This window comes from Theropithecus gelada, chromosome 5, assembly GCF_003255815.1.
Source record: "Theropithecus gelada isolate Dixy chromosome 5, Tgel_1.0, whole genome shotgun sequence".
Classification (NCBI taxonomy): Eukaryota; Metazoa; Chordata; class Mammalia; order Primates; family Cercopithecidae; genus Theropithecus; species Theropithecus gelada.
In genome coordinates this window covers 96,473,377-96,534,324 of record NC_037672.1, presented here as the reverse complement: position 1 = coordinate 96,534,324, position 60,948 = coordinate 96,473,377, and the positions used below count along the sequence as shown (strand labels likewise).

Sequence of the window (60,948 nt, the reverse complement as noted above, 5' to 3'; positions counted from 1 at the left end):
TTTATTGGGATTTAGTTAAATCTATAGAGCAAGTGGGAATAAATAACAATTTGACAATGTCGATACAGAATATCCACATACATGAGACATTTCTCCATTTATTTAATTTTTTTTATCAGAGTTTTGTAATTTACCTCATAGATCTTGTACACATTTTGTTATATTTCTACATAAGCATTTCATTTCTGGGGATGCTAATGTAAATGGTATTGGATTTTTAATTTCAGATTCCACTTGTTCATTGCTGGCATATAGGAAAATGACTGAAATGTGTGTATTAAACTTGTATCCTGCAACCCTGCTATAATCACTTATTAGTTCCAGGAGACTTCTGTCAATTTTTTCAGATTTTGTAAATAGATAAATGTTATCTGTAAGCAGACCGTTTTATTTCCTCCTTTCTAATCGATATACATTTTATTTCCTCTCCTTGTGTTATTCTATTAGGTAGGATTTTCAGCAAGATGTTGAAAAGGAATGGTGAGACGGGACACCTTTTTCTTGTGTCTTAGCACGAAATCTTCTAGTTTCTCACCGTTAAGTATGATGTTAGCTGCAGGCTTCTTGTAGATGTTCTTTATCACATTGAGACAGTTTCCTTCTAATACTCATTTGCTGAAAGTTTTCATCATGGATAGGTGTTGAATTCTGTGAAATGTTTTTTACTCCACCTATTGCTATGGGATTTTCTTCTTCTTTAGCCCATTGATGTGATGGATTACATTATTTTTCTAATGTTGAACCAGCCTTGTATACCTGGGATAAATTCCACATGGTTGTGGCATGTAATTATTCTTAAACATTGTTGGATTCAATTTGCTAATACTTTGTTGGGGATATTTGTATCTAGGTTCATAAGGGATATTGGTCTGTAGTTTTCTTTTCTTGTAATGTCTGTGGCTTTGGTATTACAGCAACGCTGGCCTCATAAAATGAGTTAGGAAGTATTCTCTCTGCTTCCATCTTCTGAAAAAGATTGTAGAAAATTGGTATAATTTCTTGCTTAAATGTTTGGAAGAATTCATCAGTGAACCCATGTGGGCTTTGTGCTTTCTGTTTTGGAAGGAACATTTGTTTGGTGTTTAAGCTTTCTGGATCTGTGGTTTGTTTCCTGACATTAATTTGGGGAAATTCTCATAGTTGCTTTGAATATTGCTTCTGCTCCTTTTGCTTTCTTCTCTTTCTGGTACTCCCATACAGGTATATGATATCTTGTTCCCTTTATTCGTTTCTTCTCTTTGCTTTCTTGTTTTAACAGTTTCTATTAACATACCCTCAAGCTCAAAGATTCTTTCCTTAGTCACATTGTTACAGTATTTTTTCTGTCATTTATTTTCAGTTCTTTCTTAAAATTTCCATCTCTCTGCTTACATTATCCATTGTTCTTGCATGTTGTCTACTTTTCCCATTAAAGCCCTTAGCATACTGTAAAAATTAAAGTAGAGGTTCCTCTTCAAAGACTTTCCTCCCCATTTAATTAGGAATAAAGAGTAACTTCTCTTAGAAGCAAAATTTATTCAAAGACCTGTGCTCCTAAATATTTGCCCTGGCATGCTGATATTAGTCCAAGCAAGGATTGGTCATGGCCTGTTCCTCTTCCTTATTTAAAAGTGTTTTTACCTTTCTCAGCATTCCACAAGTTACCTCCTCCTTCCTTTGTTCTCCTCTACCTTTGCCTCTTTTAAAAAGTTCTAAGTTGCTAGTCAGTCACGACAAATACAGAATGTGAGGTCCCATTCCAGCCAATGGAAACCGGACACAGCAGTAGGGTGGACGCATCAGGTTATAAATGACCCTGTCTCCTTTGTTTGGTGTATTCTCGGGCAAAACTGCTGGCAAGTGTACCCTTCCTGCAGAAGTAAAAATGGCCTTACTAAATTAAATTTATGTTCAAGTACTATTTCTTTACGGTACCAGGGAACGAGCATTTCAAACAATATTAATCATAGTTGTTTTAAATTCATGGTCTGATAATACCAACATCTCTGTCATTCTCTGGGTTTGGTTCCGCTGCTGCTTCTGTCCATTCAAACTATGTTGCCTTTTAATGTGCCTTGTAATTTTGTATTGAAAGGCAGATAAAATATACTGGGTCAAAGGAATTGCAGTAAACTGCCCTTTAGTAATGTAGTGGTAAGATATACAGGAAGGGGAAGTGTCCTATAGTTCTACCATTTTATCTCATTCTTTTAGTAAGCCTGGGTCCCTAGGCTGTAAACTTCAGTTCTCAGTTTGTTTTGCCACCCCCTTAGGTGGTACAGAATGTCTAGAGGAGCTGGAGTTGGGTATTTCCTTTCCCCCAGGGCAGTTAACCACTTGTAAAAATCCCAGTACACTAGGCTCTAGTAAAATAGTTTCTTTTGATGGCAAGTCTTGTTAAGAACAAAATGCGGGCCGGGCGCGGTGGCTCAAGCCTGTAATCCCAGCACTTTGGGAGGCCGAGACGGGCGGATCACAAGGTCAGGAGATCGAGACCATCCTGGCTAACCCAGTGAAACCCCGTCTCTACTAAAAAATACAAAAAAAAACTAGCCGGGCGAGGTGGCGGGCGCCTGTAGTCCCAGCTACTCTGGAGGCTGAGGCAGGAGAATGGCGTGAACCCGGGAGGCGGAGCTTGCAGTGAGCTGAGATCCGGCCACTGCACTCCAGCCTGGGCGACAGAGCGAGACTCCGTCTCAAAAAAAAAAAAAAAAAAAAAAAAACAAAATGCTCTAGAATTTTTCAAAATAGTTCCTTTTACACTCCTCATGCAGGAAGCAATTGGAGATTTTTCTCTGATCTTCTCTGAGAATTCATGGAGGTAAAACTCACAAAAGTGTGAAAGCCCCCCAGAATCTTTAACTCTCAAACTAATCCATAACGAGCCTCCGGCAATTCATTAATTAGAGCCCAGACTTTCCTACTCCAGTAATGCTTCCTGCAAAGGTGCATTTCTATGGTAAGTTGTGATTCTTTGAATCCACCCATCTGCGTCTCTAATTTTGGGGAAGCTGTTTTCCCTGTGACCCCACTTCTCCTACAGTTCTAAGAAGAGTTGTTAATTTCTCATTTTGTTTCGCTTTTTAGTTCTTGTTAGGATGGAGTGATGACTTCTAAATTATTTACATGTCAGACCAGAAACCTGAAGTCTTGTCTATTATTGTTAAACAAGGTACTACAAAAATGCAAGTGTCTCTTTCCAGAAAATAGACAGTATATCTGCAATAGGGAAAAGAAAACTAACTCTCTGCCAAAACTCTTTTTTTCCTCACTAGAAACTGCTTGCTGCATTCCAAGCAGAAGTATTGGCATACACAAAGGCCTGGAATCAAGAAAAAGCATAGTCCTTTTAAGGAACTACAAATGTTCCTTAAAGGTTGGTGTGAAATTTGGCAGAAGAGCAGGAAATAAGGATAGAGACATACACAGAATGAAGTAATTCAGGGCCTGACTGGCCTAAAGACTTTGGATTTTATCCATTTGTTCTCCCTTGAATATTTTTAAATAGAAGAATGGTATTTGTTTATAGCCTACATCATTCAAAAATTATTGAAGGAAATTAGGAAATGGCATTGATTGATGTTACGTTTTGATTAGTGTTACGCCACTAACAGGGTTTTCCTTTTTAAGTATCAGATTCAAGGGCCTGGCATCAAAGAAATCAGATGGGAGGATCTTTCAGTAATCCTGTAAGAAATTATGAAAGCCTGAACTAACGCAGCAGCAGTGGGGAGAGAGGGGCACAAGACCAGATAGATATTTAGGGTTTGGTGACAAACTGAATGCAGGGACTGAGGGAGAGGGAGAAGTTGACTCTCATGTTTCTGGCTGGGGCAAGTACGTGAAGAGTGTCAACACACAGAGGGAAGAGTCCCTTTAAGGAGAAAATATTAGTATGAGTTTTAGGAGTTGCATTCGATTGTGAGATATCCTAATGCAGACAGAAATCCAGTCCAAGTCTGGAGTTTAGGGGCGCCATCCTGGTTGGAGATAATAATCTGGTAGTCATCTTTCCATAAATAGAAGTTAAAAGCCATAGTGTGAGTGAGAGAGTGGAGTGAAGGGATGGAAAGACTTTGGACATAATCTTACCATATGTACCCAGGAAAAAAGCCATGAAAAAGACTGAAAAACAGAGAAGAGCAGTGTGTCTGATAGAGCTATTTTAACAAAATCCAGCATTTACAACAGAGTTTAAGAGTAAACCGGCAGGCCAGGTGCAGTGGCTCATGCCTGTAATACCAGCACTTTGGGAGGCTGAGGTGGGCGAATTACTTGAGGTTAGGAGTTCGAGATCAGCCTGGCCAACATGGTGAGACCACCCCCCGCCCCCCGGACCCCACTCCCCATTTCTACTAAAAATACAAAATTGAGCCAGCGTCTCAATTTTGTGGTGGCGTCTGCCTGTAATCCCAGCTACTCAGGTGGCTGAAGCACGAGAATCGCTTGAACCTAGGAGGCGGAGGTTGCAGTGACCCGAGATCGCACCACTGCACTCCGGCCTGGGCGACAGAGCGAGACTCTGTCTCAAACAAACAAAGTGTAAACCGGCAAAAATACTCCATTCTCTCTCTCTACACTCTGGCCCACTCTTAACACATCAAACTGTCCAGGATCAGGAGACGTTTTGTTCCCCTCATCTCCTCCTTCCAACTCTGCCCACGTTCTACTGTCTCCCCAAAATCCTACCTACCCTTCAGGAACTGCTGGAATGGGAGCATGGGAAGTTTTCAGCAAACGCCTGTCTTTCTTTGTGGCCCCTTTATTCCCACAGCTCTGTGTCCTCTCCCTATGGCGAGTCCCTTGAGGGGCTGTATCTTACTCCTTGTGTCTGCAAGCACACATAATGCGTATTAGAGGAGGAAGCATTTGCCAGTGGAGCACAAAGCTGTTGCAGGTCTCTTACTGGTTCTCAGGCGTTATCAGTGAAATTCCCGTTCCCTCACCGTCCATATCTGTAATTTGCAAGCCTCATCTACGATAACTGGTGTAAAGTTACACAGGGGAGCCCTTTCCGGACAAAGAAACGAGTTCTGCAATAAGGCTGTCGGATTTTAGCCACGAAACCGGCACCGCGCAGCCTCGCCAGCGAGTGCACCCGGGACTCTACAATCTAGGTGCGCGCACCACAGCTCGACCACCGCCCTTCCGGTCGACGCCATTGCAAGCCCGCCCCCACGCTCCGCCCCCTCGCTAGGCGCTCGCCTGGCCCACGCCGCCGTAGCCGCGCAGCTCAGTCGGAATATCCGCACCCCGTGCTGACCAAAACCCGTGGACATGGCGAACCAGGTAGCGCCCGCTGAGCGGAGGGCCCTGAGTACTAGGGAGGGACTGCATGGCATGGGACCAGGCTGCTGTCCTCGGGGGCGCGCGAGGCTCGGCCCAGGACGGGATCTGGCTCCTGGTTCTGAAACTGGGCCCCGGCGAGCGGCTCAGCAGGGCAGAAAGAGAAGGAAGCTTTGTCTCGGCTCTTCAGTTGGGAAGCAGCTTTCTTTGCTGCTTCTGGGACAACCGGAACGGGGTGGGGGTGGGAGAGCCGGAGAGTGGGGGACAGGGGCTGGTCAGGACGGTATCCCAGTGGAAATGGCTTAGGAGCGGCCACGCATTGCTTCTTACACGAAGTTAAGTAACTCACTCTGGGTCATTCTTGCAGCTTGCATACTTGGCAGAGCTGCAGCCAGAGCCCGTGCTCCTAACTCCTAGGTTGCTTGTGTTTCATAATTGAGCCTACGCCTTAATTATTGTGCCTCCAAGGAGTGTATTTTGGAAAGACCCCTACGTCCCTTTCAGAAACGTTTTCGAGCGCTTAAACACCAAGAGATTTATCTTCCCTCTAGTCCTCACATAACAAACACCTCCGCGAGATGGGGACATCTTATCAAAAACTGTGATTTGAGGTCGGTTGTGATGGCGGACTGGGATTCCGACCCAGGTCTGCTCCTCTCTGACAAGTTCATAAAATACACATTAGACAGTAAAGAAAGGCAGAAATTACGAATAACATAAATAGTCTAAAGTTGCTGATTATTTTAATGCTTTGCAAATTTGGACATTTTCTAGTAAGACATATGGCCTTAACATATTGGAGTTTGAAAGAAACTCTAAACAGTCTTTCAGACTTAAACTGGTAGTTGCTTTTCCTTATTGCTGAGTGTCTTTGTTGACAGAATGTGAAAGATTGTAATTGTTACTACAGTTCAAATGTTGAAGTAGTGCCATTTCCCGCGGATTTAGAGTGGGACTTTGTTTTGCTTAGAATTGTCAGTAAAAAGGAAAAGTTAGGCTCCTGTAAGACATTTTTTAAAAGGGAACAGGCCATCAAATTTAGTATTCTTGTCTCTTTGGATTTTTAGGTTGGATAACTTAATTGTTAGTATTCTGAATCTGACTTGTGGAGTTGAAATTTATGGCACATTGAAGTGAAAAAGATTCTGATGCATTGTCTGATTCTTTGTGCTATAAGATTTAATATCTGCAATTTACTTTTAAAAAACGATCATTTCCAGCCTCACCAATTTACAGAGGCCATTCTTTTTTTTTTTTTTTTTTTTCTTCCCAGTTCAGATGGAGTTTCACTCTTTGTTGTCCAGGCTGGAGTGCAGTGGCTGGATCTTGGCTCACTGCAACCTCCGCCTCCCGGGTTCAAGCAATTCTCCTGTCTCAGCTTCCCGAGTAGCTGGGATTACAGGCGCCCGCCACCATGCCCGGCTAAGTTTTGTATTTTTAGTAGAGACGGGAGTTTCGCCGTGTTGGCCAGGCTGGTCTCAAACTCCTCACCTCAGGTGATCCGCCCATCTCGGCCTCCCAAAGTGTTGGGATTACAGGTGTGAGCCACCGCGCCCGGCCTACAGAGGCCATTCTTTTTATCTCTATCTAGTTCACCTCTCCTTTTCCTCAACCGTTTGTATCTCTATCTAGTTCACCTCTCCTTTTCCTCAACCGTTTGTTCTATTGCTGCCAATAACTACTAACTTTGCAAAGCTGTGCTGCTCCAAGAATTGTGTTAGGGACTTCATATTCATATTCATTCTTTTTTTTTTTTGAGCTCTGTCGCCCAGGCTGGAGTGCAGTGGTGCGATCTAGGCCTCAGCCTCCCCAGTAGCTGGGACTACAGGCACCTGCCACCTCGCCCGGCTAATTTTTTGTATTTTTAGTAGAGACTGGGTTTCACCTAGCCAGGATAGTCTTGATCTCCTGACCTCATGATCCACCCACCTCAGCCTCCCAAAGTACTGGGATTACAGGCGACTTCAGCCACCACGCCCGGCCAGGGACTTCATATTCATTCTTACTCAGTCCTCACAATCACCCTATATATAGGTGTTTTATCACCATTTATAATTACTTTTTCCTCATCCTTCAGTATCTGGGTTAGAAGTGAAGCTCTCCCAAACCAAGCAAAGTTAAGCTCTTAATCTACTTTTTTTGCTTTCTGTATTACTTTGTGCCTGTCTCTTTAAATCACACTCTTTGTAATTATTAACTTTAAAATCTGTCTCCTGTAAACCCAGTGGTTTACAACCTTTAGTCTGTCAACGCATTTCTCAAGTGTAATGTGAACTAATCAAGACCCTTCTCATTACGTGTGGTTCTCTGGTTGTGGAGGGTATACTGACTATAATCTCTAAAGCAGCTCTGTGTGCTATAGATACATTAGTCACTTGTGTAATTTAAAATTTTTCAGTAGCTACATTAAAAAGGAAAAAGTGAAGTTTTAATAGTTTGTTTATAACATAAATAATGTTACTTAACATAATCAAAATACCATTTCAACATGTAAGCAGTATTTTTAAAAATACTGTTAATGAGTATTTTTACTTTTCTTTGAACTAAGTGTTCAAAGTCCAGCTATATTTATAGCATATCTCTGTTTTCTTTTTTTGTTTGTTTTTTTTGTTTGTTTGTTTTGTTTGAGATGATGTCTCGCTCTGTTGCCCAGGCTGGAGTGCAGTGGGACAATCTTGGCTCACTGCAGTCTCCACCTCCCAGGTTCAAGCCGTTCTCCTGCCTCAGCCTCCTGAGTAGCTAGGACCACACAGATGTTCACCACCATGCCCAGCTAATTTTTGTGTTTTTGTAGAGACAAGGTTTCACCATGCTGGCCAGGTTGGTCTTGAACTCCTGACTTCATGATCTGCCTGCCTCAGCCTCCCACAGTGCTGAGATTACAGGCGTGAGCTACCATGCCCTGCCTGTGGTCATTTTCTAAGTGCAAGTGGCTGCTGTATTGGCCGGTGCGGTTACAAGGGATATAGCCTCTCATTGTTACATTCCTAATCCTCCTTCCCACCCTGCAATTTTGCACCAAACCAGTGGTATTCAGAACAGCCTGATCAAAAGAATTTCTTCCGGCACATGTTAAGCATGCAGATTTCTCGGACACCATGCCAGACCTGCTGAATCAGATTCTCTCGGAACTTGTGTTCTTAACCTGCTCTTGCTTATGCATTGTAGAGGGCCATTAAATATTTGAGTACAACTTTTTAACCAAAAGATGCTTTTCTGTCTGACCAGGTAATCATCTCAATTAAATCATTTTTGATGTATACTATTTGTATGAAATCTAAAAACATGTCACTTGGAAACATATGTTTCTTTGTGAATCTGTGATATACTTTTTAAGGTTAGCATTAATCTGTATCTAAATTGGCTATTAAGTAGTTATTTGTTTAGAAGGATAAACAGCTTACTCCCTTTTTTCCCACTTCAGGTTATCAAGTGCAAGGCTGCAGTTGCTTGGGAGGCCGGAAAGCCTCTCTCCATAGAGGAGATAGAGGTGGCACCCCCAAAGGCTCATGAAGTTCGAATCAAGGTAATGATATATTTAAGGCACTGGGGGAAAAAAAAAAAAAGACACAAGGAGGTCTCTGGATAGATGAGTAGATCTGAGATCTGCAGAGGATAAATCCCAAAGGACAGTGTCAAAGGAAAGATATTGAAAAGTCATCCAGCCTTACAATCATAACATCCTTCTCTTAATCACTCACCTTTGCAGCATGCTTCTCCATCTTTTTTAGCTTTGATCTTGGGCTGAACAGCTATCCCCATGGGTCATTGGATTATTGCAATTTATCTTCTGCAGTTTGGGTTTAAGGTAACTCTGTAGGATACTCATTTTTCTGCTGATTACATAACTTTAAATATATGCTGACACGTTAGAAACAAAAGAAGAAACGTTACCAGAAAGGGTTCCTTATTCTGACACCCAGAGTGGGTTCTTATACCTCACGCAAGAAAGAATTTGGAGTGAGTTCATAAAGTGAAAGCAAGTTTATTAGAGAAGCAAAGAAATAAAAGAATAGCTACTCCGTAGACCGAGCAGCAATATGGGCTGTTCAACCGAGTATACCTATAGTTATTTCTTGATTATATGCTAAACAAAGAGTTATTCATGAGTTTTCCAAGAAAGGGGTGGGCAATTCCCAGAACTAAGGATTCCTCCCCCTTTTAGACCATATAGGGTAACTTCATGACATTGCCGTGGCATTTGTAAACTCATGGCACTGGTGAGACTCCCTTTTGGTATACAGATGCACTATAATTAGCCTATAATGAGCCTTGAGGATGACCAGAGGTCACTTTCATTGCTGTCTTGGTTTTGATGGGTTTTTGCCGGCTTCTCTACCCCAGCCTGTCTTATCAGCAGGGTCTTTCTGACATGTATCTTGTGCCAACCTCCTATTTCATTCTGTGATTAAGAATGCTGTGATTAAGAATGCCTAGCATCCAGGGAATGCAGCCCAGTAGGTCTCAGCCTTATTTTACCCAGTGCCTATTCAAGATGGTGTCGCTCTGGTTAAAATGCCTCTGACAGAAATGGTCTTCAGTTTTGCTACAGCGACTAAACAAGATTTGAGAAGAGGCTCCTGATTGAATAAAGCAACAAGCAAGTGAAGTCAGCTTGCTTAGAGAGCTTTAAAATGCACTCACCCTGGCGGACAAGGGTAGGATTCAGGGAATTCATTATTCTGGTGCTTCTCAACCTCTGGTGGCAGAGAAATGATGCTACCCCTGCAGAGAGGCATATTGTACAAAGCAGCCAGTTGGAGAGATCTTTGAAACCTTGGCATGTAGAAAACTTCATGTATTTAGCATTCTACTACTCTCTACTTGTTTTGATATAAAATTAGTGCTTTAGAGTAGTGATCATTTACATTCTAGAAAAAGAGTCACAGCAAAAAAGAGCTGTGACTTGGAATATACTTCCCCCACCATCTCACTATGAAAACACATCACACATACTGGCTCATGCCCCCAAAGATCCCACATACCAGGTGGAGCAGACCAGGACCAAATAACATGTTTTTTCTTTTTTTTTTTTTTTTTTTTTTTGAGACAGAGTTTCACTCTGTTGCCCAGGCTGGAGGGCAGTGGTGCGATCTTGGCTCACTGCAACCCTTGCCTCCCAGGTTCAAGCAATTCTCCTGCCTCAGCCTCCCTAGTAGCTCAGATTACAGACATGCACCACCACGCCTGGCTAATTTTTGTATTGTTAGTAGAGACGGAGTTTCACCCTGTTGGTCAGGCTGATCTCCAACTCCTGACCTCAAGTGATCCACACACCTCGGCCTCCCAAAGTGCCGGGATTACAGGTGTGAGCCACGGCAACTGGCCCAAATAACATCTTAAGGTCCTTTCCAACCCATACCCAGGAATTTGAAATCTTTTAATAATTGTGTTTTTTCTTCAAATTCAGAAATTAAGCTGATTGTGATTTTGCCACTGAAGGAGATGTTTGTCCTGGATATATTAAGGGCCCATACAGCTCAGTGGGTATTCATTGTGCTCATTGAGCAGTATGGACACAATGAGTACAGTCATCTTCCCTGCAAAACTGCAGACAGGTAGCAAAGATGTTACCTTGTAAGTGGATATATAAGCCAGGAGCAGAGACACATAAATAGAACTACTCCAAGATTTTGCCTTTCTGTGCTTTTGGTGGCTTTAAAAGATAAGTTACAGCCGGGCATGGTGGCTCACGCCTATAATGCCAGCACTTTGGGAGGCCAAGGTGGGCAGATCACGAGGTCAGGAGTTCAAGACCAGCCTGGCCAGCATGGTGAAACCCCATCTCTACTAAAAATACAAAAAATTAGCCGGGCCCGGTGGTACGCGCCTGCAATCCCAGCTACTCAGGAGGCTGAGGCAGGAGAATCACTTGAACCCAGGAGGCGGAGGTTGCGGTGAGCCAAGATCATGCCACTGCACTCCAGCCTGGGTGACAGAGCGAGACTCTGTCTCAAATAATAATAAAAATAATAATAAGTTATTATTATTATTATATAATATAGCCAGAGAGAGAGAGATAACAGGCTCATTTAAATAGAACTTGTGTCTGGTTTGTAAAAAGAGAGTTGGTTCCTCTCAAAGTTCTGAATTTTGGCCCAGACTCAAACAGACTGGCATATTTCTGAAGTAGTCATTACCTCTTTAAAAATCATATTTCCCAGCTGTCATGAGAAAACTAGCAGTGAGATGGAGTCCACCTGTTTTGCACACAGGTGATGTTTCTCTCCATGCTTAAAGGCATGGTGCCCATAAAATGACCTTGTTCACCTTCCTTGCTAACATGCACTGAAAGGGGGACTGGATGTTCCCTATTTCATTGCATACAAATGCACCATTGCTTTTAAGTACCACTAAAAAATTGCTGCCAATTCTAATTGTTAAGATGCCATGGATTGTAAGCACATGCTGAATTCAGAGAGGTTAAAATATGAAAGAAATGTGTCTTAGAGTCAGTGAAATACAGTATTATAATAAAATGACTTTTCTTGTATCTGTACCTCTGAATTGCATGCACACACACTTAAACATTCATTGTTTTAATGTCCTAATAGATCATTGCCACTGCAGTTTGCCACACCGATGCCTATACCCTGAGTGGAGCTGATCCTGAGGGTTGTTTTCCAGTGATCTTGGGACATGAAGGTGCTGGAATTGTGGAAAGTGTTGGCGAGGGGGTTACTAAACTGAAGGCGGGTAAGGAGATATTTGAACCACTTGTTTGATGATTTTGGCTTATTCCTATGGGGAAATTGTTTTTCTGATAAAACTACCCACTACATATTAACAGGTATCATCTAAGTAGATTGTCAAGAGAGTTTATTCCTCATCTGGGAAGCACAAATATTTGGATATTTTTTTCTCTCTGATTTTGCAGACTACCGTTTGTGTGAAACTTTTTAAGTACATTTCCAAAACCAATTTTGGAAGAATTTTTAGAGATGCATCAATGAAGCAGGATTTTGAAGCGTATAACTTCATTGTTCTTCAGTTATTGTTTAAAGAGTTTCATTTAGATAAAAATATTGAAACATACTCTTTGCATGGTCAGACGGTATCTCAACGATGTTACCTAGGTAAAGTTCTAAGACTTGAAGTTGTTAACTTTGCAAAGCCACATCAGTTGACAGGAATTTGCAAAGGCTGATGTTTTCATTTAGAAATAGATACTACCTGTTCAGGATGTCTTTGCATTTGTTTCCAGGTGACACTGTCATCCCACTTTACATCCCACAGTGTGGAGAATGCAAATTTTGTCTAAATCCTAAAACTAACCTTTGCCAGAAGATAAGGTTAGTATCTTTTTATATTCTTCTTAAAACACAAGTGCTACGGGATAATTAAGGAATCAGAGAGACTGAGGGGTTGAGGAGGAATTATTTAATTATTTAGGTGCGCCAACCCAGTTGGATGAACATCCAAAGGACTGAGCCCCAAACAAAGAGTCAAGACACCTTTTAAGCATTTCGTGGGGCGGAGAGAGATCTCTGCAGGGGGGAGCATATTACAGAAGCGAGAAACAAAGACAGTTATTCAGTTGAGACATGCATTACATCATTTCTTACTTTTCAAGGAACAACATGCTTTACGACTTGAGATTATTTGTCTGTGACCTTGCAGCTGCACAGCTAGAGAAACAGAGTCTTCACAGTGCCTGGGAAAGGGAGAGAGAAGGCTCACTAGCCATAGAAAAACAGGCAGTTAATTTTAAAGGACTCCAGCTCTTTCTCTTCCTCAGGGGAAATTGGGTTTTCTTACATATAACTGAGTTTTTGCTTACACATTCTTTAATTTCTTTTAATTCCTGTTCCACAAGGTCATATTAACAATGATAAGAATAAATAATTATGTGGCAGTTTATATAGTGCATTGTGTATCAGTGGTTTCATTCCATCTTTATAGCAACCTCACTACTATCCCCGTTTTCACAGATGAGAGAAGACTCAGAAATTAAGAAGTTTTGACACAGAGAGGGTACGTGGGCACAGCAGCAACCTTCTCTACCATTTGTAGTTTTCTGCCTAATTGTGCAACTGAAGAAACATTTATTTTTCACATGAGGAAATGTGTAGCTTATAGAGGTGGCTGATTTAAGTAACTTGTACAGCCCCCAAGGGGTGTCTGCATTCTGTTTCCTCTCTGCCCCATGAAAGAAAGAAGTAGTGGGGATGTGAAGAGACCAGGGGAGTGACTCCACCTTATGCCTCACCCTGGCCTCACCTTGCCAGCTGTGGTGTCGGATGTTAACCTTGGCTGGTCTTCACAAAGGCAGCTGGGCCCTCCCTCTCCCCAGGATCCCCTACCGTGCCACCCCGCCCCCCCCCACCACCACCGCCAACCCCGCCCTAGAATGGTTTGTCATAATCTGGAAATTTGTTGGCTCATTTTTCTTTCAACTCCTTTATTTTTCATTGAACAAATCTCTGCTTTTGAAGAGTTGAGGGTATCTGCTATCTTTTTTCTTTTCTCTCCCTCCCTCCTGCTGCAAAGAAAAGAACCATTAAATTTTAGGGATGTTTGTGTGTATAGACACTGTCATCTGGATGTAACTTGCTTTGAAGCAGTGTTTTCATTGTGAGTGTGTCTTGCTATAAAAATTTGTTCATATTTTTGTGAATTCAATACTATGTACCATTGTATTATAGTAACTTTTATAAAACCATAAATATACTGACTTTTCTTACAGAAAAAAAGAGAGAGAAACTAAGGGGTTTGTCCAGTATCACCAGCCATTAAGATATAAAACAGAATTTTCGGTACCCATTCTCTTCACAACAGTAGGCTAAATTTGCCAAACTATGTAGTAAGGAAAAACATGCTTGCGAGATTAAACAAAATCATTTTTATGAACCATTTTACTGTCCAGTGAGTGAGAGTAATAAAACTTACCCACTAAGGCTATTAGGAAGACTGCAGGAGATAACCTAACTCCTTGACACAGAAAAGGTAGTTGTTTTTATTGTAGTAGGTAACAACACTGAAAGAACTACCTCTTTGAGGAAATTTAAGATCCCCTTGTGTGTGTTCCATTTTCTTTTAAATTGAGGTAGAGCATGCATATTATTAAGCACTTAAGGTGTATAGATCTTAAGTGTACAGCTCAATGAATAATTATGTATGTAAACACCTGTTGGTTTGACCATCACCCAGATCAAGATAGAGAACCCTGCCAGCACCTGACAAGGCCCCTCATGTCCCTTCCAAGTCAGAACCTACCTCCCTCCTAGGTTACCACGGTCCTGATTCCTTTCACTGTGACCTTTGTATAAATAGAGTCATGCAGTGCATGCTGTTTTGTCAGGTTTCTTTCTTTCATAATGTCTGTGAGATATATCAAGCTGCATATGCGTCAGTTGTTCTTTTTTGTTGCTCTGTCTTATTGCATTCAAAATACCAGTATTGCTCTGTTCTCGTGTTGATGGACATTTAGGTTACTCCAGTTTTGGGTGGTTACAGTTAATGCTGCTAGGAACATTCTTACTTATACATGTCTTTTGATGGATATAAGCATTGCTTTCTCTTGAGCATTTTCTTGAGATTATAATTGCTGAGTCATAGGATATGCATCTATAGCTCTCTGGTATACTTGTACCAGTTTACACTTGCACCAGCATTGTATGGGAGATCCATTTGTTTGTTATTGACAAAATTAGTTTATATTTTTGGAAAACAAAATTGCATTTATTTTATAAAGCAAATCCTGTTACTTTGGTAAAACCAGAACCAAAAAAAAAAAAAAAACTAATCACTTTGAAAGGGAATTTTAAACACAGTCTGAAAAATTTTGCAACACATGAAATACAGTAATGGTGATGGGTTCTTTGTGTTTGTTACCATTTTGAGAAATTCTTTCAAAGCATAAAATGTATTCCACATCACCTTTTGTTCAAGAAACTCCTCTAGAATACCATGACTTCTCACATGAAGGAGGGCTAACCAAACTTAAATTGTTCTCATTAAGATATAATAGTTATTTTTAGTCGGGTGCAGTGGATCACACCCATAATCCCAACCCTTTGGGAGGCTGAGGCAGGTGGTTCACTTGAGTCCAGCAGTTAGAGAACAACGTGCACACCTTGGTGAAATCCCCTCTCTATAAAAAATTCTAAAAATTAGCCGAACTTGGTAGCACGTGCCTGTGGTCCCAGCTGCTCAGTGGCTGTAGTGGGAGGATCACGAGCCCTGGAGGTTGAGGTTCCAGTGAGCAGTGATGTGCCACTGCATTCCAACCTGGATGACAGAGTAAAAACCTTTCTCAAAAAAAAAATTTTTTTTGATGGAGCTTTGTCACCTGTTCTTTGTTTCTGGTCATATTTGTTTTTTTCTCAAAGGAAATGTATTTGCTCTTGAATCTAGAGGCAGTCTATTTTCTCATCTGTGTATTTATTCCTATGTATGTTCCAAAGAGTTTAGCTAAGAGTATACATCAAATTATAGTGTTCAGCCTGGGCAACATAGCAAGACCCCGTCTCTATGCCCCTGTAGTACCAGCTACTTGGTACTCAGATGCAGGAGGATCACTTGAGCTCAGGCGATCCTCCTGCCTCAGTGTTCAAGGATGTGGTGAGCTATGCATTCCAGCCTGTGCTGTCTCAAAAAAAAAAAGCAATTTTAGTATTTATTTTATTTAAAATAACATAATTACTAAACATCAATTCTGTGCCAGATACAATGCTGAAGCCTCATATAACATCTCATTAGATTTTTATAGCAATCTGTAAAGGAAGTTACCTATGTTTCTCAGCATTTTCTAGTGAGAAAATGAAGGCATAAAGATTAATTAACTTGCTCAGATGACACAGGATTTGAACCCAAGTACTCTGACGTTAGGGTGGGTACTCCTAAGCAAGATGTTATATCACTCTGTTTAGAATAGCAAAAGTAATTTTTGTTACCATTTGTTGCATCAATGGCCTTTGTAAGCTTTTTGGGTTTTCTTTCCTATTGGTGTAACCAAGTCACAGGCAAAACAAAGTGAAGAGGTAATTTAACTTGCATTATTGAGGACTGTTAGTTACATTTCAGAAAAATGCTTCCTGAAAGATATAAATTAGCCAGTTTGGCCATCTGTTTTTGTCAGCTGATCTGGTTAATGTTTTGTAATTTCTGCTTGCATAGGTACTGGTTTTGGCTTTATCCTTTAAGAAGTTACATTTGCTCACAGAGGTTTTTTCATTTTTTTTATTTTTGAGACAGGGTCTCATTCTGTCACCCAGGCTGGAATGTAGTGGCACAGTCACGGCTCACTGCAGCCTCAAACTCCTGGACTGAAGTGAACCTCCTGCAGGCACATGCCCCACTACACTTGGCTAATTTTATTTTTTGTAGAGATAGGGTGTTGCTATGTTGCCCAGGCTACTCTCGAACTCCTGGATTCAAGTTGTCCTCCTGTCTGAACTTCCCAAAGTACTGGGATTATAGGAGTGAGCCACTGCACCCGGCCGACCATTTTAATGATGGGATTTTAAAATAATTCCAACTGATCCATAAGTTGTACCTCTTAAAATGAGTTCAATATTCTAACAGTATGATCTAGAAGGCTAGTGAATATTGGAAAAGATGGATAAGATTATAAATCTCTTATAAATTTCGTTTATCAGGCATTGCTGCAAGGTGCTAAATTAATAATACATTCAAAATTTTAGTTTACAACACTTTCTGAATATTTACTTGTCATTATTTTTAAAACTGATTTCTTTTTCTTGTGGGTTTTTAGAAACCTAATTCCAACTTGCCTTTTTCTTTATTTTCTTTAGAGTCACTCAAGGGAAAGGATTAATGCCAGATGGTACCAGCAGATTTACTTGCAAAGGAAAGACAATTTTGCATTACATGGGAACCAGCACATTTTCTGAATACACAGTTGTGGCTGATATCTCTGTTGCTAAAATAGATCCTTTAGCACCTTTGGATAAAGTCTGCCTTCTAGGTTGTGGCATTTCAACTGGTTATGGTGCTGCTGTGAACACTGCCAAGGTAAGAGACTGACTTGGGATTTTGCTTCTGCCTTCTAATTTAATTCAGTGAAACTGTCCTAGAATAGTGAAATTGGCCCATCTGTATGAAACCCAGCGATTCTCTTGACTCTGGTAGAATGCGTACTTTATAAACTGTCTTTACTCCTAGGTGGAGCCTGGCTCTGTTTGTGCGGTCTTTGGCCTGGGAGGGGTTGGATTGGCAGTTATCATGGGCTGTAAAGTGGCTGGTGCATCCCGGATCATTGGCGTGGACATCAATAAAGATAAATTTGCAAGGGCCAAAGAGTTTGGAGCCACTGAATGTATTAACCCTCAGGATTTTAGTAAACCCATCCAGGAAGTGCTCATTGAGATGACTGATGGAGGAGTGGACTATTCCTTTGAATGTATTGGTAATGTGAAGGTCATGGTGAGTATGAGCTTCATTCCTTTTTAATTTATGGAACTGCTTTTTTTGAAATGCAGTTTTAGATTAAAAATTGTTTTGGCAAAGGAAAGTTTCTTGATAAGAATTATTCTAGTGAAAGAAGGGGAAAATATCTATTTGAACTACAGTGGGAAATGATACAAGAACAGCTCAGGGAAGGATGAGAAGAGATGTTTCTTTGCCTTTCAATGCCTGCTAAGTGCATGTCTCATGAAATGAAAAGACAGAATAAAGCAGTTGTGCAGAGCATGGGCTTTGGAATCAAATACACATCCACTTACTAACCCAGTGACCCTGAACAAACAGCTTCTCTCAACCTCAGTTTCCTCATCTATAAAATGCAGGTACAGGTTGAACATCTATCCCTAATCCAAAAATCCAAAATGCTCCAAAATCTGAAACTTTGAGCACCAACATGATGCTCAAAGGAAATGCTCATTGGAGCTTTTCAGATTAGGAATGCTCAGCCAATAAATACGATGCAAATATTCCAAATCCGAAAAAATCCAAAATTCAAAACGCTCTGGTCCCAAGTATCTCAGATAAAAGATAATCAACCCGTAGTAACAATATCTACTGAAACGTACATAGACACTCAGTAAAAGTATTACTATTAATTCTGCTGCCTGCTTTTTAAAATTAAATCCTTTAGAGTTTAACTACAGTTTACTTTTTAAAATAGAAAGCAAATAAACACTTTATTTTAATTTATGTTAATATTTAACCAGGTTAATTTGTTAAAATAAATTGTTCAGGCCGGGCATGGTGGCTCACGCCCGTAATCCCAACACTTTGAGAGGCCAAGGTGGGTGGATCACTTGAGGCCAGGAGTTCGAGACCAGCCAGGACAACATGACGAAACCCCCATCTCTACTAGAAATACAAAAATTAGCTGGGTGTCAATGGTGCATGCCTGTAATCCCAGCTACTAGGGAGGCTGAGGCACGAGAATCGCTTGGACCCGTGAGGCAGAGGTTGCCATGAGCCGAGATCATGCCACTGCACTCCAGCCTGGGTGCCAGAGGGAGACTATCTCAAAAAAAAACAAAAAAAGTAAATGAAAATATAAATTGTTCGATGAAATTGAGCTCACTAAATGTTAAGTTTGGCCTTTTGTTGCCATTTTCTTTAAAAACAATGGCATCTCTAGAAGTTTCTGGGAAGCAGTTATTCTCAGGAAAATGCACTGACTTCTGTGATTTGGTCATATCTGTGCCTGCAGAGAGCAGCACTTGAGGCGTGTCACAAGGGCTGGGGCGTCAGCGTGGTGGTTGGAGTAGCTGCTTCAGGTGAAGAAATTGCCACTCGTCCATTCCAGCTGGTAACAGGTCGCACATGGAAAGGCACTGCCTTTGGAGGTAATTCAATGGATGAGATTACTGCATTTTCTCTTTTGTTATTTGCATTGAGTCTAAAGTTTTTAAAGGGTTTTAAAAATATATATTTATATTTCTTCATCCTCCTAAAGAAAAAAAATCACATTGCGTGTGTTTTGAATGATCTGTGTTTAACGAGTTGTCTTTTAAGGTCCTCTACCTCATATTATGCCAGCTTTTTTGAAGGCCAGAAGAAAAGATTTGGAAAGTATGCTAAAATGGGGGGTTTGGCCAAAGTCTTCCTTCTTTATAACTACAGAATTTGCCTTAGAAAATGTCAATCTGACTTGCCCTCCTCTTCAAAGCTCTAGATATATGCCACAGCAGAGTATCATAGAAGAAACTTTGTAAGCTGTGTATGCTATTTGGGGGCATCACTTTGTCCATGGCTGTATTTGAAAGGGCATTCCAAGCCTGGCTGATCCAGGGGGTCTTGGTAGTAACCTCTAACTGAAGCCTCATTCTGGCACATGCTGGTTGGGTAATTCACTGTATCATTGAGGCCCCTTGCATTGCTAAAATATGATCCAAAGATAATAGAAGTTTTTGTCTAGAGAACAGGAGTGGCTGTGGTCATCTCAGTTACCAGGTTTAAGAAAAAATCCCCACAATTTGTGGGGAAAGAATAATTAGTGGAGAATATAAGGGAGGAGGTTTGGAAAAGGCTCAAAAGAGGTTTGAAATATGGTTGAAAGCATCCTTAGAAGGTAGAAGGCTTCTTGTTGATTGTGTTGCTGCTTTAGATACAGTGAGAAATTGAAGCACCTGATTTTCTTTAAAATCTTACCATTTAGCTAAGAGTTCTATTTCATTTTTTAGTTTCATAGTTTTCTGTTCTGAGATGCTATCCCTATTTCATTGTTAAATTTAAAACCAAGGAAATAAAGTCCTGTATTATATGAGTTTTTTTTTCCTTCCTTGAATATCATGATTATAGAAATCTTTGCTGATGTGGACCTAAATAAGCTTGTTGTTGAGACTTCCAGTGTTCTGTCATGGGCAGTTTTAAAAGTCTCAATAGGCCAAAACTTTAATGAGGTTTTAGTAAATCTTAATACAGAGAAAGGAAAATTCTCAAAAGTATTTACTTCTTTTTTTTTTTATATCCATAGCTATTTTTATATCCATAGTTTTATTGGTTTTTTTAAATTATACTTTAAGTTCCAGGGTACATGTGCACAAGGTGCACATTTGTTACATATGTATACATGTGCCATGTTGGTGTGCTGCACCCATTAACTCATCATTTACATTAGGTATATACCCTAATATTATCCCTGCCACCTCCCCCACCCCATGACAGGCCCCATTGTGTGATGTTCCCCACCCTATGTCCAAGTGTTCTCATTGTTCAATTCCCACCTATGAGTGAGAACATGCGGTGTTTAGTTTTCTGTCCTAGGCAATAGTTTGCTCAGAATGATGGTTTCCAGCTTCATCCATGTCCCTACAAAGGACATGAGCTCACCTTTTTGTATGGCTGCATAGTATTCCATGATGTATATGTGCCACATTTTCTTAATCCAGTCTAATATTAATGGACATTTGGGTTGGTTCCAAGTCTTTGCTATTCTGAATAGTGCCACAATAAGCATACATGTGCATGTGTCTTCATAGTAGCATGATTTATAATCCTTTGGGTATATACCCAGTAATGGAATTGCTGGGTCAAATGGTATTTCTACTTCTAGATCCTTGAGGAATCGCCACACTGTCTTCCACAATGGTTGAACTAGTTTACAGTCCCACCAACAGTGTAAAAGTGTTCCTATTTCTCCACATTCTCTCCAGCACCTGTTGTTTCCTGAATTTTTAATAATTGACATTCTAACTGGTGTGAGATGGTATCTCATTGTGGTTTGGATTTGCATTTATCTGATGACCAGTGATGATGAGCATTTTTTTGTGTATCTGTTGGCTGCATAAATGTCTTCTTTCGACAGGTGTCTGTTCATATCCTTTGCCCACTTTTTGATGGGGTTGTTTGATTTTTTCCTGTAAATTTGTTTAAGTTCTTTGTAGATTCTGGATATTAGTCCTTTGTCAGATGGGTAGATTGTAAAAATTTTCTCCCATTCTGTAGGTTGCCTGTTCACTCTGATGGTAGTTTCTATTGCTGTGCAGAAGCTCTTTAGTTTAATTAGATCCCATTTGTCAATTTTGGCTTTTGTTGCCATTGCTTTTGGTGTTTCAGTCATGAAGTCCTTGCCCATGCCTATGTCCTGAATGGTATTGCCTAGGTTTTCTTCTAGGGTTTTTATGGTTTTAGGTCTAACATTTAAGTCTTTAATCCCTCTTGAATTAATTTTTGTATAACATGTAAGGAAGGGATCCAGTTTGAGCTTTCTACTTGCGGCTAGCCAGTTTTCCCAGCACCATTTATTAAATAGGGAATCCTTTCCCCATTTATTGTTTTTGTCAGATTTGTCAAAGATCAGATGGTTGTAGATGTGTGGTGTTATTTCCGAGGGCTCTATTCTGTTCCATTGGTCTATGTATCTGTTTTGGTACCAGTACCATGCTGTTTTGGTTACTGTCGCCTTGTAGTATAGTCAGGTAGTGTGACGCCTCCAGCTTTGTTCTTTTTGCTTAGGATTTTCTTGGCAGTGCAGGCTCTTTTTTGGTTTCATATGAACTTCAGTTTTTTTCCAATTCTGTGAAGAAAGTCATTGGTAGCTTGATGGGGATGGCATTGAATCTGTAACTTACCTTGGGCAGTATGGCCATTTTCACCATATTGAGTCTTCCAATCCATGAGTATAGAATGTTCTTCCATTTGTTTGTGTCCTCTTTTGTTTTGTTGAGCAGTGATTTGTAGTTCTTGAAGCGGTCCTTCACATCCCTTGTAAGTTGTATTCCTACGCATTTTATTCTCTTTGTAGCAATTGTGAATGGGAATTCACTCATGATTTGGCTTTCTGTTTGTCTGTTACTGGTGTATAGGAATGCTTGTGATATTTGCACATTGATTTTGTATCCTGAGACTTTGCTGAAGTTGCTTATCAGCTTAAGGAGATTTAGGGCTGAAACTATGGGGTATTCTAAATATACAGTGATGTCATCTGCAAACAGGGACAATTCGACTTCCTGTTTTCCTAACTGGATACCCTTTATTTCTTTCTCCTGCCTGATTGCCCTGGCCAGAACTTCCAACACTATGTTGAATAGGAGTGGTGAGAGAGGGCATCCCTGTCTTGTGCCAGTTTTCAAAGGGAATGCTTCCAGTTTTTGCCCATTCAGTATGAGATTGGCTATGGGTTTGTCATAAATAGCTCTTATTATTTTGAGATACATCCCATCAATACCTAGTTTATTGAGAGTTTTTAGCATGAAGGGCTGTTGAATTTTGTCAAAGGCCTTTTCTGCATCTATTGAGATAATCATGTGGTTTTTGTCTTTGGTTCTGTTTATATGATGGATTACGTTTATTGATTTGCATGTGTTGAACCAGCCTTGTGTCCCAGGGATGAAGCCAACTTGATCATGGTGGATAAGCTTTTTGATGTGCTGCTGGATTCAGTTTGCCAGTATTTTATTGAGGATTTTTGCACTGATGTTCATCAGTGATATTGGTCTAAAATTCTCTTTTTTTGCTGTGTCTCTGCCAGGCTTTGGTATCAGGATGACGCTGGCCTCATAAAATGAGTTAGGGAGGATTTCCTTTTTTTCTATTGATTGGAATAGTTTCAGAAGGAATAGTACTGGCTCCTCTTTGTACCTCTGGTATAATTCGACTGTGAATCCGTCTGGCCCTGGACTTTTTTTGGTTGATTGGTAGACTATTAATTATTGCCTCAATTTCAGAACCTGTTATTGGTGTATTCAGGGATTCACCTTCTTCCTGGTTTAGTCTTCAGAGGGTGCATTCCAGGAATTTATCCATTTCTTCTAGATTTTCTAGTTCATTTGTGTAGAGGTGTTTATAGTATTCTGTCATGGTAGTTTGTATTTCTGTGGGGTCGGTGGTGATATGCCCTTTATCATTTTTTATTCATCTATTTGATTCTTCTCTCTTTTCTTCTTTATTAGTCTTCCTAGTGGTCTGTCAATTTTGTTGATCTTTTCAAAAAACCAGCTTCTGGATTCATTGATTTTTTTGAAGGGATTTTTGCTTCTCTATCTCCTTCAGTTCTGCTCTGATCTTAGTTATTTCTTGCCTTCTGCTAGCTTTTGAATGTGTTTGCTCTTGCTTCTCTAGTTCTTTTAATTGTGATGTTAGGGTGTCAATTTTAGATCTTTCCTGCTTTCTCTTGTGGGCATTTAGTGCTATAAATTTCCCTCTACACACTGCTTTAAATGTGTCCCGGAGATTCTGGTATGTTGTGTCTTTGTTCTCATTGGTTTCAAAGAACATCTTTATTTCTGCCTTCATTTCGTTATGTACCCAGTAGTCATTCAGGAGCAGGTTGTTCAGTTTCCATGTAGTTAGGTGGTTTTGAGTGAGTTTCTTAATCCTGAGTTCTAGTTTGATTGAACTGTGTTCTGAGAGAGTTTGTTATAATTTCTGTTCCTTTACATTTGCTGAAGAGTGCTCTACTTCCAACTGTGTGGTCAATTTTGGAATAAGTGTGATGTGGTGCTGAGAAAAATGTATAATCTGTTGATTTTGGGTGGACAGTTCTGTAGATAACTATTAGGTCCACTTGGTGCAGAGCTGAGTTCAATTCCTGGATATCCTTGTTAACTTTCTGTCTTGTGGATCTGTCTAATGTTGGCAGTAGGGTGTTAAAGACTTCTATTATTATTGTGTGGGAGTCTAAGTCTCTTTGTAGGTCTCTAAGGACTTGCTTTATGAATCTGGGTGCTCCTTATTGGGTGCATATATATTTAGGATAGTTAGTTCTTCTTGTTGAATTGATCCTTTTACCATTATGTAATGGCCTTCTTTGTCTCTTTTGATCTTTGCTGGTTTAAAGTCTGTTTTATCAGAGACTAGGATTGCAACCCCTGCTTTTTTTGGCTTTCTATTTGCTTGGCAGATCTTCCTCCATCCCTTTATTTTGAGCCTTTTTGTGTCTCTGCACATGAGATGGTTCTCCTGAATATAGCACACTGATGGGTCTTGACTCTTTATTCAATTTGCAAGTCTGTGTCTTTTAATTGGAGCATTTAGCCTATTTACATTTAAGGTTAAAATTGTTATGTGTGAATTTGATCCTGTCATTATGATGTTAGCTGGTTATTTTGCTCATTAATTGATGCAGTTTCTTCCTAGCATCAATGGTCTTTACAATTTGGCGTGTTTTTGCAGTGGCTGGTACCAGTTGTTCCTTTCCATGCTTAGTGCTTCCTTCAGGAGCTCTTGTAAGGCAGGCCTAGTGGTGACAAAATCTCTCAGCATTTGTTTGTCTGTAAAGGATTTTATTTCTCCTTCACTTATGGCTGGATATGAAATTCTGGGTTGAAAATTCTTTAAGAATGTTGAATATTGGCCTCCACTCTCTTCTGGCTTTTAGAGTTTCTGCTGAGAGATCCACTGTTAGTCTGATGGGCTTCCCTTTGTGGGTAACCCAACCTTTCTCTCTGGCTGCCCTTCGCATTTTTTCCTTCAACTTTGGTGAATCTGACAATTATGTGTCTTGGAGTTGCTCCTCTCAAGGAGTATTTTTGTGGCGTTCTCCATATTTCCTGAATTTGAATGTTGGCCTGCCTTGCTAGGTTGGGGAAGTTCTCCTGGATAATATCCTGCAGAGTGTTTTCCAACTTGGTTCCATTCTCCCCGTCACTTTCAGGTACACTAATCAGACATAGATTTGGTCTTTTCACACGGTCCCATATTTCTTAGAGGCTTTGTTCGTTTATTTTTACTCTTTTTTTCTCTGAACTTCTCTTCTCACTTCATTTCATTCATTTGATATTCAATCACTGATACCCTTTCTTCCAGTTGATCGAATAGGCTACTGAAGCTTGGGCATGTGTCATGTAGTTCTCGTGCCATGGTTTTCAGCTACATCAGGTGAGGTCTTCTTTACGCTGTTTGTTCTAGTTAGCCATTCGTCTAATCTTTTTTCAAGGTTTTTAGCTTCTTGGCAGTGTGTTCGAACATCCTCCTTTAGCTTGGAGAAGTTTGTTATTACTGATCGTCTGAAGCCGCCTTCTCTCAGCTCATCAAAGTCATTCTCCGTCCAGCTTTGTTCTGTTGCTGGCGAAGAGCTGCGTTCTTTTGGAGGAGAAGAGGCACTCTGGTTTTTAGAATTTTCAGCTTTTCTGCTCTGGTTTCTCCCCATCTTTGTGGTTTTATCTACCTTTGGTCTTTGATGATGGTGACGTACAGATACGGTTTTGGTGTGGATGTCCTTTGTTAGTTTTCCTTCTAAGAGTCAGGACCCTCAGCTGCAGGTCTGTTGGAGTTTGCTGGAGGTCCACTCCAGACACTGTTTGCCTGGGTATCACCAGTGGAGGCTGCAGAACAGCAAATAATGCAGAACGGGAAATGCTGCTGCCTGATCCTTCCTCTGGAAGCTTCGTCTCAGAGGGGCATCTGGCCGTATGACGTGCCAGTAGGCCCCTACTGGGAGGTGCCTCCCAGTTAGGCTACTTGGGGGTCAGGGACCCACTTGAGGAGGCAGTCTGTCCGTTCTCAGATCTCAAACTCCGTGCTGTGAGTACTACTACTCTCTTCAAAGCTGTCAGACAGGGACTTTTAAGTCTGCAGAAGTTTCTACTGCCTTTTGTTCAGCTATGCCCTGTCCCCAGAGGTGGAGTCTACAGATGCAGGCAGGCCTCCTTGAGCTGCAGTGGGCTCCATTCAGTTTGAGCTTCCTGGACCGCTTTGTTTACCTACTGAAGCCTCAGCAATGGTGGACGCCCCTCACCCAGCCTTGTTGCCACCTTGCAGCTCAATCTCAGACTGTTATGCTAGCAGTGAGCGAGGCTCCGTGGGTATGGGAACCTCCAAGCCAGGCGCGGGATATAATCTCCTGGTGTGCTGTTTGCTAAGACCATTGGTAAAGTGCAGTATTAGGGTGAGAGTGTCCCAATTTTCCAGGTACAGTCTGTCACGGCTTCCTTTGGCTAGGAAAGGGAATTCCCCAACACTTGCGCTTCCCAGGTGAAATGATGCCCTGCCCTGCTTTGGCTTACACTCCGTGGGCTGCACCCACTGTCCAACAAGCCCCAGTGAGATGAACCCGGTACCTCTGTTGGAAATGCAGAAATCACCCGTCTTCTGCGTCACTCATGCTTGGAGCTGTAGACTGGAGCTGTTCCTATTCGGCCATCTTCAAGTATTTACTTCTTAACTGAAAGGTGTTTGTCAAATCATTTCCATGCTATTTTGGATTTTTCATTACCCTTTAGCTCATCAAAAAATTCTTTTTTTTTTTTTTGAGACGGAGTCTCGCTCTGTCGCCCAGGCTGGAGTGCAGTGGCCGGATCTCAGCTCACTGCAAGCTCCGCCTCCCGGGTTTACACCATTCTCCTGCCTCAGCCTCCCGAGTAGCTGGGACTACAGGCGCCCGCCACCTCACCCGGCTAGTTTTTTGTATTTTGTAGTAGAGACGGGGTTTCACCGGGTTAGCCAGGATGGTCTCAATCTCCTGACCTCGTGATCCGCCCGTCTCGGCCTCCTAAAGTGCTGGGATTACAGGCTTGAGCCACCGCGCCCGGCAAAATTCATTCTTTTAAATGCGTTTGTGTCCTCCACTAAGTAACAAGCATATTGCAGGAATTTGTTGAATAAATTAATGTGTGATTTCTTTTAGGATGGAAGAGTGTTGAAAGTGTCCCAAAGTTGGTGTCTGAATATATGTCCAAAAAGATAAAAGTTGATGAATTTGTGACTCACAATCTGTCTTTTGATGAAATTAACAAAGCCTTTGAACTGATGCATTCTGGAAAGAGGTAAGCTTTCTCTTTAACTGTGTATCATAGAATGTAATAATGACACAGAGTTTGAGGCAATGGAGAGTCGAAAAACAATTTTAGTGGTCTTAAAGGTATCATTTAAAACTTAGTATGTTGCTTCCTTTTACAGCATTCGAACTGTTGTAAAGATTTAATTCAAAAGAGAAAAATAATGTCCATCCTGTTGTGATGCGATGGGGAGCAGCTTAACAGGCAGGGAGAAGCGCCTCTAACCTCACAGCCTCATAGAGCTTCACAGCTACTCCAGAGAATAGTGTGATATTTGTAATTCATGAATATAATCAAGGACAAAGATAATTCAGTCATGAACCTGTTTTCCGGACTCTCCTCCACATAAATAATTGCTAGCTCATTAAGGAATATTTTAACATAATAAAAGTAATTTCTGCGTTTGTGTGGAAGTTGTCTTCTTTGTTTTATGCTGTAATCATTGTCGTGGTTTGCCCATTATCTTCATTCTGTAAAGGAAAGATAAAGGAAGCAGGGCAGTGGTGGGTGTCTCAGAAACATTCGTTGAACTTTGAAGGGTCTCAGGCCTGTTGATTAAAGAACAGATCCTAGCCATCAGTGACAGAGTTAATCAGGACCCACGTCTGCTTCTGTGATACTATCTTGAAGGCAGGTACTGTGCCTTGTTCATACCTGTACCCCAAATTCCTAGTATGGCATCTGCCCCTCACAGGGCACTAAAGTGTATTATTGAAACAGCATTCTGGGCTTAAATAGGTGTATGTGTGTGTTGGTTGTGGCTGTACTATTTCTAGTATAGTGAATTACATACTGAATATCAAAGTTCTCAGCACCTACTTTTGTCAAATCTTAACATTTTGCCACTTCCAGATCACATTGCCGTTCCTCCCCTCCAGAGGTAACAATTATCCAAAACTTAATGCTTATCATTCCTGTATATGTTGTTGTACTTTCCCTGTATATAACCTAAACCATCTACTCTTTAGTACTGTTTTATATGTTTTTAAGCCTTATACTGGCTCATTCTACAGCTTTTCTTTTTTCACTCAATCTATATTATATGTGAAGCTCTCATTCATTAATCTTAGTACTATGTAGCAGTATTCAATTATGGGAACTACCGTAATTTATCTGTTCTCCAAGATAAACATGAGATGTTCATGAAGGCATGAAGTTGCTGCCAGTTTCTGTATTACAACACTGTAGTGGAACATTCTTCTGTATTGGGCTCACTGCATTAGTTACTTAAGACGTGTATCACAGAATAAACACATTTAGCCTTACTAGACATTGCCAAATTGCTCTTCAAAGTAGATGTGAATTGCTGTGAATTACATGAGTGTGGAATGGTGTTTTATTATGACTTTAGTTTGCATTTTCCTCAATTACTCGTTAAATCCTTCATTCTAACGGACATTTTATTTTACTGTGAAGAACCTGTTCCTATATATCCTGTGCCCAACTTTCTACTGAATTATTTCTCTTTCTCTGAATAATGTTTAGGAGTTCTTTATTCTAGACATCAATCATTTGTCAGTTTTATATGTTGCAAATATCTTCTAGTCTGTCTTGTGACTTTTCTTTTTACTTTATGGCATTTTGTTGAATAAAGTTTTAATGTAGTCACATAAATCTTCCTGGTAGTGGTAAGTAACATTTAGGTTATTTTATCCTGAGAAGTATAAAGAAGCAAACACAAATGGTCCAGGATCTTACCATCCTGATAATCCTTGACATAAAAATAAATGAATGAATGCAATATACCTAAGGGTTAGAAAATACAAATTGTCAGGAAATTATATAATAAGAAAGAAAAGCTATACACTAACCTGCAAAAAATGGGTGATTACTGTTAAGTTTCCTATGTATCTTCTCAGGAGTTTCTATGCGCACAATAGCATACATATCCTTTAAAATTACACAAAAGGAATACTATCAACACTATTCTGGGCCCTTTTTTCTCCACATGTTAGCGTTACTTTAGAGTCTATATCAGCGCATCACATTTACCATGCAAATATCTTTTGGTTGGATTGATGCTATGTACTTTTTCAATTTATTGATATGGTTTAAAGGCTCCCACAGAATTATGTGTGAGAGAGCAACATGTCATTGATTGAAAAGTGGGAAACTGGTAGTTAGGGTCAGGACTTCCCCTTTTCAGAACTTTGGTGCATTTGAAGTGCCTGACATTGTAGTCCAGCTTCCCTCCTGTTTTACCTAGAGGGCTGGAGATATGGGGACCTAAACGGGCCCCAAGTATTATCTTAAGTGAACTGAAAGGAAGGAGAAATTAAAACTAGCTTCTACTCCACTTGTAAGAAATGTGTTTCTAAGCTTTGGTGTAGCCCAGCCTTCTAGGAACAAAAGTAACCTAAGTTGGCAACTGCAATAACAAAACAGTTATGGAGAGTATGGAGGAAAGCCAGTAACTCCTAAAGGTCTTGTCCTTTGACTTTTCTTCTTAAACATGAGATATACATGAATTGCAATGGCAAACATTTTTAGGTTTGCCAATATGAAAATGTAAAGCAGTTTTAAGATACTAAAATAGGCCAAGTGCAGTGGCCCACAATTGTAATCCCAGCACTTTGAGAGCCCAAGGTAGGAGGATCACTTGGCCTCAGGAGTTTAAGACCAACCTGGGCAACACAGACCTCATCTCTAGAAAAAAGTTTTTTTAATTGGCCGGGCAGGGTGGCATGTGCCTGTGGCCCTAGCTACTAAGGAGGCCGAGTTAGAAAGATGGCTTGAGCCCAGGAGGTTGAGACTGCAGTGAGCCATAATCACAACACTGCACAGCCTGGGCAACAGAGTGAGACCCTATCTTTTTAAAAAAAAAAAAAAAAAATTAAAATACTACTCCAATTCTTATAGCTAGCCAATTATTGAATTTACTTTTCATTTCTGGTAAAGTACATACTCTTGAGCCAGCTGATTAAGTTTAGTATTAGCATTTCCTGGCTGAAAGCACAACTATCTCTGAAAAATCAGTTGTACAAAATCTGTGCTTGAGCCCAGGTCGAGGCTGCAGTGAGCTTTGATCACACTACTGCACTCCAGCCTGGGTGGCAGAGTGAAACCCTGTCACAAAAACAATAAAAATAATTTTGCAATTAGAATTCCTGGATCATGAGACTCGACTACAGTTGCTTGCTTTTTTTTTTTTTTTTTTTTTTTTGGAGACAGTCTCACTCTGCTGCCCAGATTGGAGTGCGATGGCATGATCTCAGCTCACTGCAATCTCCACCTCCCAGGTTCGAACGATTCTCCTTCCTCGCTTCCCAAGTAGCTGGGATTACAGGTGCCCGCCACCACACCCGGTTAATTTTTGTATTTTTTGTAGAGACGGGGTTTCACCATGTTGGCCAGGTTGGTCTCGAACTCCTGACCTCAGGTGATCCGCCCACCTCGGCCTCCTAAAGTGCTGGGATTACAGGTGTGAGCCACCGCTCCTGGCCAAGTCTTTCCTTTTAAGGTCATTTTAATACATTGTCTTAAATGGAATTGAGGAATTGCTAAACATATATAAACATATATGTTATATATGCCAAAAACTGCTGGGCGTGGTGGCTTACTCTGCAGGCTGAGGCAGGAGAATCGCTTGAAACCCGGGAAGCGGAGGTTGCAGTGAGCTGAGATCGCACCACTGCAGTACAACCTGATCGACAGAGACTCAGTCTCAAAAAAAATAACCATTCACTATGTGCATGTTAGCAAATCTACCCTGGTTGTCCAAAATTGGGATTCACTGACCCTTTGGAAGTATTGTTAGAAATTTTTTAAATTGATACACAACAGCTGTACATACTTATGGGGCATGTAATATTGATATGTGCATACAATGTAAATGATCACATTAGAGTAACTGGAATATCCGTCACCTCAAACAATAATTTCTAAAAGAACATTCCAAAGCTGCTCTTTTAGCTGTTTTGAAATATACAATAAATTATTAATTGTTGGAAAACTTTGAAAGTTACCTTTAAGCTGCTTTTTTGGACAAGAGGTATATAATTGCAATACAGATGGATATTAACTTCCACTGTATATTTCATTAAAGCTGGTAAAATTTCGTTAGTTAAAAGATCTAAAATTTTGCCATATAAGGAACTTAAGCATCTTTATTATGTTTAATTGGAAAATTTTTATATTCCCAATATAAAAATTTCTCTTCAAGTATTTCCTGCATTGCCATTTTTAGCATGTTTGACTATTCTGCTATTTAACCTACCTAGTGATATTCGCTAGAGACAGTCCATCTACAGGCATGTCTGACATGGAACAAGTTCTTTATTCACACAACTAACATATAGAGTAGAATGTGTATGGGATGATGAGGTCGTTTGGGATGGAGGTATGGAAAAAACTGCATTATGTCCAAAACTTTACTACAGTGGAGCCAGTCAACATGTGTACAACTTAACACCTAACAAAAATGGCTCCAAAAAGTATACATAGCACTATTTCTGTTCATCCCATCTGAATGGAAGATTTTACTTAGCTGGTAATTCTCAAAATGTTTTGTTGACTCGGGGAAGGGGAAACATTTTACATGCACAAAATGCTTCAGAACTTTTCTGCTCAGCTACCAATCTGCCAAGTAGGCTGATGATCAAAGTCCTAAAGTACAGTTAGTTCTTTGGGCCTACAGGGACACTCTGTTGACTAACTGGTTTCAGCCCATTCTTTTCAGTTCACACACAAGATCAATTTCTTTGTCAGCAAATACCTTTTAGAAAAAGTATACTACAAACACATTTGGAAAACATTTTATTAAGTACTACTGTATAAACAGCTATTTAGATAATAATTGCATAGAACTATACCAAGGTAATTGTGTCTTTAAGAAACAACTACCAAGTGAACAAGGATGTGCAAAGTCCTCTATTATACAAGATTTCCTTTGGTGGAACGTTACGGTGACAAAGCAGCATAATGGGCTCTTAAGCAGATTGATTTTTATCAAACTGGACATCATATCAGAGTTCCTTATGTGTAAGAGAAATATGCAAATGCTTCTTTCAAGAAAGGACTGATAACCCACCATTGAATTACCTCCAGTTTAAACATGTACTCTTGACTGCCAAAAATTACCTCCAGTTTAAACATGTACCCTTGACTTAACATATCTTGAGATGTGTTAAGCAAGATAAAACAGCAGAACATGCTTTAAAATATGTTGATCTCTTTCTCTAATCTACATGTTAATACCAAACGTTCTTATCCTTGGCATTGTTTCCTCAGAATCATCCAGGGCTCAAACTCAGATTTAAGTTTTAAAAATTCTACCCTGAATTGTCTTGTGATCCCTGACCCAACTACTGAAAAAAAGCAAATTTGCTTGATAGCCAGTCACATTCTATAAAGAATAAAACAGTTGGTAGTTGTCATATCACTGCACAAATAGGAGACTGCCACAGAGAAATGTGGTGATTTGTTCTCCTAGCCACAGAATCAATTTAAAAATTATAAAAATTGGCTGGGTATGGTGGCTCACACCTGTAATTCAAGCACTTTGGGAGGCTGAAGTGGGAGGATCACTTGAGGCCAGAAGTTTAAGACCAGCCTGGGCAACACAGTGAGACCCTGTCTCTATAGAATAATCATCATCATCAGGTGTGTGGGAACATGCTTGTAGTCCTAGTTACTTGACAAGCTGAGGTGGGAGGACTGCTTGAGCCCTGGAGGTCAAGGCTGCAGTTAGCCATGATCATGCCACTGCCTCCAGCCTGGGGAACAACAACAAAAAACTATTGAAATACGGTGAACGACTAACAGTACAATAGTGATAAGTGAAAATTTTTGTAGGAAGTCCTTCTTGAGTGCTCCATATATTAACTTTTTGGAGTATTCTAGTAAAATACCAGTGTCGACCTTTTTTCAAAATTAACCAGAATCACCATACACAGACAGTTCTATTGTTGCTCACCCACAGTACCCAAAATGAAAAGCAGCAGATAACACGTAGCCAGGGCCACCTTATTCCTGCTTCATCTTGCAAAACACCCAAATAAATGCAAACTATTTTTCTCTTTTTCCTACTTAGCACCAAAAGGAAGACAAGAGAAGGCTGCCACAAGAGGGCCAGAGAGTTTCCACGGACTCTGTGCTAAGCTAACCTTTCCTTAGGTGTCCATTTTTAAAATAGAACAAAACATAACTTTTATAGGTTTTAGCCTAATGCAGCCTATGTTATGAAAGGGAAAGAGTTTCTTCCTAAAACATGAATGTCTAGATGTTATGTTCTAATATAAAGGAGTTGGAAAATGAGCCACACTGCCGCAAGTGTGGTATAATTTACAAGTGGTATAATTTGCTCCTCTTGTAGCTAGAGAGCTTGGTAAAAGTTAAACGCCATCAGATGTAGACAGAATCTTACTACACTGTCTCAAACAGTTCCAGTATTTCTAACTTCCAGACCACTAATATATCCTCCCCACCTCTACTGTATTTTTTGCCCCCGAGATTCACTGCATTCATTGTTAAAAAGTAGCCCATGGTTTATGAAATTCAGAATACAATAAGATCTAAATTACTTCAATATGTTCTGAGAAAAAAAAGAATCACAAAGAAATTGTGTACTTTACTGTTAGCAGTGATTTTGGTGTAGTAATTTTGAAACAATTTTACATCTGTCTGGTAGCATCAAGCAAATAAGCAAATATTAATCTCCCAGATAGATTACTTGTTTAGGAAAAAAGGTATTTTTACAGCGAAAAGGTCTGACAAACACCAAGTGATCAAACGTTGCATCAGCAATAAGGTGACATTATGTGCCTCATGTTGTACAATGAATTGGGGCATACAACTGCCATCTCTGTAGTCTTCCACCAAGATGTTTATCCTGAATCTATCCTCATGAGGAACAATCAGACAAATGGACTTTTGTAAACTAACCGGATTTTTCAAGTGTCCATTTCTTAAGACATCAAAAAATGTGGGAAGGTTACTCTAGCAGGGGTGTCCAACCTTTTGGCTTCCCTGGGCCACAGTGGAAGAATAATTGTCTTGGGCCACACATAAAATATGCTAACGATAGCTGATGAGCCCAAAGGCCCATCCATAATTTTCGTGATATCCGCCACCACAGATTAACAAAAAATCCTTGCAAAGGATTAGACACGGCTGCTAGAGTTAAGAAGACTAAGACCAGGTACGGTGGCTCACTCCTGTAATCACAGCACTTTGGGAGGCCGAGTCAGGTGGATCACCAGAGGTCAGGAGTTCGAGACCAGCCTGGCATCAACATAGTGAAACCCTGTCTCTACTAAAAATACAAAAATTAGCCGGCATCATGGTGGGGGCCTGTAATCCCAGATACTTGGGAGGCTGAGGCAGGAGAATCGCTTGAACCCAGGAGGTGGAAGTTGCAGTGAGCGAAGACTGTGCCACTGCACTCCAGGCTGAACAAGAATGAAACTCCATCTCACACACACACCAAAAAAAGAGACTACAGATACATGACAACTAAGTGCCATGAAATTGGAAGCTTTAAATAACATTTTGGGGGAAAATTAAAGTGTATGTACTATACATTATATAATTCTGTATTAATATTAAATTTCTAATTGTATTATGATCATGTAAAAGAATGTCATTAGGTTAAGAGATACATGCTGATGTAGCAGGGTGAAGTACGATGTTGCTTCTTTCAAAAGAAATGTGCTTATGCAGAGATAAAGGTGACAAAATGACAACTGTTAAAGGTAACGGATATATGATTATTTCACTGTACTATACTTTCAACTTTCCTATAATTTGAAAATTTTCAATATAAAAAGTTGGAGATAAATAAAAATTTTAAAAGAAGGGAAAAACAAGAAGAAAATCGCTTACAGATACCATGAGGGTAGAGCTTAAGCAAAGTAGAGCATCCTGCTCTCAGATTTAACCAAATCCAATGAAAACCCAGAAGTCATTAGAGAACAAACTGAGGAATCAGGCAAACAAATTCCTAAACCTCCTCACCAACTCTTGCCTATTAATTTAGATATGTGGGCGCAAGTGGTATAAAGATTGGTTAATCCATTTTATCAACAAAAGACATAAAATGAAGTTCATGTTTCCCTTCTTCTAAGTTATAATTCCAAAGGACTTGGAAGACTGGCAGGGAGGGAAAAAAAAGTATTCTAAAAGTTAACGTAGAAAAAGTTAATACTTCGATTTTTTTTTTTTGGTTGAGATGAAGTCTCTCTCACCCAGGCTGGAGTGTAGGGGCACAATCATAGCTCACTGTAACCTTGAACTCCTGGGCTCAAGCGATCCCCCCGCCTCAGTCTCACGAGTAGCTAGTGATTTCGTAAAAAGGTGGCAGAATGATGAAACTAGGTGTTTTGTCACCTAAATCCAATGAACACTTGTAATTAGTTATATGCAATTGGACTAGAGCCCATATTGTTTTAAAATCTCCCAAACTAAGAAAAGCATTATCACCAGTGTTTTTTATCTTTTAACCAAAAAACTATTCCACCAAGATCTTTTTTCCTTGAGCTTATCTTCTAATGACAGACACTGAATAAGCCCACACTGTTAATTCCACAATCAGTACATAAAATGCTCCCCTAATATTCAGCATTCTGTCTTAAAAGCTCTCAAAAATATGGTTACATCTCAAATGCTGCTGGCACTCTATTGAGTTTATGTACAGTCACTGCACCTGAAAAAGCATTTCTACTCAAATGGTCATGAATTTATTTTAGATTATCAAACAGCCTCCCCATTCCCACCATTTCCCTCTGAAATCCCAAAGAAATGCAGCCAAGTTAATGACTACATGGTAGAATAATTATTCAAACTTTTTAATCTCCCTTTACACATTATATTAACATTCATATTGCAAGGCATTCCATTCACAAATATTACAGTTTGATAAAAACTTCACATACTCCCAAAGTCTATACCAGATTCAGTCAACTTTACTAAATCATTCAAATAATAAAAGTAATGAAAACATTATTATATTTTAAAGCAATAAGGTCTGAGGCACTCTGGGAAAGATGTTCTCTTATAAGTATAATGTGTCAGTGGTATGAAATTATATTACAAGGATGCCCAGTAATCAAGTACACTCTAATGACAATGACTTTGTGATCTGATATGTCTTCATTGGATACACTCCTACTTGGACAACTGCTGAAAGGAACGGAGATATGGGCAGCTGAGGTCATTTCTAATGAGGTTCCCAACTACATAAAGGAGAGGTGTGTTTCAGCACACCAAGGACAGCTGCAGCTCTACTGCAAGGTTACAGTACACAAAATTCCTTTCTCATCACTATCACGTTTACTCAACGTTAAATTTTAATAGCCCACTTGACCTCCTGGGCTCACAGCTGGAGACAGTTTAGAACTCTTTCCCCATCCTCCACCAGAGTGCAACCTTCACCCTTTTCTGAGCACCTCCAAGGTATGCCCTTGAAGTAAAACAGAAAAGGGAAGAAAGGGGGCTTTTTCTTTTCCAATTCTGACCAAATAAAGGTCTGAAATAGCGGTGTATTATGAAATTCTCATGCCCTGCAACTGTCAGCCACCACTTGGCAAATGGCTATTTTTGCCATAAACGATTTTTAAAAGCCCGATAACCTTCCAAAATGAATTTTACTACATTCATTCACTGACACACACACAGTCCACGTTGAAGAAAGTCTCATTGGGTGAGTGCAGAAATTCTCTATGCACAATTACAAGGATAAATAATCAGCATGGGGGAAAGGGGAGGCCAAATCCCAACCAGGAATTAAATCACTGCAAACTATGGATCCATTTGTAAGAGCATATAAACCTGTCAAAGCAGAACCAACACAAACCCCGGGTCACAGAGTGTTTGGTAATTATGTATATGGAATTTAAAATGTATACATATATATTTCCATATATATAATTTTTAAAATCTGGTGCAACATATATTGCTAAAGTTTCAAAGATTCTCATTTCCAATGTTCACCTGGAAAGCAGCTGGCTCTTGATGGCTGTTTTGTGGCAGTGATAAAAGCAACTAGAAGCAAGTTTAAGTAAAAGTGCTCAAAGGGCAAATGAGAAAACAGGTGTGCAGGGGGAGGGCCGAAGAGTTGGGCAATGTCTCCTCTATTCTTCTCAGCTTTTTCAGACCCGAGACTAGTTCTTGAGGACACACATCGAACGCTGCAGTCCTGTCTTACGTATAGTCAAAACAAAACAAGTGATTAAAAAAAGGTTCCTCTTCCTTTCTGTACTATCAATGAAACGCATAGTACAGGAAGAAGCTATCACTGAGATGTGCCATCTTGGGAGAAATTAAAATTGAGACATGAAGTGAGGCCGTGCACTGTCAAGTCGCCGGGTCAGGATTTCGCAGCCAGTGTCTGTGACCAGGAGGGTGTGCTCAAACTGAGCAGACCGCTTTCCGTCTCTTGTCACCGCAGTCCAACCATCTGGCCAGGTTTCATCCTGCCATCCGCCTTCAACAAAAACAATTTCTTAGTTCAGTCACTCAGTTTTCTAAATGAACTCTATCAAGAAAACCAAGTAGAAAATTCACTACTAAGATCCTTATTTACATGCCAATTGTTTTAGCTAATGCCCTTCCAACTTCATTTTGGTCTTCAGTATGTTTGATGTTTGAAGTATTTTACAATTTAAAAATCAGAAAGAAAAAAAACTTGAATTAATGAATTTAGCTCTTTCCTAGTATAACTTTGGCATCTGATAAAACTACAGTCAGCATATATAGTGAAGGAAATCATGTAAATGTTTACAGTTTTATTACAGCATTCAATTCCTGATATAATTTCAAAATGGTAGGCACACAAACAGATGGTGAGAACAGATTATACCGTAAAGTTTTTGTGAACTGTACCCCTGGAACCAGAAAGAGGGGCAAAAGAAAGACTGGTGTGAGAGGATAAGAAAATATGAAACAGAATGGTCTGGATAGGAGTTGAAACCAGAGAAGGGACGCGAAGGGACAGTGAACCCGGGAGGCCATGAAAGAAAACTTAGGGAAAGGAGGGAATGGGGGTGAAGAGGACATAATGAGGGAAAGGAGAAAGCAAAGGCCCAAGAGAATATGAAGCAGAGGTGGAATGAGAAAGGCAATTCCAGATACTACGGTAAAAGATGTATTTGCAAGCTTTCTTCTTCCAAAATTAGATGTTAAAAAAAAAATCAATACTTTCTTCATTTTTAGTAATTTTTAGGTGAAACATACTAACCTCTAGGACTCACTGACTCAGACAGACAAATCCCAGAACATAAACTCTGTAGTGAAGTAAACTACTTTTGCAATATTAAATCCCAGGCTAAAAAGAAAATATGAGGCAGCCTAAAAAAGTTAAACTCATGCCTCATCAAGCAACTAAAGATGAGTAAATCAATGTTTTCCAATGTAATGGCCTTTACACAAATGGATTTAAAACACTACTACTATGATTTTATTGTAATCTGATAAAACAGGATTTTTAGTAATGTCAAGTCAAATTTATTTGGCTATTCTGAGGAAATTCTCCTGCAGATTTGAGACTTTCTATTCCAGGGATTTAACCTAGCTGAGTTATACTAAAGTATATCTAATATAATTTGATGATTAATTACCTGTGCTGGCTGTATAGAAAGTTATTTGTTTACTGAAAATACTACATCATGGCTCACCAACCAGGTGCTAGTTAATGGAAATATGTAGCCAAAATGACACTTTCCTCCCACTATCTTTCTTTTCACTGCTAAATACTTACCATCTTTACAACTGGTTGCACATATCAGAACTTTATCCTTATTACAAGAGGATGACAAAAACTTTACTGCACATCTGTGCAGTCTTTTGAAGTATATAAAGTACTTTATGTTAATATAAATCATCTCAGTCAAGCAGCCCTGGGTGTTGGCAAGACAGGGATTCTAATTTTCATTTTACAGAAAACGCAATAAGGAATCAGCTTTAGAAGGCAGCCTTTAAAGTGACTTCAGTGATCCCCACCCTCCTGGCATGCATGCCCTTGAACTTCTGCTCCCCTTGAGTGCGGGCTAGACTCAGTGAATCACTTCTGAGAATATAAAAGTCGGTCCCGAGACTGGGCTATGAAAAGACTGGAAGAATCCAGAGAGGAGTATCCTTTAATACAGGGCTCAGGACACACAAGCTCTACTGCTACTGCCTCACTTTACATCCCCTAACCAGGAAGCTCCATTACTAGAATCACTCTGAAAATCTCGGTGAGGAGCCCTGATTGTGACTCCAAGTCTCCTATCACTGCTACAAGCCTGTCTGGAGGAAACGACAACAGTGGGGAGGCTGCCAGAGCCAAGTGTGTCCTTGGTGTGCTTTCCCCACAATAGCTATATGATGCCATGTGATGACATGAGTGCAGACCATGAAGGGTCAAAACAGCTCATGAGCTGAGTCTGACAAATTCTGCCAGGTAGCGAGCTAAAAGCTACAGGCAAGCTACTCACCCTCTTCAAGGACCAGTTTCCTCCTCTGTATAATGGGGATAATACCACCTTATAAATTGTGAAGAATTAAATCATATAATCATATCTGCCTCAAACTGGGTGGCTCATCAAATGCTCTACTTTGTTGCCTCCTCTTCCCTCTCCTACGTCAAGCAGGAACATCCGCACAGACTTGACCTGGGCGCCTCATTATTACAATGCACCCTCTGACATGAGCTTTATGAAAAGCGACCAGGATTCAAGCACTTCAGCATCTCCTGACAGAAGATTACCACGTAGAAACCATGTCTTCTTGCCAACCCTCTCAATTTTCAGTTCTCCACGATACTGAATCAAGTTTGAGGTGGGACAGGGAATGAGTAGGAAGCAAAAAGCAAGTAGGTAGAAAAGACCACTGACACGATGAATAACCTAAAATACATCCAAATTCAACTGAAGAATATCATGGCATCCTTTTTTCTCACCTTCACAAATCATTGGCTCAATTGTAAATACATGGCCCGACTTCATCACTCCAACTGCTTTATTTTCTGAAATTAAAGAAAAAAAGTCTCAAAAGGTAGCAAAACCAACAGTGTACTGTTGAACAGCTAACTAGAAAGAGTACACAACTCATATTCCTATGAGTGATTATTAAATCAATTACCTTCTCCTCTCCTGATTCCCTTTCTTAAAGTTCAACAAACAGGTATTACACCGGTAGCCATCTAATATGGTGCACATATTGTCCTAGGGACATTTCATTATGCTTATGTATTCTCTAGGAAGACAGAGGTATTTGTAGGCTGTATTTCAGATATGAGTATCACTTCTATAAAAAGAAAAGTGGCAAATAAAAATAAAGAATAAAAGAAAAGTACCTTGATTTCTATTACCTCATGATTAGAATGGCAATCACAGAACCAAGAGTTCCACTACTCATCCGGGTAGAGAAGTTTAAAGGAGAATGATTCAGATTATGCCAGAAATCTCCCACCGCTTTGGGGGGGAAGTATGTATTTGTACATAGGGGCACAGCCCATAGAAACTACATGATTTTCATGACATTTCATAAGCTGTTGTCTTTTTCTCATCTTCAAAGAAGAACTAAGTCTATGCACATTAACCTACTTTTTAAAAAATAGGCCAAGCACAGTGGCTCATGCCTATAATCCCAGCACTTTGGGAAGCCGAGGCAGGTGTATCATCTGAGGCAGGTCAGGAGTCTGAGACCAGCCTGGCCAACATGGCGAAACTGTGTCTCTACTAAAAATACAAAAATTAGCCAGGCGTGGTGGCATGCACCTGAAATCTCAGCTACTCAAGAGGCTTAGGCAGGGAATCACTGAAGCCCAGGAGACAGAGGGTGAAGTGAGCCAAGATCGATCACACCACTGCACTCCAGCCTGGGTGATTGAGCGAGACTCTCAAAAACAAAAACAAGGCCGGGTGCGCTGGCTCACGCCTGTAATCTCAGCACTTTGGGAATCCAAAGTGGGCGGATCACGAGGTCAGGAGATCAAGACCATCCTGGCTAACACGGTGAAACCCTGTCTCTACTAAAAATACAAAAAATTAGCTGGGTGTGGTGCCACACGCCTGTAGTCCCAGCTACTTGGGAGGCTGAGGCAGGAGAATGGCATGAACCCGGGAGGCGGAGCTTGCAGTGAGCCGAGATCCTGCCACTGCTCCAGCCTGGGCGACAGACCAAGACTCCGTCTCAAAAAAACAAACAAAAACAAAAACAAAACAAAAAAAACTGAGGAAACCACTATTTTTTAATTCAAAGCAAAAAAGCAAACTCCATTGTCCAAGTTTACTAATAATGCTTTTTTCAGGATCATCATGAGAAATATAACAATAAATTACAGTGACCAGACCTGCCACATCCCTCAAAAAGGCCAAAAATGTTAAAACTAGGAATAGGCTTTTTTAGACAAAAATGGAGAACTAATTTAAATTTCAAGTTAAACAAAACCTAATAAGAGTATCAGCTGAGCGAATGACTGCAATGCCCAACCTGACCACCAGATGGCTAACACATCAGCTTTTCAGGGTTCCTGTGTGAGGTTGTTCTGATCTGCAACTTTGTTTTCAATGGCAAATTTGAGGGCCTTTTGAGGCTGACTCAACTAAACTCTCCTCTTTCCAGGAATGGTCTAATCTCCCCTACACGTTTATATTCCTGCACAACTTTCCAGATGAATAGCTATCGTGCTGCTTTCCACTATCTTAGGTATTGCCAAATTACACTTACTGCAGATTTCAAATCTGGAGCTTCTAAACTGATATAAATTCCTAAGGTCATTAAAAAAAAAAAAAATTGACTTTTAATTTCTAAACTCATAAACCTTCAAAAGGACATGCTTATTAATACATATACAGAATTGGTCTATATTTCCTTGGAGAAACCAAAAAGAAAATGTCAAGGATGTCCGTGTGATGTCACTGAAAGTAAAAAGGATGAAAGGATCTTGAACTCTCATGTCCAATATAGCAGCATTAGCCATGCTACTTCCATAGCTAGGAAGTACTTGAAAAGTGGCTAATCAGAACTAAGGCTATAAGTGCAAAAGCAATTTGGATTTCAAAGACTAAAACAACATGTAACATTTCTCTCAATAATTTTTACACTGATTAAAGTTTCAGTTTCCAACATACCTCACTCAACAAATATACATTATCTGAGTCACTATAATATTGCAGACACTGTTAGGCACTTTTTAAAAAATTTGTACCTAATCTATAGTCTCTCACAGAATGACTGTAATATGGAGGCATACCTTGTTTTATTGCACTTCACTGTATTATGCTTCACAGATACTGCTTTTTCTTTCTTTCTTTCTTTTTTGAGACGGACTCTTGCTCTGTTGCCCAGGCTGGAGTGTAGTGGCACGATCTCAGCTCCCTGCAACCTCCACCTTCCAGGTTCAAGTGATCCTCCCACCTCAGCTTCCTGAGTAACTGGGGACTACAGGCACACACACCATGGCCAGCTAATTTTTGTATTTTTAGTAGAAGCATGGTTTCACCATTTTGGCCAGGCTGGTCTAGAACTCCTGACCTCAAGTGATCTGCCTGCTTCAGCCTCCCAAGGTGCTGGAATTACAGGCATAAGCCACCGCATCTGACCAGATATAGCCTTTTTTTTTTTTTTTTTAATAAATTGAAGATTTGTGGCAACCCTACACTGAGCAAGTCTAACAATGTCATTTTTCCCACAGTGCATGTTCACTTCATGTCTCTGTGTCACAATTTGGTAATTTTCACAATCTTTCAAACATGTTCATTATTACTGTATCAATTATAGTGATCTGTGATCAATGATCTTTGATGTTAAAATTTTAATTGTTTTGCAGCACCACAAACTGTGCCCATGTAAGACAGCAAACAAATGTTTGTGTGTGGTCTGACGGCTCCATCAGCCTGCCCCACTTCTCTCTCCCTCTCCTCAGGCCTCCCTATTCCCTGAAACACAATACTGAAATTAGGCCACTTAATAGCCTACAATGGCCTCTAAGTGTTTAACTGAAAGGAAGAGTCACATGTCTCTCACTTTGAATCAAAAGCTAGAAATGATTAAACTTAATGAGGAAGGCATGTCAATAGCCTAGATAGGCCAAAAGGTAGGTCTCTTGTGCCAAAGAGTTAGCCACGTTGTGAATGCAGAGGGAAAGTTCTTGAAGCAAACTGAAAGCGCTACTTCACTGAACCCACAAATGCAAAGAAAGTAAAACAGTCTTACTGCTGTTATGGAGGAAGTTTGAATGGTCTGGACAGAAGATCACACAACCCACAACATTCCCTTAAGCCAAAGCCCAATCCAGAGGAAGGCACTAACTCTCTCCAATTCTACGAAGGCTAAGAGAGGTGACAAAGCAGCAGAAGAGAAGTTGAAAGCAGAGGTTGGTTCACGAAGTTTAAACAATCCGTCTCCATTACATAAAAGTGCACGGTGAAGTGGCAAGTGCTGATCTAGAAACTGTAGCAAATTTGCCAGAAGATACAGCTATGATGAAGGTGGTTATACTAACTGATTTTCAACGCAGACCAGAACAGCCTTCTCATGGAAGAAAATGCCACCTAGGACTTTCTAACCAGAGGGAAGTCAATAACTGGCTTCAAAGGACAGGCTGACTTTCTTGTTAGGGGATCCTGCTGCCTGTGACTTTAAGTTGAAGCCAATGCTCATCTACCATTCCTTAAGATTCCTTAAGAATGAAGCGAAATCTACTCTGCCTGTGCTCTAGAAACGGAACAACAAAGCCTGGATGACAGCACCTCAATTTATAGCATGGTTTACTGAATATTTTAATAATATTAATATATAATTAATATATATAATATATAGTTAATATACTTAATATATAATTAATATAACATAGTTAACATAATTAATAATATTAATGCTGAAACCTACTGCTCAGAGAAAAAGATTCCTTTCAAAATATTACTGCTCACTGACAATGCACTGGTCGCCCAAGAGCTCTAACAGAGATGTATTAGGAGATGAATGTTGGTTTCATGCCTGCTAACACGGCATCTATTCTGTAGCTCATGGATCAAGAAGGAATTTTGACTTTCAAGTCTTATTATTTAAGAAACACATTTTCTAAGGCTGCCATGGATAGTGATTCCTCTGATGAATCCGGACAAAAGTAAACTGGAAAACTTCTTGAAAGGATTCACCATTCTGGATGCCATTAAAAACATCTGTAGATTGGGCGCGGTGGCACATGCCTGTAATCCCAGCACTCTGGGAGGCCGAGGCGGGTGGAATGTATGAGTCCAGGAGTTCAAGACCAGCCTGGGCAACACAGTGAAATCCCATTTCTACTAAAAATACAAAAAAAAAAAAAAAAAAAAAAAACCGGGGCATGGTGGTGCGTGCCTGTAATCCCAGTTACTCGGCTGAGGTGGAGGAATCACCTAAGCCCAGGAGGTGGAGGCTGCCGTGAGCTGAGATCGTGCCACTACACTCCAGCCTGCGCAACCAGAGTGAGACCCTGTCTCAAAACAAACAAAAACAAAACCAAAAAATTGTGATTCATGGGAGGAAATTATATGATGCATGAGAGGAAATCAAATATCAATATTAACATGAGCTGGGCAGAAGGTGATTTCAATATGGATGACTATGAGGGGTTTGAAACTTAGTGGAGGAAGTAACTATAGATGTGGAAAGAGCAAGAGAACTAGAATTAGTAATGGAGCCTGAGGATGTGAGTGGATTGCTGCAATCTCATGATGAAACTTGAACAGCTGAATAGCTGCTTCTTATGGATAAAGAAAGTAGTTTCTTGAGATGGAATCTACCCATAGTTAGCATTGTTGAGATGATAACAAAAGATTTGGAATATTACTTAAACTTAGTTGATAAAACAGGAGCAGGGTTTGAGAGAACTGACTCCAATTTTGAAAGAAGTTCTGTGGATAAAATGTATCAAACAGCATCACAAGCTACAGAAAAATCTTCGTGAAAGGAAGAGTCAATCAATGTGACAAACTTTGTTGTCTTATTTCAAGAAATTGCCACAACTACCCTGATATGGTTTGGCAATGTGACAAACTTTGTTGTCTTATTTCAAGAAATTGCCACGACCACCCTGATATGGTTTGGATCTGTGTTCCCACCCAAATCTCATGTTGAAATATAATTCCCAGTGTTGGAGGAGAGGCCTTGTGGAAAGTGACTGGATCGTGGGGGCAGAGTTCCCATGAATGGTTTAGCACCACCTCTCTTGGTACTGTATGGTGAATGAGTTGTCATGAGATCTGGTTGTTTCTCCTCCCACGTGCTCTCTCTCTTGCTCCTGCTCCCACCATGTGAGACATTCACTCCCCCTTTGCCTTCCGCCATGATTGTAAGTTCCCTGAGGCCTCTCTGGAAGCTGATGCTGCTATGCTTCCTGTATAGCCTGCAGATCCATGAGCCAATTAAGCCTCTTTTCTTTATAAATTACTCAGGTTCAGGAATTTCTAACAATGTGAGAATGTAATACAAACCTCAGCCTTCAGCAACCACCACCCTCATCAGTCAGTAGCCATCAACATAAGGGAAGACCTTTCACCAGCAAGAGGATTACAACTCGCTGAAGACTCAGATGACTGTTAGCATTTTTTAGCAATAGAGTATTTTTAAATCAAGGTTTGTGAATTGTTAAGACTACACACACAATAGACTACAGTATAAACGTAATTTTTTTATGCACTGGGAAACCAAAAAATCTGTATGACTTGCTTTATTGTGATATTCACTATATTGCAAGGGTCTGGAACAAAACAGTTATCTCAGAGGTATGCCTGTTCAGTTTAAATGTAAAATATTATCATCATTACTTCCCACCCATTGATTCAAACATAGAAGCAAATAAACTCTCACCTAACAAGGATTTCTCCCACATAGAAGCAGTGGAGGAATGTTATACAACGATTTCCTGGTTCTTCCCTCATTTGGGTTAGGAATATAGAGTTACAAACGAAAGCAGAGATTTACATTTCAAAAGATATCTCTGCTATACCAAAAAAAAAAAAAAAAAAAAAAAACCCTCAATTGTTTAATACTTCCCTAGAGTGATCACAGCATATTTTGTTTTATATAAATGTGACTCCTCATAAACATAATATATAAGGCTGGGTGTGGTAGCTCACACCTGAAACCCCAGCTCCTTGGGAGGCTGAGGTGAGCAGACTGCTTGAGCCCAGGAGTTTGATATCAGCCTGGGCAACATGGAGAAACCCTGTCTCTATAAAAATATAAAAATCAGCCAGGGATGGTGGCCCACACCTGTAGTACCAGCTACTCAGGAGGCTGAGGTAGGAGGACTGCTTGAGCTCTTGGAGGTCAAGGCTCCAGTGAGCCGTGATTGCACCACTACACTTTAGCCTAGGCGACACAGTGAGATCCTATCCCAAAATGACTATATAAAGTAAAGTACACCTGGGTCCTTTTTCCTCTTTTCATAATTGTTTCTTATGTCTAATTAAATGCTTTAATAGGAAACTCACATGACATCTTTTGTATAACAGTGGCAACATATTTTGCTGACACTATAACCACTGACCAAAAGCCCCTTCTCCCATAAATATTACTGTCTTCAGTCTCTGCTGATCTGACAGGAGGCAGAGCTCAAGTGGTAAAGCTCACTTGCTTGCCACTCACCTCCTGCTGTGCAGCCCAGCTCCTAACAAGCCATGGATCAGTACCTGTCTGTGGCCCAGGGGTTGGGGGGACCCCTGCTCTGAATGACTGCTCCAGCTTCTCCTTTAGAAAAGTTGCTCACTCATTTCACTTTCTCTTCACAACTATCCATGTCTAGGATTTTACCGTGTCACACCTCAACTACAACAACAACTGCCCATCAGGCCAACTATCTGCAGAACTCCCACCTGCAATCCATCTTAGTCACCACTGCCAAATTAGCCTTCTCAAAATATCAGCTTCATTATGCCATTCTTTTGCTCAAAAATAATTCTGAAGATTCCAACACAGAAGTCACATTTCTTCAGTCTGGCATTCAACACACCTGGACTGCCTGCTGCTAGTCCTTAACATATAACTCAGCCAACCTTATATTTTCTCTGTTCATCTCTATTTGAAGCACTCATGTTCACCCACCAACTGGAAAGCTTTTTCTCCTCTCCACCCAACCAAAACCTCAACCACTCTTTAGTTCTCCCACCGCACCCAGCTCCAAATTTCTTCAATCCTTACTCGTCAGCATGATGTATAGGAGAAAAGACTGACTCCAGAAAGCAAGACAGAACCCAGGTATCAATGCTAATCTGGCATTTAATTACTAGTTTGTGTGACCTTGAGCAAGCCAATTACCTCTGTAAGCACAGAGTTGCATTAAAAAAACTGGGCTAAGAAATTATCCAGAGTTGCGATGATCAAATGAGATATTACATATTACTGTCATTGATTAAATGCTTTCGTGTACTGTTTTCATGCAGCGTTCTAAGTGCTTTCCATGTATCATCTCACTTAACCCTCATAACAATTCTACAGTAAGTACCATTCCCTACTATTGTACAGATGAAAAAAATTAAGCACAAGGAGATGAAAGTGTTTATCTAGCAGTGGCTCAATATATATGTGCTAAGTTCCTTTCTAGGTCACTTACTGTGGACAGCTTTCATTTCCAACACCAAATAACAGATTCATTCCTGTACATGTCTTCTCTCTCTACAGAAAATATTTCTGTAAGACATTATCTATCTTACACTTTCTTTGTTATTGTATCATATGGCACTCAACCTGAGGAAAGGTACTTTGTTTATTCCCCTCTATTTATATGAACAAATATTACAGGATCTGACATACATTAAGCACTAAAACCAAGCAAGACGAACTGACTTCACCTAAGGAATCAGAATAGCAAAGGCTAGGCCTGTGGCAGACTGTTGATTGTTCACCAAAATAAGGTTACTTTTCTTCCATAACACACAATTAAATTACGTTTTCCCACTTCCCTTGCATTTAGATGCAGCCATGTGACTGAATTCCTGCCAATGGAAAATAAATTTGATTTATGCCAATTCCAGCTGACTGTTAAAAACTCCCAAGTATACCCCTCCAAGCTTCAACCCCCAACACCCTCACTATCTACTGGCCAGGAGGGCAACTCCCAAAGTGACTTTGAAAGCCATAGGTCGAAGATGACACACCCTGTGTCACATAGTAACTGCCCTGCCCCCACAGTGACCAAACACACCTGCTTTGGACTATTATGTGGGTAAGACATGAACTTGCACTGTGTTTCAGCAAATACACATTTTGGGACTCTATCTATTACAGCTAACAGATTACTCTAGTGAATACAAAATAGTAGGTACTGTTAAATGTATGAATACGTATTTGTTGAATAAATGGTGAGCTTATACCAAATCTCCAGATAGTACTTACTGGCATAGTGGGGTACATTGGGAGCTGTATGAAAAAGCTTGTGGATTCCATGCCCACAATAGCTTCGAACAACTGAAAACCCATTTGCTTGGGCATGCTTCTGGATAATGTTTCCCAGTTCCCTGTACCGAACACCAGGCTTCACTGAAAGGAAAAGAGAAAATTCGTGATAAACTAATAATAACTAACATGTACTAATCAATTACTATCAACCGGGTGCAGTGGCTCATGCCTGTAATCCCAGCACTTTGAGAGGTCAAGGCAGGAAGATCGCCTGAGCTCAGGAGTTCAAGACCAGCCTGGGCTACATGGCAAAGCCCTGTCTCTGCAAAAAATACAAAATTTAGCCCTGCATAGTGGTGCATGCCTATAGTCCCAGTTACACTTGGGAGGCTGTGGTAGGAGGATCACTGGAACCCGGGAGGTCGAGGCTGCAGTGTTCCTGCCACTGTACTCTGGCCTGGGCAAAAGAGAGAGACCTTGTCTCAAAATAGAAAAAAAAAAAAAAAAAGTTAATTACTATCTTTGCGCTAGGAAGCTTTTGAAACACTTTTATGCATCCATGCCTCAACTTACAGATGAGGCACAGAGAGGCCAAACAGCCAGTAACTGGTAGAGTTCTAATTCAAACCAAGGGCATTCGTAGTTCCTCCTTTCATGCCAAAAACGTTAGACTCATAACAGTACTAAAGGGTTGGAAGTAGGTACCTTTTGCTTTCTTTAACAATAGAGAACAATAGAGAAGAAAATACTTCTTTTCGCATCCCTCCCTAAGGCCAAGTGTTCCATTCTATTTATGTGAGCAGAAGAGATAAGAAAATGCACTAGGAGTAAAAGGAATGTTCAAAAAGTAACGAATTGTCCTGAGTTTCAGCCTGGACAACTTCTGAAAGACTTACTTCCCCTGGGCTTCTTTATCCCCATAAAAACGTTCTCAAACTTTCCACGGCTGCCTCTACAGACAATTCTAGAGGTACAGTATAGGAAAGATACTTCTCACTATATACACTTTCTGCTCTGTTTAGCTTTTATGACTTTTACTGGTGTTTCAATAAAACACAAAACAAAACAAGTGGTTCTCATCACTATTAAGGTTCTCCCTTACACTAAGACTCAGGAGCTGGGCACTGTCAGACTCCTAGGGAACCTCAAGATGGCTCTGGGGATCCTTAACTCTCTACACTCTCCACACTCTCCTACTCAGCTATCTGATTCCCAGACTGAGGTTCAGATACAATGTATCTTTCCCATCCATTTCAGGGTAAATAGCTCAAAGAATCACTTCAATTAACATTTTTACTTGCTCTTAACTGTACCTTCCAGCTTGATTTTGGAGGGAGAAGGAAGGAGGTTTCTGGTTTTGAAAAATCATGCTGACTTTCATAATGATATTCTTTCATTCCTATCCAGGCCTTCCTATCAGCCTGGGGTGGGAGGGGGAACAAAATTGTAATCCATGTTGCATGGAGTGACAGGGGAAGTCTTCCCTGATTTTCAAACTGCTCCAACTGTGGCCCCAAAGGGTAGTATCTAGAGATATTAATATTTCTGGTTGTCAAACACAGGGTGTCTTATAACTGGCATTTACTGTGTAGAGACCAGGAATGCTTGTGAAGCATCTTACATGTACAGAACAGGCCTCTACAACAAAAAATTATCAGGCCCAAAAGCCACTAAGTGCATAGACGAAGAAACCCTACTTAAGAAGCCTAATTTCAACAGCTTTTCAAACCCTCTACCTGGGGGAATGAGAGGGGTGCAAAATGAGGGGCAAAAAGGGGGGCAAAAATGACTTATACAAAGGAATTCATAGCACTGTCCAAAAAAGATCAAGCCACTTTCGTTCTTTCCTAGCTACTTTCATTCTTTCCTGAAAACTACTGGCACCTTCCAGTCATACGTCATATAAAACAGCATTCTAACTATCTCATTTTTTTTCTTTTTTTTTTTTTTTTTGTTTCTTCAGTTGATTCACAGAGAAGCAAAAAGAATAGAAACATTGACTATATTATCTGGCAGAAACTCAAATTACTTCAAACTTAAGCTTTCACAAATGACAAACTAAACATTAAATTTCTTCAATTCTACCTCCTGTATTAACGTTTTAAAATAATCAACAATGAATAAGTTTTCAAAATTTCACCTGATACACAAAAATGTCATATTCCATCATTTCCATTCCTCCAACTTGAGTAAAAATTTCATCTCCCATACCCATTAAAGAAGGCACTAAAAACAATAAAAATACTGGATCAATGTTGTTAGAGATAACTGTATGTTTGTCTAAGAACTCTGTCCTGTTCACTATTCTGTTGATGACATCAAGATTTGGGGAGACTGGGGAGGGTTGCAGATAGTACACTGGATAATAAAGTTGAAATGGTAAAGATTTAACTTGAAGGCTGTTTGCCCATTTATTAACAACTCCAACAAGATGCTGTTAATAGCTTTCCTTTCCTTTTTTTTTTTTCTTTTTTTGAAATGGAGTCTCGCTCTGTTGCCCAAGCTGGAATGCAGTGGCACGATCCACTTTCCAGGTCCAGCAACTCTCCTGCCTTAGCCTCCCAAGTAGTTGCAATTACAGGCGCCCGCCACCACATCTGGCTAATTTTTCCATTTTTATGAGAGACAGGGTTTCACCATGTTGGCCACACTGGTCTCCACCTCCTAACCTCAGGAGATCCGCCAACCTCAGCCTCCCAAGGTGCTGGGATTACAGGAGTGAGTCACCATGCCCAGCCCCTTTCCTTCTCTTATCCCCATAAGATATTGATTAAACAAAAAAGCCTCGATAAGTTGTTTATTATGTACAAAGACAGCCTGAGAAAAATCTTCCAGAAATACACCCCTACCCATTACTACAATAGCAAGAAATCTGGAAATCACCAAAATCCAACAGAATAGTTACACAAATTGTAATACTACAGAATATAATACATAGCCATTAAAAGAATGAGGTAAATATATATCTGTAGGTACATATGCTAACTTGAAAAGATCTCTACGACAGTTGAAAAAAACAACCCAGTTACACATTAAAAATACTATGATTCCATTTAACCTAATTTAACACATACACATACGTGTGTGCATTAATGCACAGGAGAGAGAAAAAACCTAAATGGTAACAGGGGATATCTCCAGAGAGAAGAGAGAGACAAGAAAAGAGGGGAGGCAAGTATAAAGGAGGATCACACATTTTTTCACTTATAATCTTCAGTTTTAATTTTTTATAAGGAGAACATAATATTTATGTAGTGGAAACAATTTGAAAAATAGAATAAAAGTTGCACTAAAAAACCATCTGCACACTCCTCTTCATTTATCAGGCAAAGAAAGGGAAGATAAATCACAGAAGAAACAAAGGATGCTAACCAATCATCTGGTCTATCTCCACCAAGGGATTCCCAAATCATCCTTTCACCCATTACTGCTAACACCCAAAGCTAACTCAGGTAGAACAGGGGCAAAACTACAAGGAATGCACAGAATTGTGGCGCCCTGTCACTCCTAGCCCATCAGCGCACAGGACTGCCAATAGGTGCTCAACACTGAGGCTGACCTGCATCGATGGCTTGCATCAGGCACTCATATGTAGTCTGAACAAGTTTCCGTGCTCCATCATCCACATCTCCAACAAAAAATGTCTCATTCAGGTCCCCATGATAACCATTGCGATAAAGAGTGATGTCCACTGCAAGAGAATGTGCAAATACAAAGACCATACTTATTTTCATTTCAAAATTCAAGTGCTTTTCCAACATGACAGCATCTAGCAACCTAATGAAAAAGATAACGTCTGCATTCTCAAATTAGACACCAATGGATAGATAGTTATTGCCCAACAGAAGCTCCCTGAGTGTAATGTAACTGAACTCACTGTGGAGAGGAGGAATATGGCCATAGTAACATAAGCCAGATAGTGGGTTTTTATACTCTTACAGAAATTGTATCACTTGTGGCAAAAGAAAAATGTATGTGGGATACAATCATGCAAGATAAATTACTAGAGTTAGTAACATTAAATTGAAGACTTTGCTACACTGCTACAAAATACCATTTTCATTTATCTTTTACAAGTTCCTTACTCCTGCTAGGGAATAACAGAAAAATTTACACTGCTCTACACCTGTTTTTTAAAAACTCATTTGCTTTTCACTTATTTGTGAATATTCATTCTCCTCTTTGTCCCCATGTTTAAGAATACAGATTACTATTTTACCATTATACTATATACTATTATACCATTATAATGTATCTAGAGAGCACATTGAGTATTTTTAAACCATATATTTAAATCAACCTATAACATCACAATATAGATATTTTGGTTCTAGCACAACACATACACTCCTGAAAAACCTCACACATTCTGCATGTAATAAAAATAACAGGGTTTATATGAAAAACAGGGTTGGCCTCAAAACCTATGGAACTTTATGAACAGATACCCTAACTAAAGCAGTAGCAATTCTAATAAAAATTGTGTCATAGTTAAATTTTGGCTATCATTCACAGCTAGCATCACAATCAGTCAATTATCTGCAGCCTCTAACACTTGGGCTCATGCTTCCTCATTTGATAGGCAGTTCCTTTAAGATATCTTATTAACAAAGAGTCTAATTTCATCAATATTAAAATACCATCTAGGCCAGGCACAGTAGCTCATGCCTGTAATCCCAAGATTCTGGGAGGCCAAGGCGGGCAGACTGCTTGAGTCCAGGAGTTTGAGACCAGCCTGAACAACATGCCAAAACCCTACTTCTACAAAAAGTACAAAAAATGAGTTGAGTATGGTAGCAATGAGCCTGTAGTCTTGTCTACTTCTGAGGTGGGAGGATCACCTGAGCGAGGGAAGTCGAGGCAGCAGTGAGCCATGATGGCGCCACTGCACTCGAGCCTGGGTGACAGACCCTGTCTCCAAAAAATAAAATGATACACAAAACAAAAACAAATACCATCTAGGAAAGCCTTCATTAATATCTTCTGGCCAGGCGCGGTGGCTCACGCCTGTAATCTCAGCACACTTTGGGAGGCCAAGACGGGCGGATCACGAGGTCAGGAGATCAATACCATCCTGGCTAACACAGTGAAACCCCGTCTCTACTAAAAATACAAAAAATGAGCCGGGCATGGTGACGGGTGCCTGTAGTCCCAGCTACTCGGGAGGGTGAGGCAGGAGAATGGCGAAAACCCAGGAGGCGGAGCTTGCAGTGAGCCGAGATCACGCCACTGCACTCCAGCCTGGGCGACAGAGCGAGACTCCATCTCAAAAAAAAAGAAAAGGAATAATGTCTTTTAAGCTACTTCCTCCACTCTCTATACTTGTAGCTTCCCAAGGCAGCTTAACATAGGGGTCTTTAAAGCTACTTCCACTCAAGTAAGGCGCTTCTGCAAGATTTTCAGCTTTCCTTTAGGTCTTCATATATTATGAAGGGTTTTCCTGTATCTATAACAAAGCCTGCCCTGGTCTCTTCAAAACCATTAATGAACTTCTGGGGGAAAAAAAACTAGACTCCACATTTCACTGACATCTTTGACCTAATCAATCACATATGAGGTAAGCATTAAAGAAATACACTCTGCACCAAACATATCACACCAGAAGTATCTTAAAAGCAAAATGCACAAAACCATGAGAGAGCTTTCCATAGATTTAAGAGTTAGTGATACTGAATTTTAAAAAGGAAAAAAGAGTAAGTACAGGAAGCAAGTCAAGAAAACACAAGTCACTGTCAGATTTCCCCAAGCTTTGTTGCTTCTTTGCCCATGGTGATGAAAGTAACATATTTTCTTACCATTAACAATGTCACCTTCTTGCAAGGGCCGTCTGTCTGGTATTCCATGGCAAATGACTTCATTCACTGATGTACAACAAGACTTTGGGAAATTGTAATAATTCAAGGGAGAAGGGTAGCAATTTCTTGCAATACATGCCTATAATACAGAAAAAATAATTTGGAATATATAAAGAAAAATCTGTATGAAATTACAGATTTTAAAATTTGAAAAATGTGAAAAAAGCTGGACACATGTCATTATAAAGAACTTAATATTTTATTTTAGTAACAGTAGTGGATATTATCTTAAACAATATACAACAGGGTTTGTGCCAGTCAGGTACACATATACAAACCAGTTTACTGGTAACTGCACAAAGGAAAACTAAAATGACATACAGGTTAAGTATTCCTAATCTAAAAATCTGAAATCCTCCAAAATACGAAACTTTTTGAACACCAACAGGACACTCAAAGGAATGCCAATTGGAGAATTTAGAATTTCAAATTTTGAAATTACAGATGCTTAACCAGTTATGTATAATACAAATATTCCAAAATCCAAAAAAATTCAAAATCCACAACACTTCTGGTCCAAAGCATTTCAGATAAGGGATACTCAACCTCTATTACAAATATATATATAAATATTACCACATATGAAGATTTTACTTTAGAATTAACTAGTCCTTGTGAAAAATATATCAAAGTAAAAATATAATATTTTAAGTAAATATTAACAAGCATTTTTTATGTAATTATAATTTTATGTTGAAACAAGCCTGTATCACTATGCCCCAAAAATGACTACTACTAGCATAATTAAGAAATGGTAAAGTACTTCTAGACATTTTAATAACCACATTCAGTGGAACAACAAAAGAACTCTTACAGAAAAACATGGTTTGTTCTCCATAACGAGTCTTACTTTACTGGATGCTTTTACACAGTAGTAATCACAGCATACATAATTTCTGTTTCCATCCTGCTCTAGTCTTCAGGCTAATATTTTTTAATGGTTGCACAATACACCATTTGCAGAATATGTAGAATATACCATGATTTTACTAGCAATTTCATTCTTACTGGAAATTTAAATTAATGTGAAATTTCCTCAATTACAGAAAAAAAAAATCTTACAACCAATAACTACATTTGTGGCTTTTCCCTCATTTAGGAATATACTTCTCTGCTTCTCATAGCATTACAAATAATAGTTTAGAGCATACAGAATTAGACTTTCTAGATTGAAAATGCCAATTCCATCATTTACAAGTCATGTAACTTTTGACAGTTTAATTAACCTCTCTCCTCCTCAGTGTCCTTACCTATAAAATGGAGATTACAATAGTACCTACCCTCAAGGGGTTGTTGGTAAGACGAACGAGTTAATGTAAAAGAAGCACTTGAGCACCTGGCCCACAGAACATACTCAAAATGCTATTATTGCATATGATATATCTTATACTAACATATGAAACAATACCCAAAAGTCAGGATTAGTAAGATTCTGAATAAAAAATCTATAAACATTTTCATAGCTCAAGATACATGGTCAAATCCTTCCAAAAGGGTTCTTCCAATTTACAATACCATCACCAAGCAGAAGAGAGGACCAGTTTCATCACTCCACACAAGCAACGGATAGAAACATCTTTAAAAATACAAATTTACTAGGCCTTTATAATTTGCATTTGTTTACTAGAACATGTTTGAGATCTGCTTTCCATATATTAACTACTTATCACTCATTTCTTTTTAATTCATATAATGTGTACACTCATCTACTAAAGTCTTAAGGTCTCTCTCTGATGGACAGACAATCTTTATTTATTTATTTTTAATCCCTATACTTACTACAAATATTTATCTGGACTGTTCATTGCCTTGACACTATAGATATAAAAGGAAACATTTAACTAATCTACCATCAGAAGTTATATTCTTTTTTTTTATTTCAGAATATTAGATGTCTGTAGTGGCAGGATTTATTTAAAGCAGATAAAATCAATCATTTTATAAAAGCGCAACTGAAATGCTTATTATGAATATCTTGTTTCAGAAACAAGGTATTTTTCAAGCTTACCTCAGACCTTAATATTATAGATTCTTAAAGATGGGAATAATGACTGTTGAATGTTTTCCATATTTGAAACAAAAGCAAAAATTTGCTTTCAAATGAACTTACCTAAGTTACCTTAGACACTCAGAATTTGTCTACTTAATGTTTAAGTTCAAAGCATCAAGTAATGTAACAAAATTTCTCAAAGTAAAAAAGTGAAGTTCTTACTAAGTGTACAGCGTGATCTATTTCTTCAGTAGTTACACCTGGTTTAATCATGCCGGCAGCAATATCCAAAACTTCTCTAGCAAGCTGTATAAAAGGAACACAATACATTAAAAAAAGACACAGAAATAGAAATCTATACCCCTTCAACTGTTTGTAGAAGATTGGTAAAAATTAATCTCCCCTTGAATATTACAATTTTATAGAAAATATATAAAATGTAAATACATAAAAACAGATAAATTTTATATAAAAATTGGGCTAACGAGCAAGCAGCAGTAAGCTTGGCTGATTTCTATGTGAAAATATACATCCTAAGTAATCTAAACAATCATCAAATGATAGAGGTAGTCTTCTCTCATTTCTATAATGGGGAAAAGTAGAGGAAAAGAAAAAGGAACAGATGAGCCTGGGCAACACAGTGAAATCCTGTCTCTTAAAAAAAAAAAAAAAGTAGTCAGGTGTAGTGGGCACACGCCCGTGATCCCAGCTACTCAGGAGGCTGAGGTGGAAGGACAGCTTGAGCCCAGGAGTTTGGGGTTACAGTAAGCTATGAGCTATGATCTATATGATCTATGATTGTGCCACTGTACTCTATCTAGAGTGACAGCAAGACCCTGTCTCAAAAAAAAAAAAAGATAAATGAATTCCTCAAAGAATCACAGCAAGTAAGTCATAGGAATAGAAAGTTCTCCAGAATATCAAACAAAATTAGAATCAAATCACTTTAAAGCACTGAATAGAAACCTTAAGAATCTTATCTAAATGAATAATACCAATGTATTATATTTTTCTTCAGAATAAATATGTGATTTCACCTGGTAAGTACCAACCACTACTATCACTCATCACAGGTATTTCACAAAAAGGCCAATAGCGTAACCCTCTGAACCTTAAACTTTGTCCTATGTTATGATGACTTGTGAAAATAAAATGACATGATGTTTTTAAATATCATAAAGAATTTGTTTCTTTTAAAAAAGAATACAGAAAATAAATGAAAAGGATTGTCATCTATAGACTATCCATCAGATTAATTCCGAAACAGGCTTTTAAGAAGAAAACAACTGTTGACTAAAATTATACACTAACAATAGTTTAATGAAAAGCGTGGCTAAACCAGGCACAGAGGCTCATGCCTGTAATCCCAGCACTGTGGGAGGCCAAGGCAGGCAGATCACCTGAGGTCAAGAGTTAGAGAACAGCCTGGCCAACATGGTGAAACCCTATCTCTACTAAAAATACAAAAAAAGGCCAGACATGGTGGCTCATGCCTGTAATTCCAGCATTTTGGGAGGCCGTGGCGGGTGTATCACGAGGTCAGGAGTTCGAGACCAGCCTGGGCAACATGGTGAAACCCCGTCTCTACTAAAATTACAAAAATTAGCCAGGTGTGGTGGCGGGCACCTGTAATCCCAGCTACTCGGGAGGCAGGAAAATCGCTTGAAACCGGAAGGCGGAGGTTGCAGTAAGCAGAAATCGCGCCACAGCACTCTAGCCTAGGCGAAAGAGCAAAACTCAGTCTCAAAAAAAAGTTAAAGAAAAAAAAAAGCACGGTTAGTCAGTCTAACAATATAACATTTGCTATCTTTATAAATCAGCAAACCACTGACTTCATGTCTAAGTACTGCTTAAACATTTCCTACCCCATGGCAAAAAAATAACTCTTACCCTACATACAAGTCGCATCCCTTCTATATCTTCAGATGAGAGTAATTTAATCTGAGAAGTACCTTTAAGAGCCTGTTCGGATTCTGACATTCCTGGAATGAAAAACCGGTAAGTAAAACCAAAATGAATGCAAAAATGTAATATTTATTTGCATAATTATATACCTGTGGCATAAAAACAGTAGTCTGTTTCACACAACAGTAATTCATAATTTGGGATGGTCTAGGTTAGATTTTTTTAAAAAACATTTTCAACATCAAAGGGAAACTTGCTAAACCAATTAAAGAAAAAATTATAAAGGATAAATTTTCAGACCTATTAGAAATCAGCCAATACTTATGGAGTACTTATTATATGCCAGGCAGTGTGATAATCAAACTCAGTAAATGATACACATATGAAAAGTACCACAGAATTTACAAATAACTTTCATAATCATCTCATGAAGCAACTATACATCAACAACTGATGAATTAATTACACTATTTTCTGAAACAGGAACCAAAGCAAGCGTTTTTCAAATTCCAGTTTGTGACCTTTTATTGGGCTACACTTTACATTTTTTAAAAGTAAATAAATGGGATAGAAAATATTAGAACGGCATAACAAAGTATTATACTTGTATTATAAGGAGTAGGAATAAGTGCTGCCATTAAATCTTTGTTAATTTATATACACATGCAAAGATCATGCTATAAAAGTCATTTCCAACTTCAAAAAGTTTTAAAACTATTGCCCTAAAAATCTTCACGAATAAAATTTGTTAACTTACAGTTTTACATACATGAAAAGTAATAAAGCCAGGGTAGCAATTAACTCAAAATCTAACAAAAATAGTGTCATCAACTAATCTTATTTACAAGTACTAATGGAAAAATTCCAAATAAAATATTAACAAACAGAATCCAAAAAAAACACAATACATCAGGATGCAAGTGAGATTCGTACCAGAAGGCAGGGATAGTTCAATACTGGCAAATCTATTATTCCAATTCATCATTCATAAATTAAGAAAGTAAAAGTAAATAATAATCTAGAAGGAAAGTTAATTCTGATAACATGGCCAGCTACTACCTTGACATGATAAATATAAATCTCAAACTGAGAACCAACATCACAGAATGCCCGCTATCAGCACTATTATTTAACACCTGGCAATACTAGCAGATGAAATTAACAAGAGGAAGAAATAAGACATATAAAACTAGAAAGGAAAGGACAAAATTCTTATCATTTTCAGATATGATTAAATATCTCTAGAACAGAAGAATCACCTGGTAAATGACCAGAAATAAGAATTCAGCAAGTTGGCATATTGTAAGACAAATTTATCAAAATCAGTAACTTTCCCACGTACAAATAATGAGCTAAAAAATACAGAAGCTATTATATACAAAAACAACTAAAAAGATAAAGTACCCAGGAATAAATTTAACAATAAAATCCCTACATAAAGAAAATCTGAAAACCCAACTGAAAGACATAAAAGGAGTCAAATAAAATTTTAAAAACATACCCTGTTCCTGGACAAGAAGACTCAATATTGTAAAGATGTCAATTCTTCCAAAATTAATCTATAAATTTAATACTATCCCAATAAAAAAAAGTCAACAGGATAATTTTGAGAACCAGACAAGCTGATTCTAAATTTCACATGGAAAAACAAACATGCAAGAATAGCCAGGAAAATTCTGAAGAAGAGGAAAGGTAGGGGCAACAAGGCCTACCAAATTTTAAACATTATATAGCTAGGATAATTAAGAGTTTGGCAGTGGTACATGATTAGACAAATAGGTTAGTGAAACAGAATAGAATCCAGAAACAGACCCAAAGACATGTGAGAACATAACACATCAATATAGGTTGCACTTCAAATCAGTAAGGAAAGGCTGATTTTTTTAAATAATTGGTTTTAAATAATAACCAGGTATTCTTCCGAGAAAAAAAAATTAAGTTGCATCCCTATTTAACTCCTTATACCAAGTAAGTTTTAGATCTATAAATGATTTTTATCATACATAAAAAAGACTGAAACCATAAAAATGCTGGAAGAAAACATAGGAATATATATTTTATAACTTCTGCACCAAAAAGGTCTTTCTAGGTCATAAAGCCATACACACTGTAAAATAAAACACTGATAAATTTTACTATGTTAGGATACTCAAAGTCTGTAATAAATGTTATGACAAAACATAAACAGTCAATTGGAAAAAAAGTTTTAAAAACATACATCAAAAGGTTATTTTTGTTAATATACCAAGAACATTTATAAATCAATATGGAAAAAACCAGTACTCTAACAAGGAAAAAAGCTTAAGGATATGAATAAACATTACAAAAGGGAAGAAAATATAAATGACTTTAATATATGAAAAGATGCTCAACCTTACTCATAATTTAGCAAAATAACATTTTTTGTCTTTCAGATTAGCAAAGATCATAAAGCTTTGTAACACACTATGCTGGGGAAAAATATAGCAGAAAAGAGACATCCATGTATTTTTAATGGAAGTAACAACTGGAAAAATCTCTGAAATTTGTAATATCTCTCAAAATCAAAAATGTATGTATCCTTTGATCCCGCTATTTTAGATTATCAACCTATAGAAATACTCTTGACACATGGACAAAGATATAAATATAAGAGTAGTTACTGCCGTCAAATTGCAATAAGCAAAAACCTCGAAATGCTCTAAACATTCATTAGTAGGAGCCTGGCTTACGAAATATGATACATCCACATAACCGAATACTTCATTCACTAAAAAGGAGGTGGCTTTATATGACACATTTGTAAGACATATTAAGCGAATACAGCAAAGTAAAAAGGTATATATAATTTTTTCTATTTGTGTATAGATGGCAGGGACGGGGTCCTAATGTGCTTATACATAGAATAGTTCTGAAAAGTTCTGTATATAAAGGGGAATAGCAGTTACCTCTAAGGACTAGAACATACTTTCACTGCATAACATTTGTTAGAATTTACCTTGTCTATGCTTGTTTTTCT

General features: G+C 39.2%; 2 protein-coding genes across 2 annotated transcripts in view; one reads left to right on the top strand and one right to left on the bottom strand.

Moving 5' to 3' along the window:
* Positions 1–5,173: 5,173 nt before the first annotated feature.
* On the top strand, positions 5,174–28,216 carry ADH5 (alcohol dehydrogenase 5 (class III), chi polypeptide). The gene is made up of 9 exons (XM_025384922.1): positions 5,174–5,268; positions 8,690–8,791; positions 11,820–11,961; positions 12,470–12,557; positions 17,022–17,241; positions 17,392–17,652; positions 18,893–19,028; positions 26,750–26,888; positions 27,022–28,216. Exons 1-9 carry the CDS (start codon positions 5,257–5,259, stop codon positions 27,044–27,046), a joined length of 1,125 nt encoding a protein of 374 aa, XP_025240707.1. The 5' UTR covers positions 5,174–5,256; the 3' UTR covers positions 27,047–28,216.
* A 7,446-nt stretch (positions 28,217–35,662) lies between these two features.
* Positions 35,663–60,948, bottom strand: part of METAP1 (methionyl aminopeptidase 1) — a 75,389-nt gene continuing 50,103 nt past the window's right edge. Inside the window, exons 5-11 of the mRNA XM_025385584.1 lie at positions 57,936–58,027; positions 56,268–56,351; positions 53,996–54,134; positions 51,760–51,891; positions 48,198–48,341; positions 39,775–39,840; positions 35,663–37,320 (exon numbers count right to left, since the gene is read on the bottom strand). Of these exons, the coding sequence (XP_025241369.1) occupies positions 37,157–37,320; positions 39,775–39,840; positions 48,198–48,341; positions 51,760–51,891; positions 53,996–54,134; positions 56,268–56,351; positions 57,936–58,027 (821 nt within the window). The 3' untranslated portion in view covers positions 35,663–37,156. The remainder of the gene's footprint in view (positions 37,321–39,774; positions 39,841–48,197; positions 48,342–51,759; positions 51,892–53,995; positions 54,135–56,267; positions 56,352–57,935; positions 58,028–60,948) is intronic.

What these genes read in the sequence shown, in the direction of transcription:
- ADH5 (XM_025384922.1), top strand. An exon ending in GGTTACTAAACTGAAGGCGG is followed by an intron (nt 11,962 to 12,469) that starts GTAAGGAGATAT and finishes ATTTGTTTCCAG; the next exon opens with GTGACACTGTCATCCCACTT. An exon ending in CTGATGCATTCTGGAAAGAG is followed by an intron (nt 26,889 to 27,021) that starts GTAAGCTTTCTC and finishes TTCCTTTTACAG; the next exon opens with CATTCGAACTGTTGTAAAGA.